This window comes from Malania oleifera, chromosome 11 (assembly GCF_029873635.1).
Source record: "Malania oleifera isolate guangnan ecotype guangnan chromosome 11, ASM2987363v1, whole genome shotgun sequence".
NCBI classification, from domain to species: Eukaryota; Viridiplantae; Streptophyta; class Magnoliopsida; order Santalales; family Ximeniaceae; genus Malania; species Malania oleifera.
Genome location: NC_080427.1, coordinates 53,665,438 through 53,737,526, shown reverse-complemented (window position 1 = coordinate 53,737,526; position 72,089 = coordinate 53,665,438). Strand labels below are relative to the sequence as shown.

The window sequence follows — 72,089 nt, the reverse complement described above, 5'->3', positions numbered from 1 at the left end:
GAAAATAAGTTTGAAATAATGCTTTAACAAAATTTAGTACACATAATAGTGTTAAGTTATCAAACAATATATATATATATATATATATATATGTGTGTGTGTGTGTGTGTGTGTGTGTGTGTGTGTGTGTGTGTAACGTATATAATGTAGCAACAAAATGTAGTTCTTTTTTATATTCATCGCTTTGTTTGTTTTTGTATTCACATAGTATTAAATTACATATTTTCACAATTCTTCATCTTTCTTTAGTTGCTTTTACACATCGTTTATTATTATAAAAAGGGTTTTTTTCACTTTTTTTTTTTTTGTTTACTGCTCTATCATTCGCATATTTTCATACTCATTATCAATTTCAATATCATAGTGAATACCCATAACCTGGAGTTGGAAGTCTTAACCTCTGGTTTAACGAAGCTATGACCATCACTGGCGAAACCATTGCATAATCATTTGCATATTTTTATACTCATTATCGGTTTCAATATCATAACAGATACCCGTAACCTAGCGTTGGAAGTCTAACCTCTGGTTTAACGAAACTATGGCCGTCACTGGCGAAACCATTGCATAATTATTTGCATCTTTTCATACTCATATTTTGATAATATTCTTTCAATTTGATTTGTAAATCGAGTGACAATTTGATCTGAATACCTCTTGCATGGCTGATACAATGATGTGAATTGCATACTGGTAGATATTATAGGTTCTTGCAAGCTCAGACTGAATTATTACATTGTTTGCAAATGTTTCAGGGACGTGGTAAAAATGGACAAATGTTCAAATTACAGACGGCATGCTGCTGAAATTTTGGTAGAACTTTTCCTAGAAAAGTAACCATGTACTAAGATGAAAACAATTAAATGCATGCAAAAATATTTTTAAAAGGATGAGTGAAACATATAAGGAAGATTGCATGCTCAAGAACGTATTAGGAAGATTGTACTAGTCAAATGATAAAATTTGAATAATAGATAACTAGTGTAGTTACATTAAAAGGATGCTTATACTATCTCGTATACTTAGTGAAATTAATTCTTGATTACTATAAGTAACACATATCACTTATACATATAATTTTGTTTTACGTAGGTCTTTTTTATTTCCTGAGCACCGATCTAAATGACAAGAAGTTCAAGTAGTGCTTCGGTGACGGTATTGTTGTATATAGGGGGAGAGATTATAATCGGAGCAAATGGTGTTAGTTATAGTACTCCGCCAGTTCGACCAATTTGAATTGGCCATAGGTGTAAATTAAATAAATTGTATACGAAGATATACAAATATTTGCATATTGATCCAAATCAATACGCACTGCGGGTGACCGTAAGATACCCTTTGCGAGGGTTCAATAATACAGTCCTCTACAAGGTTGTTCCCATATCTGATGATTATGGTCTGCGCATTGTGTTGGACGCACACTGCGTAGGTCCAACATAATTAACTGTACAATTATATATCGAAATCAGTCCTCAAATGGGTGTAACCGCAGCTAGGTAACCAGAGGCGCCTTCCGAGCATTTAGATGAAGTGGAGGAAGACACCCAACAAACACGTCATATCAATATGAGTGCGGAGGTTGGTGGTATGCCTACTGTGGATTTTAACGAATATTCGAGTTCATCGTTCGAGCCGCCGATGTACGAAACACCTGTTCCTGACACGTATCCATGGGGAGGTTGCGAAGAAGTCCCGACAGAGGGTCCAGGATCGTTGTTCACCATTGCGAACGACACATTAGATGAGGGAATGAATATTACGAACGAGGTTAATCTTCAAGATGAAGAAACGTCCAAGAAAGAACCAAGGGAAGGATTAAATGAGTTCCCCGATGATGTGAACCCACCCCCCTGTGAAATGGATGACGCCACAGTCGATGCCCAGTTCATGGACGAGCCTCTGATGTACGGTCATATTGACCTAGATGCTGCAAATTTAATTGCGATGGATGAGCTTCCTATACACGTGACTCATTAGGATGAATCCTCTAAGTTGAGTAGGGGGATGCTCTTCGGTTCAAAGGATCAATTGATCGTGGCAGTGCAAATGTATCATGCTCAAACCCACCATGACTTCCACGTTGTGCGATTTAACCCAGATTTATGGGTTGGTAGGTGTAAAGAGCACGATTGTGGATGGAGATTGCGTGCAATGTATCAGATGAAACACCGATTATTCGAAATCACCAAATATGGTGGTTCGTACATGTGTCTGAACGAACTTTTCTAGTAGGACCATAACCAAATCACACGTCCCTCATTGCTAGGGAGATAGTGAATATGATAAGAGGAGATGCGTCGACGTCGATCGCCACATTGAAGGAGTTCATAGATCATCGCTTCGACTATTTGATTTTGTATAAGAAGGTTTGGTTATGCAAATAGAAGACAATTGCCCAAGTATTCGACGATTGGGAGAAGTCCTATCAAACGTTACTGAAATGGTTGGAAGCAATGTACGTATACAATCCTGGGACAATAATCAGGTGGAGGTAGACTCCTGTTCTAGGTAACGAGAACACCGTAACCTTTGTATCCATATTTTGGTCGTTTGCAGCATCTATACAAGGTTTTTGTCACTACTCTCCCGTCATATGTGTGGATGGGACATACTTGTATGGTAAGTATAAGGGAAAACTCCTAATTGCGACATACCCAGATACAAATAAGAAAATATTTCCCCTTGTATTCGCTATTTTCCAAGAGGAAAGCCGAGACACATAGAATTGGTTTTCGTGTCATCTTTGTTCCATTACTGATAGGGACAAAATGTGTCTTATATCAGATCCGCATCCAGGAATTCTCATTGCAATGCAGCACAATCCTGATTGACAACCACCACATGCCCACCACCGATTCTACCTTCGACACGTGGTCAGCAACTTTATTACGAAAGTATGGAGTGTCAATCTTAAGCGTATAGCTGAATGAGCGGGAAGGCAGCATCAGGTGATAAAATTTGACATGTGGATGAAAAGGATATTCGATGAGGGTAGTGAACCAGTGAAGTCATTTTTCTATCAGATCCCTTCTCATATATGGACTTAGTGCCACGATGGTGGAAGAAGGTATGAGAACATGACCACTAACCTTGTAAAATGTTTCAATGCTGTCTTAAAAGGCGCTCGTATCCTTTGATGAGGGTGGGGAACCAACGAAGTTGTTTTATGGGTATATTTGTAATCTCCTAGAACTACTTATGTAACCACGGTATTCCTTCTCCATAAGTGAGGGTAATTAATAAAATAAGTAGCCCATTTTTCTCAATGGATGGTGTTCGATACAGATAGAAAATTTCGAGAACGAAATTTTATACGGAGGGGAGAATGTAGTAACCCAGAAAATTATAGAAATTGAATAATAAAGAAAGGAGAGAGAAAAGAATTTTTCAAGGAGGCGCTGCCGAGGCTCATTGACGAACAGTCATCTTGGGCTCATCGACATAGACGCATGTCTCATCGACGAGAACTTACCGAGAGGGCTGATTTTAAGGTCTGAAACTCGTCGATGAGAGTTGGGTGTTCATCGACAAACTCCTTTCCTGAACTCGTCGATGAGGCCACGTGGCCAGAGTTCTATAAATGGTCGAAAATCACATTTCTGCGAGAGAAAACTTTTTCTCTCATTTTTCTCTCTCTCCAGTTCGGTTCCCTCCCCTTCTCTTTACGTTTCTGACTCCATTTCTCCCCATTTCGATGATTAGAAGCCGCCACATTGATCCTAGGGAGATTCTCTATAAGTCTGCTGGAGTAAATTGTAGGTTTGGGTAATTTGGGCACCATCCCAAATCAGGGTAAGTAGATTATTTGGGTATTTTTAGTATTACCAGGTTTATCTGAGCCTAGATTTTGTATGGTATGAGGATATACTGGAGTTTTGTGAAGTAACATTGGAGTGTTGTTGTAACACCCCAACCCCGAAGGGTCTAGGATATTAACTTTTTACTATTGATTTATAGCGAAAGCAAATAAACTCAATTTTTATTAAATCAGAGCGCTAATTATCCATATTACAATCGTTTATTTCAAAAGAAGAAAAATTACACAAACATAAATATCTGAAACCATACTAATATTTCTAAACAAATCTTTATTTTTTTATCCCCACTCGCATGCTTGCTAAGCCTGATTTCCAACATGCTCTTCAGAGTTATCTGAAATAAAAATATGATTGGAGTGAGACGACGCTCAGTAAGTAAATAAGATTATTATTAGTGTGGCCAAAATGAGTTTTTTTAAAAAATTCATAAAACAATATTTAATACTATAACTTCAAAATTTCTTTTAGAATAAATATAAATTTAAAAATTTTTGTATAAAACTTTTGTCATCAATTACAACAGTAAAATTTTATAATCATATACTATAACTATTAAATTAAACTTTTAATTTTAAAATTGTAAAAATATTTAATGATAAACATACGTATACTTTTCCTTATACGTTTTCTTTAGATCGTCATTTAAGCACTAAAATGATCCTTTTCACGTAAACTTACACTTTTCCTTCAAATCATCAGTAACTTTGTACACATAATTAAATATGTATAAACATATATTATAAAAACACCCTTAGACCTGTTTGCCGTAAGTAATGTTTACCCCCATGATTGGGTTGTACGGTCCGAAGACTGGACTTAGCTGGCTGGCCGACCAAACTAAATCAATATACGTAAACTTTAAGTGAGATTTTCCTTATTAAGTCCTGGTCCGGAACCAGGTGTGCACTTAGGAGAAATTCACTAACATAAATAACCACTCTGTAAACAGTGTGGGTGCACTCTGATCCTTATAAACTTTAAGCTGCGGTACCGAACATCTATAACTTTGAACTTTCGTTGCCATAAACGGTTTTAAAATCATCTTATTATAATTTATGCAATTTAAAATAATATCATAAAAATCTCATCTTTACTCATATTTTCATAAAAAAAAAAAATGCAACGTAAAAATAAACTCATGCCACACAATTTTTGTGTTAAAAATATATATAATTTTATTTTTGAATAGAAAAAAATGCTAAAAATTTACCCGAAGGGATTAAAACATTTCTTAACCCAAAAATAGATGCAAGTATATTAAAGATAGAACTGGTATAATTAAATATGCATAAAAATAAACTCATGGAAATTTTGTGGAACTAATTAACATAATTGAAATTTACTTATAAAATAAACTCGGGTATGAATTTTAAATAAAAAAAACTAACATAATCAAAATTTACTTACCTTCTTCCTTACGAACACTGTAACTGTCTCTAAGAAATGATATCGGAAAGAGTGGGTGATTGAGAACTTATTCAAAAATTCTCTCTCCACCACAAATTCTTTCACTTACTAATCATTCTCTTCCTTGAAAAATTGTTGTGAAAAATGAAGGTTGAGAGTTCCCTATTTATAGGAAAATTTTGGGGTAGAAATAAAATTTATAAAAGTGTGGGGAGATGGGTGAAATTATAATTTTTTAAAAATTAAAGAATGGGCAAGGGATGGGCAAGGTATGGGATGAGTATGGGATGGGGATGGAGGCCATGTGAGAGTGCTTGCCACCATTCCCATTAAATAAATTTTTAATTAATCAATTACCTAATTAATTAGTCAATTAATTATTTTATTATTTTATTATTTTTCTTAATCATTATTATCATTATTATTATCATTGTTTTTACTTTTAAACTATTTTTAGTATCTATTTATTTTATTATTTATTTTTGAACAAGAATTTAAGTTTGAATTTTGAAAACTCATGTGGGCCCCACATGGTCTTGTGGGCCCCACACAACTTCGAGACCCAAATGGATCCTACATAACTTGAATAACTCTTATACAATTTTATGCATCCTACATAGCTTTGAGACTCGTGTAAACCTCCATACGACTTCGGGACTCATATGGATCCCACACAGTTTTATGGGCCCCGCATAGGATACCTATATTATTATTATTTTATCATATATTTCTACAAATTATATCAGTCAAAACATTATTTTATGTACTTATTTACGTATATAAACAGTGTCTTGTGGTTCCGGGACTCATGTGGACCCCACATAGACTTGTGGGCCCCACATATGATACCTATATTATTATCATCTTATTATGTATTTATACAAATTATGTCTGTCAAAACATTATTTTATGTATATATACTTATTTACGTGTACAAACAGTGTCTATCCTGTTTATCCGATGAAATTTCATTTTGACCAAGCCGACCTCCAGGGAGCGACTGAGCCGCAATGGTCTCTGAGCACTCGCTTAGACAAGGTCTTTCTTAGGCATCAAACATGGAATCAAGGACCCTACAGAAAAACACTTATGTATTGATATTAACTCAATGACCATTTTTATTATTTTATTATTATTGTGCTTTAATTATATATATATATATATATATATATATATTTTGGGTCATCACAGTTGTATTTTTAGGACTAGAGTGTTTTTGAGACCCTATAGGTATGAGTTAAGGACCCCAACAGGAATCTTTCCAGGAGCCTAGGTAAATTATTGTTTACAAATTCTGGATATGTGGGGTTGGGAAAATATGAATGTAATAATTATTATAGTAAACTCAGTTGTGTGACTGGGACTTATATAGGTGTTATTTCAGGGGGTTGAAAATTATGAACGCCATTATAAAATAGTATCTGTAACTAGATAGTCAAGTAAGGGGAGTGCATGTTATGCCAGCTTTATTAGACATTTTACCAGTATATCATAGTATTTAATCAGAGCATGAAAATTATACAATATTACAAAATATATTTATATAGTTTTATTTAATTGTGTGGCATGGGAAATACTAGAATAATATAGAATATTTATACAGATTTACAGAAATATGATTATATAGTTTTTATAGAGTTATGAAATACAACTTATACAGTTTTATTTACAGGGCTACGACCATATCAAGTTTTACAGATTTACAATTACATGATTGAAAATGTTATGTTTCAAAGCATGATTATACAATGAATTACAGAACGTGATGATACCGTATCTTTATAGAACTATGATTTTACAACACATTACAGAACCATGATTATATAGTAATTATACTATACCATGATAATACAGAACATAAAACCATGACATATAGAAATACAGATTATATAGAGCATAAAACCATGACATACAGAATTATGGAGTTACTAAATATACAGATTTACAGTCATTACAGCGTCATGGTTATACATTTAATACATAATCATGGTTATTACAGAAATATAGAATCATGGTAAAACAGTTAGATTTATATAAAAATATTAATATATAGTATCAGACCTCGATGGAACATAGCAATTTACAGAGCACGGTATCATTGCTATACAATATAGACAGTGCAACCATATGTCTTAGATAGAGTATGGTACAACCGATTATGCCTCATGTGGAGTTGTGAGCTCCTTGGCATCCAAACCAGATGGAGCGGGCCTTTCGTGCTATAGGCATACAGATATGCATACAGTTAGGCTAGCACTGGAGGGCCAAATAGTGTTTAGCCCCCGCCTACGGGCCGCACAACCCAGTCATGAGGGGGGTAAGTCATGACATATAGTCATCCAAGGGGAAGTTTACAGATTTATGTATATGTATAGTGCACACAGAAAGCAAAGATTACTTATTATAGATAGAAGTACTTTCGAAAAGATAACTAAAAAGTTTTCATATTCTAAATGACATAAGAATGTGTTATTAAATAGATGTTTTTCTTTATGTATATTGTATACAATATTAATTAAATGATGTGTTGCCAATTAACTCATATGTCACATACTAGTAATAACATGTTTCTTCTTACTGAGAGGTGTCTCACCCCAACATTATTAAACATTTCAGGTAATCCAAAGGAGCGAGCAGGGCCGACTCAGAGGTAAAGGTGGTGTTGAGTTAGCGTAGTTTTGGGGTGAATTTTGAGCTGGTCTGTGGAGTCCACAATTATGTATATGGGTCTATGAGTGCAGCTAAGTATATAGTACTTTGGTATTGTATTTTGAAATATGTTGGATATGTATGTACTTCTGCTACTTAGGTGTTATATGAAATGCACAGGTTACCACGGTCCTGCTCTGGGTCGTGATGATGATAGCTATGCTTATGCAAGGTATTAGGAATTATATTGATATAGAAAAAAAAAAATGGATGAAAATTTCAGGTCATTACAGAGGAATAATAGATTTTGAATTTTAAAATGGAGTCACACTAACCTATTCTTTATCTTGGTACAATTAGAACACTTGGTCTTAGTCTACTTTACCAGAATTGGGCTCGAGAGTTTTGTTATGCGAGAGGAATGTACTAGCACCCCCCTACACGCCCGTTCTACAAATAATACCTAATTAGTTATGAATTATCCTTAAATTGAATTTTGATGATCTTTCATTAATTCCATTAAAATAAAATAAAATCAAAGTGGAATTTTAGGAATGTCTAATAAGACCCTCGAATAAGGGGATTGTGTTAGATAAATCTTCCCTCAAAACTAATATAGGTGAAATCTGAATTACCTCTTTATCGTTTTTTTTTTTTTAAATCATCGGGACGCACAAAAATCAATAAAATCAATAAAAATTATTTTTGAAAATATCCCCAAATTTTTAAAAACCTTATAAAAGTTTCTAAAAATTATTTTCAAATGTCTCCCTAAAATTTTTTGGGGTTTTTTAAAGGTTTTACTTAAAAATATTTCTAGATTTAAAAAAAAAAAAAGACTTTGTAAAAATTTCCTAAATAATTTTTAAATATTTTTTAAAAAATTTCTAGTTTTTTTAATATGTTTTTTTTTTCTATTTTAAGTTAAAATAACTTCAAAACACTTCTCTTGACTCTCAAAAAACAAATACTTTTTTTTTTTTTCAAATTTTCTATTTTTTTTTGTATTTTTTGTATTTTTTTAAAAGTAAAACAAAATAAAAGGAAACTATCTAAAACATAGAATAAAATAATGGGTAAAAGAAAAAATGTAAAGAAATAAAAGAACAATGAAAAGAAACAAAAGAAAACCTAATTTTTTTTTTCCAAACCCATTTATTTTCTCACGACCCCAGCTCCCTCTCGCAGCTCTCCTCTCTTTTAGCTCCCTGTTCGACCTTTCATGGCACTCACTCCTAGGTCTCTTGCTTGATCGGTTGGGCTTATTAGCATTTTCAGCTTATTAGCATTTTTAGCTCACAATAATTAGCAACAACATTCTCCATTTTCAGTTTCAGTTCCATTGTCAGTTACCTACAACATCTTTTCTTAGTTAGCAAAACAGAGGTTGCATTCCGGCATCTTTCTGTTGGCATAACAATAATATTATTATTCACCCTTCTCCTTCATCTCTCTCTCTCTCTCTCTCTCTCTGCGTGTCAGCGTCCTGTCCCATCCCCCTTTTTATTTTTTGTTTTCTCCCCTCTCTCTCCTCTCTTCCTTTGACACGCCTGACGACATTAAAGCCCCCCCCCCCATCTCTCCCGTTGACACGCTTGTTAGCGCTGTCCCCTCCCTCCCTTTTTTTTTTTAAATTATGACTGACATGAGTTTTTTTACGAAAATAATAATAAAATAAAACAAAAAAAAGACAAATATAGAAAAAAATAGAGAAAAAATATAAAAATGCACCCAACCGACTTTTGGAAAGTAGGGTTTGGGCTTTAAAATATAAAAAAATTGAGTCTTCATGTCAGCCGTAATTAAAAAAAATGGAGGGTGGGGAGGGGACAGCGCTGACAAGATCTTCAGTGGGAAAGAGGGGAGAGAGTAGAGATAGGAGAAGAAAAAAAGAAAAGAAAAAGGGGAATGATACGGGGCGTTGACGTGTGTAGAGAGAGAGAGAGAAGAGAAGAGAAGAGAGAGGCATTAAGGAGACGAGTGAATAATAAAGGCTATCGGACAATTTAAGAGAAAAAAAAATAAAGGGGATGAGACGCTTGCATGTAAATAGTGTATGTGAACTATATCAATATGCATGCATGTGAATGCACAGTGTCTAAATCAACTTTTGAAAAGTCCATTTGGTATTATAAAATTAATTTTGCCCACTCCTGCGTGCACGCACGTGTTTGTACATAAAAAGATCAAAATTAACTTTTCAAAAGTAGGTTTGGTCACGTCAGTCCCCTATATATTCATTCACCATCCCCTCACTATCACTCATCTTTTCTCTTCTTTCATTTCATTTTTCTTTCTTGATCCTCTAACCTCCTTCTCCGCCTTACAAATAAACTCTATTTTTGAGAAGTCATAATAAAGTCAAATTCATTAGCTAACAAAGTTACGGTCTTGTTTTTTGTTTTCATTTAATTTCAGGCATTAAATGTCCATTTGTTTCCTCCCCTCTCTCTCCTCTCTCCTAGCGCATGACATCCTCTATTTTTTTTTATTATCCTAAAAAGCATCACCATCACATCTCTCTCCCTCCTCTCTCCTTTCTCTCCCCCTACGCTGACGGCCATTAGGGGTCATGCGCTAATTGGGGCATGCCAGAGCTATCCCATCCTTTTGGGTTTTTTTTTTTTAAGCCCAAACCGACTTTTCAAAAGTTGGTTTGGTACATTTTTGTAATTTCTTTCCTATTTCCTCTATATATGTGTTTTTTTTTTGTTTTAATATTTTCGAAAAAACTCCTCTTTTGAGGTTAGGTAAAAAGATAAAGAACATCTCCTAAGATTTCAAAAATCTTAGTAATCTCTCTTAAGATTTCAAAAATGCCACTAACCTTCCTTGATATTTATCAAAGAGACACAATTCTTTTCTTAAAAAATTTATCTTTTTTGCAAAATATAAGAAGAAGTTTCTGTTTTTTTTAACAAACTTCAAGAGAGATCACTGCAATTCTTAAAACCTAGGAGAGGTCTCTCTAAGATTTTTAAAACATCAGGAAAGGTTCCTATCTTTTTTTCTAAACCTTAAGAGAGATCAATAGGTTTTACCCTTATTCATAGAATGATTTATTTTATTTGTACTTTCATCAATATAAAATATAGATATATTGTTACCTTTCATTTGAGAGTATAGTGTTCGAACCTTGGACTTGAGTTATATGGATTTGGACAAAGCTAGTATAAAATTATATTGAGTTTCTTTTGAATTCACGCAAGTTTAAGATTCAAAATCTAAGTTCTCAAATATACTATCTTAGTTTGTTTTATTTTTTAACCAAATAAAGTTTTTTTAAAAGTAATTTAATGAATTTTTGAAAAGTAATTTATTTAATTTTGGTTGAATTACTTTATATTATATGTTTAAAAAATTATTTTTTATAAAAAATCATTTCTTTTAAAAATATTTAGTCTTATTTTTAGAAGATTATACTATCATCGACAAATTTGTTGATTTTTTGAGTCCGACTCTTGATTTTGATTATGACAAACTGCAAGTTACTTATATGTGCATTTAGTACTTGAATAGGTCTTTAATTCAAACACACACATAAGGCAAGGAAATGGAAGCCTAAAAGGACGTAAAGCGCACATATTCCTAGCATATTTTATGAAGTTTCAAAAGAGCAAATAAGAAAAAGACTTATTGTTTATTTTGTATAATGCATTTTGTTTCATTATTTGGTCTGTAATAATTATTATGGTTTATCATAATGCATGATAGGTTTATGCTCAAAGGCCATAATCTGACCATAAGGAAATCAAAAGATCATAGAAAAGATTTCGGTCGATCGACGCCAGGTTTTTAGGTTTAATTAAAAAGCCTAAGTCGTACACTGACCCTAGATCCTTACACATCATTTGGAAAATCTCCTCTACCTTACAAGTCATATATATGAAAACAGGGGTAAATTTTTTAATCTCAAATAAGACAAAAATAGGGCTTCAGGTGACCGAACCTAGAGTGTTAAAAATGGTTCGGGCGATCGAATGTGCAAAGGATCAACAGTTGACCAAGCCTCGGGCGACTAAACTTAAATTGAACTAATTGTTCCCGGTCGATCCAATGTTTAAAGGGTACTTTTTTCATTGTCCCTAGGCGATCGAACGTTTAGTTCAAAATAGGTTTGAGCGACCGAAATGTGAAGTTAGGTAGACACAACTACTCACAAGGCGACCGAACCTCAAACGTTTGGGAAATCGCCTTAGCTTTAGTCAACCGAACTCACTCTCGGGCACCCAAACCCAAAAGATGACCTTTTCCCAGTGTGTTTGTTCGGATGATCGAACTTGAGCTTCGGGCGACCAAATCTCTCGGGTTGAAAATTTTTACCTCAGGAAAATCAAAGTTAAAATTAATTAAACCTAGTTAAACTTTTTCTAAAATTTCCCTTGTGTCCCCAACGGTTATATTTTCATGAAAATTTATAAATACCTCTTCATTTATCTTAATTAACAAAGGATTATGAAAATCATTAGCCAAAAAAATCTTTGAAATTTTTTTTTGTTTATACTACTCATTTTGATCAAATTCTTTCTATCTTTCAAAATACATTTGCTCATTCTTCTTACACTTTGATTTGATAAACATTTCTTAAGGAAAATAATTTATTTATACTCCTTGTTTTCAACTTGAAAGAGAGTTTGAATTTTTGATTACTATGCATATTTCCATTCATCTCCAAGCATACAACTCTCATCTTGCATAATCTTTTGAAAAATATTTTTGAGGGTTAGCTTAGAGAGCTTTTTCCATAGTATTTCATATTGATAAATATTAATTGGGAAAACTCTATATTTGCTTGAGATCTTGCATCCTCATTGCAAGTATCTAAAGCTTGCATATTATTATTGATATATATATCATATCTTTGCAAGCTTTAATCCTATTCTCTATTGAGCATTATATCAAAAAATATTTGTTAATAATATTTGATTAAGATTCCCAAGTTCCTTTGATTATTTGTTAATTATAATATCTTGAATCAAAGGTCTTACTCACACATACATTGATATACACAAATTGTTGTGAGTTGATATATCACTTGACCAATTTTATCTAAGCATAAATATTATTATCTGTGAGTGCATTAGTTATTGTTTGTGCGAATTGGTACATATTTACTTATTGGAGAAACACATATATTGTATGAAAAACTTTATTGATTGTAATCTAGGCATGACCTGAGGGTGGTGCTGATCTAGCTTGTAAGGATTAGTTGTGTAACGTCCCGAACCCTTAAATCTGGGTCCGGTGCGTTATACCTGATAAAATTCTTGATAATTCATAAACCAATATATATACACAGCGAAAAACATAAATATAATATCCCAATTATAATACCAGAGTTTTCTAAAATCTGTCTATAAACCATAATAAATTATCCATCACCTACATTTCCATAAATCCATAACTCCCAAAATAATTCAGTATTTTCACAATCATTCCTTACTCAATAGCCTTAAACCATAAAAACATAAAACATAAATATTTACATTCCCCAAAATTAACATAGAAATATACCCTTTTCTTTTTTCTATTTCCCAATAATGCTATAAAACCTTGAGCTCTCAAAGCTCGACCTCGAGGATGTCCTGAAAAAGAAATACATTTATATTCAGGTGAAACACATCTTAGTAAGGGAAGAAACAATATTTTAAATTCAGCGTGTGACCATTATGAGATTATACATGTCATTTTTATAATATTTGCAAATCATTAACATAATACTGAAAGTCATTTTTTGAACCTAACAATCACATGCAAATGTTTACCCATAAGATTATCCAAGGATGGGGGTGATTACCCGCCCATACAAGTAGCACCCATCTGCTCTAATACTTAGGTAACCTGAAGGTCACTACTAAAGCATACCAAAGCACTCACTTTACTCAATAAGTCCTCAAGTGTTAACTTGATCTTGTACTCACGCATTCAACAACAGTTTACCAGAAAAGGCCCTAAGGATAGGGTATTCTACCCACCCATATAAGTAGGTTTCCTTTGCCCTAGTGCGTTATGCAGCTACTGCCACGTCTGAAGTTAGTAGTGCACTCGCCTTACTCAGCAAGCCCTCAAGCGAAGAGTATGTCATGTTTTACATACATAGATACTTCTAATATCATAATACATTATTTCTATCGCTATTCAATCATTCACATTCTTTCATATTCATAACTTAACATTTCCTTGTGTTTCAATTTAAGTGACTCTTTCCCATTTGTATTATTCACATTTCACATTTCATTTTATTGCATTGTTATTCCTTATTATTTCATTTCATAACATTTTCATTTCATTTCTTTGTACTACAGCTGCTCTTTAGCCGTCATTTGTTAGTTCACATAGAAATGCGCTAGAATCTGCTAACCCTACTTTCAGCTGCCTTACCTTTACATGGTTGCATTTAACATACATAGGCAACATTGTCCATATCATATTTTATTCTCATTGCTTTACTTATTTAGCTTGCATTTCATACATTTAACATATATTTGCACAGAGTCTCATGCCACACACTTTAACAGTAAAATTCATATATTGCCTGTAAAATAAGTCAACCAACAATTAACGTTTATATATTGAAAATACCTTTCATTTCTTACATGATTATCTTGAAAATATTTTTCCACTTTCACTAGTTCATTTTTGCATATACATATCTAATAAACAATCCTAAACTCAAAAAAATATAATTTAAACAGTTGGCATTTTACTTATACCGAAACATATACACGTATATATAACACAATTTATTTTTCTATTAAATTTATAAAAATTCTGATTTAATATATATTTTTTTCCTTACCTGGTTTCTTGAACTACGCCAACAAGGACTCCGAAAAATACCTGCGGCGCTCACCCGGAATCTGAAATTAAATTCCTAATTCAAATAAATTATTCATGAATAAAATATTATTTAAATATTTCCTAGGGCCATCATCCCTAAATAAACTGTAATACCCGCAAATATACCCAAATTGTTAAATTTTTCAAATCTCACTCTCGCTTTGGAGTAAGACCTAGAAAACCTCAATTGAAAATTGATCCATGTCAAAATGATGGCAATCGCGATTAGGACCACGTCGTGGTACCCAATTGTCGATTTAACAGCAGATTTAAAGCAAAATTGAGAAAATAAGAAAAAAATTACCTTTCCCAGGAGTAGGGCTTAAGTCATTCCCACGACAAATCTGCATCAGTAGAAATGTCAGTGGCGGAGCCAGGAATCCAACGTCACCTTCCGTTTCCCGATCCACCGCAAACTCGTCGGGAAATTAAGAGAGAGAGAGAGAGAGAGAGAGAGAGAGAGACGGAGACAGACGCAGGAAATAAAATTCAGGGGGGGCGTGTCTGACTTCTTCTTCTTCTTCTTCTTCTTCTTTCTTCTTTCAGTTACTTTATATATATATATATATATATATATTTCTTTTATTTCAATTATTTTTTTTAATCCAATGCAAAAATGTTTAATTTAATAACTAATTATTTAATTATTTAATTTATCTTAATTTAATTTAATTTCTTTAATTTTAATTTTTTTCTTCTTTTTCCCACGTCATTCCTTTTATTTATTTATCTGTTATTTTATTTATTATTTTTTTCTAATTATTTTAATCATTTTAATTTTTTGGGTCTTTATAAGTTGTAATTCAGGCGTGGCTTGAGATGGGTCTTCTTCGCCCCTTTAAAGAAAGATTGTAAAGGTTGAGGTCAGCCATGATAATTTGATCTGCTATTGTATCCTGTGCTGCTCCACCTGTTAAGTGAGAATTAGTGGAATCTTCGGGTTTGCGAGTTGAGGCGAGGACATAGGCAATGTTGGTCGAACCCTGATAATATATCTGGTGTCAATTTTATTTTCTACAATTTACTTTCTACACTTGTATGTTAATATTTATTACTCTGAATGTTTGATATACTGAGTTTGCTTTAATTCCTTTTATATTTACTCAGTAGTTTATCTATTGAATTGGTATATGTTTTAGATAAACCCTAGGTTGACGTATATTTCTATTGGATTAGTTATACCTAGGAAGAAATAATTTTAAATTTCCAATTCACTCCCCTCTTGGGAATACATCAATTCTAACAAAATTAATTTTTCATTATTATTTTGTTTGTTTAGAATTTTTTTTGTCTTAATTTCAAAAGATAAGGATATTTTTGTTCATAAAATGATTTATTCATACTTTTATATACCATATAAATATAGGAATAGTGCTATACTTATTAAACATCACAATTTTATTTATCTATTACTTTATATATATTATAAATATTTAGACTAAAGTAGTGATTCAAACATAAAACAACAACTGGTTGCTATCCTCAATCAAGTTAACTCTAGTGCAAACGAGGACGAGAGTTCTTATTAGGAGTTTCCAAACACTCGCGTAAATTTAGGTGAATTACTAAGTGACAATTTGTATCATTGTTAAAAATATGAAAGCATAAATTAGTAAAAAAATCAAAAACTAAAATATAAACTAAAAATAAAAAACTAACAATTTGCTTGATTAATATTTGTAAAATTAAATTAAATTAAAATTTTAATTGAAAATACTTATTTTCATCCTTAAATCAAATAATATTATAAAAATATGATTAGAATAATGTAAAATAATAAACATTTTAAAAATATTATAATAAAAATAAAAATTATTTTACTTCATTATTATGCTTTCAAATTTTATCGTACATGATAATTGAAAAATAGTAAAATATTTTGTAATTGACTTTATTATTTATTTTTGAAATTTATGAATATTTATATTTTAATTATATTTAAATTTCACATAATTATTTTATTTTAATTTTAATTTAAAAGTACGTAAAATAAATTATTTAATCCAAAATAATTATTTCTGGATATTAAAATTTTTAACAATCAAAATAACTGAACATAAATTTTAATTTTAATTTTTTTTACAAATAGCTAAAAATAGATGATACAATTTGAAAATATAGATAAATATATTTTTAAAATCTGTTTCTTCCCAGTATAAAAAATAAAAATACAAAAAAAATAAAATAAAGAACAGTAACGATGAGTCGTAAATTGGTTCACGTTGATGGGCCGGACCAGGCATTGGTTGGGCCACCTCAGGCCCAGCTTCCAGGCAGAAGTGACGGAAACGGAACTTGATGACGATAACGTGCACCGAAACTGGAAGAGGAGGAAGACCGTCATCGCCAAGAAACAAACCACCCGTCTTTCTTCAGATTGTTTTCCTCGATCAGAAACCCCATCAATCTAAATTTCAGAACCTCAATTCTCTCTCTCCCTCTCTCTCGATCATTAACATTTTCATTTTTTGTTTTGTGATAATCGTTCGAGCTTTGATCGGGGATACCATTTCCGAATCAGAAATTTGGAGAATTGGAAGTTCAATCGATGAATACCTCGCAGTTCATGGACAAGCAGATCATGGATCTATCATCGGCCTCGCAGAAGAACGACTTCATCGATCTCATGAACCCTCAAGAAGAACACATCGGTGGTGGTAAGAAGGATGAAATCTTGCCCAACTACGATTTCCAGCCTATCCGACCGTTGGGTTCTTCGTTGCCTTCCAATCTGGACGCCAACAGCGCCGGAGGATCTAGGGCTTGGAATTCCACTGATTCGATGAACCACACTACTCATATTAGAGTAAGACGAATCTCTCTTTCCTTCCCTCCGTGCTTCAATGTTCCTTTTCTGTGAGGGATTAATTGGGAATTACGTTGTGTTATTTATTGGATTTGAAAATTTCGATTTTTATTCAACAAGTTAATTGTATTCAGGCTTATACCAAAAGTAGGGATTTGTCCTGGTCGAAAATTTGAACTTTCTTTGCCCGATGGTCGAAGTGGAATTCACTTTCAGTTGGCACTTTTACGCTGTCATAGATATTTTAGGCACGGCGGGCCTTGGCGAGTTGCTCCATTGTGTCCTATGCATTAGTTTCTGGGGGGGATACTTGTGCTTGCGTGTAATATTTCAGGGATAGGCTGATAAATCTCAAAAGAGAAAGTAAGTGAGGATGGGAAGCTTAAACTACTTGTGTTAAGTCGCATTTTGTGGATTGTTTAGTCAGTAATTGTGAGCTTTGTTAAATGAAAGGCACAAAGGTGGTGCCAGCCTAAGGAACAAAACTTTTATATGACGAAGAATCTAAAAAAATCAAGGCATTTTGTCCATTCATCCTTCTTTGCCCACTACACTATAGCATCAAAAGTTTTAACCACCTATTTTAAAGCATTATGATCAAAACTTAGAGGACTTTCTTCATTTTTGTTCAAGCATGGACTTCCAAGCTTGAAGCAGATCCAATAACAGCACACTGGATTCCTATGTCTGAACAAGCCAAATGCCAAAAATGTGTAGTCCAAAAACACCGAAGCAAAAGCTGTTGCAAATAGTATCTATTAACTATTTTCATTGCTCTCCTTTGAAGATTGTCTATGGTTCAAATCCTTTCTTGTACTGCCTCTCAAGAGAAAAAAAAACACCTCAGTGGGAGAATTAGTTCTCTAAATTTCATTCCAAGGAAAAATTTCCTGCAATATAAAAAAATTACCCTTTTCCTCAGCCTTACAATGGGAGCATTAGTCACATCTTGGAAGTACATGGGGGATCTCGCTTATTCTTAAGTTCAACAGTCAGTTGTGTATTCATAGGTATTGTGTTAATCCATGCTGAGGGGTTTTTTTTTTCGGATGAAATTCCTCAGTGTTCATTCCCTATGGGAAGAATTGTGGTGTTTTGACCTGCTTCTTGGTGATGGTGTAGGCAAAAGTGAAACTAGGAGTTGTAATTGACTATATTTAAATTTAAAAGTATTTGATGGTTTTCACACACACATGCAGACATATATCATGCATGTGCATTTGCACTTGCATATGCACATTGTGGTGGCATGATATAGTTTATATTTCTACATTGCTGGAGGCTCATTTATATTTCAACTTGTCTTTATACATACCCTTTAGCATATTCAGTTAAAAACATTTTAGGCTTACTTGATCTTTTGTGTGTGCGTGTGTGGAAACGATTAAGCTCCCAATTCATTAATCACCAGGGTAAAACAGGACCAATTCCTTTATAACAAACTGACTGCAAACCAGGATTCAAAACTTTACTATTACAAGCAAGGCCATCTAACTTCTAAAGCAGCCTTCTTTATGTTCTTCTCCAAGCTGCCCTCAATGCCTTCAAAGATTACAGAATTCCTCAGTTTCCACAAATGATACATGGCCAAAGCCCAAGCTGCTTAACTCAGCCTTCCATTTTACAAATTAGCCAGACCTGAAGGCAGCTTAAATTTTCATTCCATCTCACCTCATCATGTTGCGGCCCCAGCTTGATAAGAATTCCTGAACCAGTTGCTTTGCTATATGACATTCAAAAAACAAATGCTCTCTAGTTTCCACACAATCATTACACACCTTACATTTTGCATCAGTAATTTTTCCCCAAGCAGTGAACTTGTCCAGAGTATATAATCTGTTTAGGAAGCTAAAAAACATACAAACGAATGCCTTGGCACAATTTTTTTTATTCTAAATACAACCAGCCCATGTTATCACTGAATTCTTTTCTCTAACAACTCCCCAGGCAGAAGAAAGATTTAATCTACAAGTTTGTGAAGGTTTCCAATATACCGCATCATTCTTCTCTCCATCAGGTAACTCAATAACATAATTAATCAAGCTATTTCTATTGCTCTTTCTTTTTCTAGGGCAGACCTGTTCCTTACAACACATTCATAGATTTTCCATTTCCAACTTTCAAGCTATGTAAGGGTAACTTTTAGATCTGAATCTAAGAATACACTTCCATGTAGGAGTATCTTCTGGTATTCCTGAACTTCCCAAAAACTTATAGAATACACTTCCATATATGAGTATCTTCTTGCCTTTTCTGAACTTCCCAAAAACTTTTCCTTCCAATTTTGTAGGTATGAATCCACATCATCCACAGAAAATTATTTGAAGCACATACATTCCAATTCAGTTTCATAATGGCTGCTGCATTCAAATCAGACAACATTTTCACCCCTTAACCTCCTTCCACTGGTTTGCCTTCATGATTGGTAATATTGGTGCCTATAGTTTTGGAGAATTGTGCTACTTTCAAATAACCTAGTGGGAACTAGATTGCTTGATTATTCATGTTCACATGTTTAGATACAAAGGAGTGTGGAGATTCTTGCAATTTTAAATCTTGAATTTGTAATGGGGGGTTTATTTTCAAGTACTGTGACTCTTCCATGAAATCTTTTGTGCGGCACGGAGAGTAGAAATGAGAAAGGCTTCTTCTTTTTTCTCACCAAAAACAAGGGCAGCAAACACAACTGAGCAATTCTGCTCTATGGAACTCCTTACCTTCATCACATGGTTCAAAACCAAGGAGAAATCCCCAGGACCCCAACAGACTGTCAAAATTTCAGCAAAAATGGGCAAGAAATTGCCTTCTTCAAGGGCAAGTTGACTTCATAAATTCCCTTAAACCTAGAAAATATTAGTGCTAACTCTGGCTGTTACAGCTTTTCTTTCTCTATATACCCTTTGATCATACCAAACAAGAAAAAACCTTACTTCTCTAAGGGGCATTTTGGTCTGCTGGATCTTTCAGCATTCTCAGGCATGTGATGTCAACGAAATCTTATTCCCAATGTTTGTTTTGCGGCTAGAAAGTGTGATATGATGGTAATCTCACATTCCTTGGGAATGGAAATTCCCACAAAAATGTGTGAATCCCATTTCCATGCTTGTGCATGGGAAGGTTTCAAATCTTTCAATGGAATCTCATTCCCATGGGCATCCAATTTTTTTGGGAGCTTGATTGTTCCCACTATTTTGGCTAGTTTGATATAAATGCCCCCATAAATAGCATTATTACATGCTATCATTATGTTTATAATAATAAATTCTTAAAATATTAAAATAAAAGCAATAACATTACTATGTTAATAATCTTATGATGTAAAGTTTATTATGCTATATTGTATTTAATATAATATAAAAATCTATTATAATCCACTGTATTATTATAGTCCAATTTACCAGCCATGTATTTTGTTCCCATATTGCCCCCATTACTTTGATTAATTGGATTATGTGTTGGATTTTTAGAATTATTAGATGTTGAATTTTTAATTTTTTTTATAACTTGGGAGAAGATAGTAAGGATTTAATATCCTTGAATCTTTTAAAAGAAATGGTCCATGATCACATAAATTGACGGAAAATGATTCATATAGCCGACCCCACTTAGTGGGACTAAGGCTTGGTTTTGTTTGTTTGTTTGTTATTATGATGGTTAAAATTTTTAGAACATAGGTTTAATTTAGTACATATTTTTAGTAGGTTTTTGTGGTGGTATGATTATTCTTCATATATTGTTCCATGCACAGGTCAAGGATATTGTGGTAATTTTATTTTGAAATGTTTGTTGAACTAAACATTGATGGGGCACCTTATGTCCTTGAAATCTTACAACGGAAACCAAATAAAAATATTCCCACAAACATAAGTATTCCCATGAGGTAGATGTTGAACTAAACACTAACATGGGACTGTATGACCTAGGAATCTTACAACGATGACTAAAGAAAAATATGCTTATAAAAAAACTATTGTTATCAGATAGGCATCCCATTCCCAGCCAGAAAATCATTTTAGGGGGAACATTTCTTATCCTGCAAAAAAATAAACAGCTCCTAAGAAGCTTTTGTATAGTCATTAGTACATTTTTCTTATCCAAAAAAAAGCACCTAAGAACCTTTTCCAACATCCAAAATTACAAGAATGCCATAGGAAATATCTCTTTGCATGGTCTTTCAACTAAATGGGTTACTGCCGACTGAAGTCCATTATCCACTTGGCATGAGTCTAGACATCCGAGTGTGCTTCATTAAATATAAATAGACCATCCCCAGATTCCCCACATAGAATGGAAACCTAACCCAACAAATTCTCCTTTAGTCCACATATTTATAGCGTTAATCACATTTCTTTTACTCTCACTGAAGTCTCAATGCCTTCAAAATCCCTTTATTCATTTCTCCTATCTGTTCTTTTGTTATTGAAGGATTCACCTGATGCAGAATGCAAGCAAGAGCTATTTTAATTCTCTAATTTTATTGTATATTTGTTTTTTAATTATGATATTTTTATTAGGATCATATCTCTAAAATGTCATGATATTTTATTTAAGAAATTAGTTTTCTGGTTTACTAAGCTTTCTACATGTAGTTTCCTTATCTTTCTATAAAAAAATAGTTTCCCCTCATCTTCCAAGCATCATAACCTTTTAAAAGGCTCCTATGTTTTAGTTTTATCTAGAATTTGAGAAATAAGGTTGTTAAATGTTGACATGGCTGTCAGAGTTTTTGATAGGGTTTGCAATTTCAAATCATAGCCATGACTGTTAGTGTTTGTCATGGTTGTTTGAGAGTTTCCACTTCTACCTGTAGGGCTATGTTAGATTCCTCCATTGGTCGCGTCTCTGCCACAATCACCATTTGACATCAACCCTACTGCCCCCATCACTTCCAACCATTATTGACAGCCACGAGAATATTTGAAGAAAATTTCTCTTGCAACCCAATTCCCTTCAAAGCTTGGAAGATGATCATCGATCCTACATCATATATGAACCAAAAAAGTAAATTTTTTTAAGTTGAAACCTATTGAAGCAATCAAAGGCCTCCATCTTCTTTGTTGTTAATTAGCCATAACCAGTATCATCACCAAGACAGCATTGCTTCCTGTTGCTGGCATCATTCCCCACGATTCTCATATCAAACACCCATGTCTTTTTGTCAATTAACAGATTTTGCTACTTAGTATTTACTGTCATCAAAATCCCCTAGCCATTGAAATCTCACCTTTTCAGGAACCTAAACAAACTTCTCCAGATTAAGCCCACTGTTGTCTTTGTTGTTGAGTTCTTGTTGTGCAACCAGACCATTGCCGACAAAGATTCCTCCTTGTCATTAGCAATTTGACGTGTAGAAGGAGGACTTGACAACCGTAGCCGCCACTCTTGTTTGAAAATGAAACCTTCTCAATTGAAGAAACAAATATTTTAAGAGGAAAAGGCATAAGGCGAGGCATTTGAACCCTGTGGAGGTGAGGCATAAGCCTTGAGGAGTAATACTTTTGATAATTTTATTTCTAGATAAAAATATAAATTACACATATTTTACAAAATTAAAAAAAAATTAAGAAAATAGCTGGCAATATGTAAAAAATAAAAAATAAAAAAATATTTTGTAAACTATTTGCTGACCTTTCAAAAATTGCTAACTTGAATTCACTATTTATCTTATGACGAGATGGTATAATATACATAGTTCAAATTATTTTCAAGATCTAAGGTATAACTCTCAATTATTTTGGAGTGGTTGAGGTTCAAGAATTTAGAAGTCAACTCATATTATGATATTCCTTTTAAATAATCATGTACTTTAAATCTGACATGAGAATAACCCACCCAAAATGCGTAAGCCTCAACAAAAAGGCACAAAAGGTGTGCCTTTTTTACAATTGTGTAAGCCTCAGCACGTAATGTGCTAGCCTTTCCAGGATTTGGTGTTTTAGGCATGCCTCAAGGCGAGCCTCAATTGAGCCTTTTAAAACATTGCAAAGAAATGGGATGTAATGATCCAGACCAAACCTGTTCATAAATCCGCTGGGACTGGTTTAGTCTAACCAGACGGAACTGAACCAGACTGGACAGACAGCAGATTCTCTAAACAACAAAAATGAAAACTAAAAATTGTGATCAACTTGGCTTTGGAAAAATTTGATTTGAGGATGAGCGAGCTTGATTCTATGCTTTGCACTCTTAAAAAAGAAAAGGACAGCCTGGTGCACAAAGCTCCTGCATATGCTTTGTACTTTTAAGTCTCTTATATTGATAAAATTGTAACTTGGCCTTAGGAAGAAAATTTTCTGGGACGAAGCTGAATGTTTCCTTACTTTAGGATAAGATTCATTATTTAGCTTTGCTTTGTTGTTTTAAGTTTGGGATGCTTCAAAGGTGTGAGCTTCTCTCATATTCAGTGGGATTGGTTATCGTTGGTGGTTTGATTGATGTTTTTCTCTCTTTTTTTTTACTTTTTGTTTTGTCTGTTCTGATTAGGGTGATCTCTTGTTATCATTTTCTGTACATTCTTTCTTCCTCAACAAAATTATCTTTGTTTATTATAAAAAAAACAAAAAAAAAAAACTTGGCTTAAAAAAGTTTGATTCAAGGATGAGCAAGCTTGATTCTATGCTTTGCACTCTTGTTTCGGTTATGGATTCCAATTATTGTGAATGAGAAGTGCATACTTCCTCTTTGTTCATTAAAGAGGTAGTTGAAGAAGTTACTTTTGAGATTGAAGAACCACTGCATTGGCGCCAGTTCCCCAATTTTTTGAATTCATCGTTCCTAGTCTACACGTCCACAGGCTCTTCCATCGTACAATCCTATTTCTTTTTTAAGCTGGCCCACTACAGTTGCCTCCTCCAAAGTTGGTCAGATCTAGGTTCTTCATTCTTTGTAATTTTTAAAATCTGAGGCCAAATTCTTTGAAATTGAAAGGGGGGGGGGATGATTGTGCAAGTAAGAGCTATTTTAGTTTTCTAGTTTTCTAGTTTCATTGTATTTTCATTTTTCTATTTTTGGTATTTTATTATGATCATATCTCTAAAATTTCAGGATATTTTTTTTCAGGAAGTTATTGTTTTAGTTTATTTAGTATTCTTAGTATAGTTTCCTTATCTTCAAAATTGTAAGCCTATAAAAGTTATTCATGCGGTAGTTTTATTTAAAGTGAAATTGAAACGTAAAGTTGTCCGACATTGGTCCTACATCAACACATCAATCTCCTCCTGTCTTGTTCCATACCTCTACCATAACTGCTTGCGGAGAGATAAAACAGAAAGGCCCATTACTTGAAAGATTTAATCTTACATGATCTCCTTCCCAAAGTGCACCACGTTTATGGTCTAAAGCCGTACCATATCCTCTACTTCCCAGTCCTTCAACTCCTCTGAAAATTGAGATGCAAACCATTTGGCCTCCATTCACTTGCAAGAAGCCTTGAAAATTACCATTGGATACCCTCTGAAAGATAAAGGAAATCACTCCTTCAAAGGGGAAGGGGAATTTTTGCACCAGGGATCATACCCAATAAAGAGAAAGTAGAAATCACCATTCCCCATATCAATAGAAACAAGGGTAAGAACTCATCCCATTGCATTTTTGTACTCTTCTGCATCCCCACTCCATGCAGTAGTCTCATTTCACTAGAGGCTGGTGGATTATGCTGCAGATCATATTTGATATCCACAACCACTATCCAGAAATTTCAAGAATATAGCTGGTTACCAATTAATGCATTGTTTGGGGGCTCAAGACTTTTGATTTCATTCCCCTTCCTTTTGGACATGAATGGTAATGTTTCCCTACCTAACCAAGTGATATAATTCGCCACCCTGTGCTACCCACAGGACCTTCCCATGACATCCTTCAATCCTTTTTGCTACTTAGCTGGGAATAGGAAAGATTGATGTGAAATGAGTTGGCAGATTTGAGAGAATGTTTTTAAACAAGGGTCAGGCTCCCCTCCCCCTCCCACACCCCACCATGCCCGCAAAGAAGGTGGGGGGGGGGGAGGGGGGGGGGGACACATACTGGCGTTTCTTCCCTATCAAACTTTTCCCAAACATCTCCACAGTTGCACCCAATGCTCTTTCCTTTATTTGAACTAACCCAAAGGAATGCCCAGGTTAGAGATCGAAAGGGCTTCCAATTGAAACAAATAGAGCTTTATGCATAGTTGTTTTCCAAGATGCTGTTAGGGATAATTTGTGTGCGCACTTCTTGTAATGAATGTGTTTTCCTTTCTCCTTTCTCTCTTCCTTTCCCTTTCCTTCAATGTGAGGTTGAATCATGAGTGTCAAGCACCCCCAAAACCTTTTATTGATAGTCAGTATGGCTCAAAAGTTAGGTCTCAAGAACATTTTAATGGTTTTCCAATTCTATAGTGAATTCTTCCAACCTAATTCTAGTTTAATATACTTGTTCATGTTTGTAATGTATCTCTTAGACTTATTTTTGGTCAGTGATTTTGTGTGGCTGCAAAGTTGCCTTCTGTTCTATGGATATTTTCTGTGGGTACACCTATTTTATTTTATGGTTGTCTAATGATGATTGATTGTTGCGTTTGCTTTCATGTTTTTTCTTAATTACCCCTTTTTTCTGTGCTGCTATGATCTGTGCAGAATTATGGTTCTCTGGATTCCATTGAAACTGCAAAAATTGTTCTGGAGAAAGATCGAAATGTCAATGACACATCAATTGTTTCTGAGATTGATCGAGCAATGAAGAAACATGCAGATAATTTGCTACATGTGTTGGAAGGTGTTAGTGCACGGCTATCACAGCTGGAGACTAGATCCCGCCACCTTGAGAATTCTGTAGATGATTTGAAGGTATCTGTTGGAAACAATCATGGAAACACTGATGGAAGAATGAGACAGTTGGAAAACATTCTTAGAGAGGTATTTCCCCCACATTTCCTTCTTAACACTTAGTTTTCATTTATCAGAGGGAGTAAATATATGCACCAGGCATGGGCAGATCCACATACATTTAACTGTAAGTTGTACCCCGCACTGAAATGATAAGTTTACATACACACACACACAAGATTTTTTGTTTTGTTTTGTTTTGTTTTTCTTTAAATAGAATTGCATCCTCTCAAGTTGCAACAGCGGGGGTCCTGATGAGAATAATGAGAGTTTCATGGTAGGTTTAAGAAATTTAAAAAATGAATTTCTAATAAAGAACAGTAAACGTTTCATGGGAATTTTAAAAATTTTAGAAATTGACAGTGAATAAGACGATGAATTTATTGAGACAAGAAAAGATCTTGCCTATCCCTTAATTTACTCGCTTGTGAAATTAGCATTGGTTTTAACTGTTGCTAGTTGCTACTGCAAACATGGAAAGGACATCTTTTGCAATTAAACTTGAAAGAAAAAATTATTGCATAATTGAGTGGGAGATGATTATATGAATGATTATTTGGTCATTTGTATTAATGAGACATGAGAGATATTCTCAATAGCATTGCAAATGAATTGATGGCAGAGTAGTCCCAGAATACAAAATACCTTTCAAGGACAGTTGTAAGATGTATCTTTCTTGAAATGTGCTGAAAATGATTTTATTTTTATATGTCTTTTCCCCTCTGTATAAAAGGCATATTAAGGTACATATATTGATGGATGGTGGCTCTGCCCCTGGCACTGTTGTACTGCCCGTTGGAAACCTACACTAATATTGCGCTTTAAACATGAGAGGTTAGAGAGCATGCGCAGGAGAAATTGAACATCTTTTAAAAGTGAAGTGATACATCATTAACATCAAGGTGCCTTTTTTGAGACTCTGATTGCCCTGCACATTTCATCCGCTGCATGATTTGTGCGTACTTAAATTTATAGCCTCCCAGCAATGCAGCCATATGGGATGACATCCAATACCATGGTCACATCTCCATCCCATAAAACAAGTGTATGTTTTTGAACAGATGCTTTTCCCCCCCCTATTTTTCCCTACAAGGAGTTGTTTGGGAGGCAAAATATTATATGAAAATTGTGCTTTTTGAAAATTTCCGAAGACAAAACATAAGTGTGAGTCTTTCATCCTCCATTCTGACCTAAAAAACAAAACAGAGTGAGAAAAATTAGTAGAGGTTATTTACTTTCACTAGATATATTTAAAGTTTTCCCTTTACTTTTTGGAGCTAGTGGAAGGGTAGAGGATGTTGGTAGATTGCGGGATTATGCAGCCTTTGAGGCACTTGGTTGGGGAGGAATGCTCATATCTTCAATGGTTGATCTGTTTATTCAATTGCTTTGGGAGAGAATTGGCATTGTTGCTTCTCTTTGGGCCTCATGCTTTTTCCAAAGAATTTTTATGATGCAGGAAAGAACAGTAACAAAAACAGAACAGAGAGAGTTAAGGGAGGAAAGAGAGAGTAGGAAGAAGAAGAAGAAGAAAGAATAATAGAGGAGGAAGGAAGAAGGGGAAGGAGAGGGCTGCACAACATAGAGGGAAAACCAGCTCTGAATTTAAATCATTAACCTGTTCTGTAGGTATAACTCAGCAGCTTAGGAGCATCTCATGAACAGCATCAAGCATTAGAAGCAAGACAACTGAACCAAATATTGCCTCACTGTAAGGAGAAGTCAGACTCTCATCTATATCCATTGTGTCCAAAATGGAATGAACCTGCGGAACTGCAGACCCTACATGTTTGCTAGATGACAAAGTAGGAGGTTCAAGGGGCCTTGGTGAGGTGTCAAATCCTCCACACTAATAACTAGACTAATGGTCATATATCAGGAAAATAAATATATGCATTGGGTCCAGGTTTTGTAAGGATCAAGATAGAGCCAAGTACACAGGCAAGGAACTTTGTAAAGAAACTTCGGGGGTAGCATTATTACTCCATAACCATGGTTTTAAATCGCAGTAGCGGGTAGCGTAACGTAACGGTAACGGGTGTAACGGGAAGCAGGAGTAGCGGATGTTACATAACGGGAAGCGGGTGTAACGGCCGTGAATTTTTTTGAAGCACGCACAACCTTGTGCATATTAGCGTACTTGCATGTTTTAAACTTTTAGTCATTCTTAGAAAGGGTTTTAGTGTATTTTGGACCCTTTAGTTCAAGTAACTAAGTTATTTGGTAAGGGCAACAAATTTACATTTATTTTAAACCATCATTGATAGAAAATTACATGTGTGTGCATATTTATACTTCTCATTGTTCTTATCTGTGATAAATTCTTATGTGTGCTAAATGAAATAATAAAATAAAATACATTATACACTTCATTAATCTATTAGACACATAAGACATACGAATAATATAAATATAAAATAGCTAGAAAAGAAAGAAAGTTGAAGTTGAAAAATAAAGAACATAAATATCACATTACTAATATTATTAAAAAAAAAAATTTCCTAACAAGTTAGTATTTTGAAATTGTTAATTAATGCATCTATTGTGAGTATTTAAAGAAATAGTAAATTTTGCATCATTGTCATCCTCATTATAATCTTTTCCCCCTCTTGCGACTCGGTATATTGAGAATGATATATGAAAGAGAGAGAAAAAGTGAGAAGAAAAAATAAAAAATAAAATATTTTTTTGGTGTAACAGTCCTGTAGCGGTTACGTAATGGCCGCAGCGGCCTTTACGTAACGGTCGCGGTCCGTAACGGCATCTACGGCTGTGATTTTTCTTCCCACCTATTTCGCGGTGTGTAACGGTATCGGTAACCCAAAAAACCTTTACGTAACGGTCGCGGCCTTTATTTAAAACCATGTCCATAACCCATATTAAAGTCGAGTCTTACAATGCACATTTGCACCAAGTTTCTAATCCATATTACTCCTGGAAACTTTTCTCCAAACCTCAGTATGATGCTCATGGATGTGATGAACAAAAGACCCTGCAGACTTTGAAATATGGGCATCTGGTGCCAAGGGAACAAGATCAATGTGTACACCGGGCATGTAGCTGAATACACACTCAAAAGGAATCTTAACTTAGAACTACTCTATTATTATGAGCAAACTCAAAAGACAGTAGCACTAACCCCCTGTTTGGTTTGTGGAATTAGGCTTGAAATGGAATCCAATCTCAGGAATGGAATCACATTTCTGCATTTGGTTTGCAGAATCAAGGATGCATCATATTCTGGACGGAATTCGATTCCTACGAATGCGGGAATCACAATTCAAGTCTAGATAGGATGGAATCGATCTTCATTTCGTGGAACATTACTCATTTTATAATAAAAAAATTTCTAAGAACAGCAACAAATGCTAATAATACTAATTATTATTACTATAATAATAATAATAATAATAATAATAATTGCAATAACTATAAATAATATTTATTATTTAATAATAACAACAAGAACAATAATAATTAAAAATAATATTTATAATTGTAAAATAATAATAACAACAAGAGAAATAATAATTAAAAAAAAGGAAAAAATAACAATAATTACTTGAAGCATAATAATTATTATAAAATAAATATATTTATTAATAGAAAAATAAAAAATAATAATTGCACTAATAATGGTCGCTATTATGAAAATTATAAAAAAATAATAATCATACAAAAACAACAACAAATGAGAATAATACTAATTGTTATTATTATTACAAAAACAATGACAACTCATAATAATGACAATAACAATAATACAACTAATAATAATATTTATTACTATTAAAATAATAATAATAATAATAAGGACAATAGTAATAAAAAATTCAAAAATAATAATAATAATTATTTTAAGGACAATAATTAATAATTGCAATGGCAATAGTGATAATTACTATGAAATAATAATAGAAAAAAGAACAATAATAATAAAAAGGAAAAATGTCAAAAATTATTATAAGGACAATAATTAATAATTACAATGGCAGTGATAATAATTATTATAAAATAATAATATCAAAAAGAACAACAATAATAAAAAGGAAAAATAATAATAATAACAGCAATAAAAAATAATATTAAAACTATTAAAATCACTATTATAAAATAAAGAATAATAATACAAAATTAAATAATTATGTATTAGGGACTTTTAATTAAAAAAAAAGAATTATTTTTCATTCAATTGTAGAAGCTATTCAAGAATACCAAATGTTGGAAAGAAATTGAAATGGGATTCCTACACTCATTCCATGTTACTAACCAAACGTAGTAATTGCATTCCAAAAGTAATTCCATTCCTACCTTGATTCTCTTCCTCCCTCGATTCCTTAACTATTTCAATTTCATTCTACAAACCAAACAAGGGTAAGTCCCAATTGCCCTGCTTTTCTCCCACTATACATCTAAGTGGATCACCTAGTCTATGATTAAGGGATCATTCGGACCCACTTATAGTAAAGTACTTTTCTGGGAAAAAAAGTGCATATATGGAAAAGAACTTATCTTAAAGTAGTCTAAGATTACTTATTATAAGAACTTTTTCAAATGAGTACTTTTTCAAAAAAATAATTTTTTAGAAAATATGTATTTTCCTTTTAAAAAAAGAGTAGTTTGGAAAAGTACCTTTTGAAGTAAGTGCTTATTTAAATGTAAACCAAATGCTACTAATGGACATAAGTACTCATAGAAAGTACTTTTTTGAAAAGTACCTATTTTTTAAGACGTTCCAAATGGAGGCTAAACCATTGGTTTGAGGGTGGGAAACAGAAGAAAACATCAAGTGAGTCTTGCACATTTCCCAGCGTGTCTTGCAAAAGTGGCAGACTTGATATCCCTATCCAACGTCGGCCAACCTTGCAATTTGACTACCTCATTAAAGAAGAACTTAGCCAAATGAGAGACATTGAGGTGCTATCTTGGTGAATCTATCAACTACTACTAATATGGAATCATGTCCAAAGTAGTTTTAGGGAGTTCAAGAACAAAATCCATGCTCAAGTCTGTCCAAGGCATGCATAGCAATGGAAGAGGGTATTTTGTCTCCTAGGTTTGGTTAATTGGCAAGTATGGCGGTTCTGCACTACCCTAGCAACTTAAAAAAGGCTAATAAAATATGTCAACTAAGGTAATGGTTTTATCCCTTCCCAAATGACTAACCCACTGACATGCAACTTCCGAACTAAGAAATCTCTGAAAAATAAAAGTGAAGAATGTTGAAGCCTGGTGCCTTTAACCATGGTGTATGTTGAAGTCTACAAATCCTCTATGTTGGCCCTCACTCACCTCCTAAAAAGATGACCCCAAATTCAGTAGAATACTCATCTTTCAAACAATCATTAGAATGTTTCACTAAAAAATTCTTTTGGGTGTCCCTCGTAACTCAAAACTCCTCCTATAGGTCTCTAGAGGCATCACAACCTCCCTCTACTGAAGTTAGGATGCCTGAGTAGAAATGCTTAAGTCATCTTTTGCTTAATCTATCCAAAAAAATCTAGTAGTTTTGAAAATAATTAATGACAGGAGTCGCAATTGCGCCCCCCCCCCCCCCCCCGCCCGCCCCAAAAAGATTGATTTGTTTATAGAAAATAGCTAAGTCATGAAAGCTATGAATCTCAGAAATAGTCCTAGGCTCATGCCACTTCCTAATTGCTTCTAATTTCATCAAAACTAGTTGTTATTCCTTGTAAAAAACCCCAAAATCAAGAAAGAGCACACTAGAGAGCATAAAGCTACACTTCTTAAGGTTAGTACACTACTTAGCTTCCCTCGAAGTGACAAAAATCTTATGAAGGTGTGTTGACGCGCTCCTCCCTAGTCCTATTACACACCATTATATCATCGAAATTGCCCACAAGGAATTTCCTTATGGATGGCTGCAAAATATGTGTCATAAACCTTGTAAAGGCGCAAAGGGCATTAGAAGGTCCAAATGACATAGCTAACTACTCAAATAAACCATCTTGGGACTAAAGAGGCAATTTTCAGCTTTTGTCTTGGTTTAATTCTAATATGGTGATATCCACCATGCAAGCAATCTTGGAGTACAAATAGAGATAGCTAGCATGTCAAGCATATCATTAAGTCTAGGGATGGGGAACCCATACTAGATGGTAATCGTATTGATGCCTCTTCTTCTAGAGATATCCTCTAGAATCCATGTTTCTTTGGGGTAATAAGGGCTGGTATTACACTTGGACTTAAGGCTATGTCTCACAAAGCCCTTCTCTTGTAGCTTTCCCACATCCCTATTCAATTAATCTCTAATCTCTAATATTAGAAAAAGCAATTCCCCAAAATTTGATTTGCTCTTTTAAATGTCAAAAACACCCTTCATAACTTCCTTTGTGGAAGAGAGGATTAGGGAAATCCTATACATTATAGATTTTGGCTTCCTCCAGACCTCCTGGAAAAGCATGAAAAAAAAAAATGTCCTATAACTACTTTTCCAATCAAATTTATATACCCTTCTATTTCTACACATTTTTTATATTAAAATTAAAAACTTTACAACAACTGCAAGAAGCATCAAGTCCCACAAGGTGGGGTCGGTTACATGAATCCTTTTCCACCAATTCACCCGATCAAGAGCTATTAATTCCTTCCTCACTATCTCATTTCAAGTTATTTTAGATTTGCCCTTACCCCTTTTTATTAGAAACAACTTAATTTAGGTCTGCCCTTACCCTTTTTTATTAGAAACAACAACTAACTCACTCCTCCTCACAGGTGCACTACTAGGCATGTGTTTCAAATGTCCAAACCATCTAAGCCACTCCTCGCTTATCTTGTCTTCAACTGGTGCTATGCCTAGTTTATTGTGTATATGCTCATTTCTAAATTTATCTTTTAATGATATAGCATTTATCCAAAAAGGGAGCTCAGGCGCAACGGTAAGGTTGTTGCCATGTGACTTGGCAGTCATGGGTTCGAGGTGTGGAAACAGCCTCTTGCAAAAATGCAAGGTAAGTCTATGTACTATAGATCCATTATGGTCCGCCCCTTCCCCGGACCCCACATACGCGAGAGCTTTGTGCATCGGGCTGCCCTTTTATTTAATTTTTTACCATTCATTCACATTAACATTCACATTTTCGCAACTTTTACTTTTTATACATGTTTCATAGTTGTCGAACATTTTGATCCATAAAGCATAGTTGGCCTTATAGTCGTCTTATTGAACTTTCCTCTTAATTTTAAGAATATTAATGATCACACAACACACCTTAGTATATCTACTGCATACCACTTTCTTTTCTAAAACCCATTGAAGAGATTCCCTGTGTACTCTATTACAAGCTTTCTCTAGGTCAACAAAAATCATATGCAAGTCCCTCTTCTTTTTCATTAACTTTTCCAATAATCTTCTTAAAAGATAAATAGTTTCTGTTGTCAATCTCCAAGCTTAAAACCAAATTCATTCTCTGAAACTTTTGGTTCTAGTCTTATTCTTTGTTCAATTACCCTCTCCTATAGTTTCATCATATGACTCATAATCTTAATTGCACGATAGTTATGACAATTTTAAATATCACTTTTGCTTTTGTATAAAGGTATTAATGTGGTTTTCCTCCATTTCTCCGACATTTTCATGGTTTTTAATATAGGGTTGAACAGATTAGTTAGCCATGTACTTCCTTTACCCCCCTAAACATTTCCAAATTTCAATTGGTATGTTATATGGTCCTATAGATTTCCCACTTTTCATCTTTTTAAAGTCATCTTAACTTAAGGACTCTAATTTTGTGAATAAATATCCTATTTTTAGTCAGTTCCAAGCTCAAGCTTTCTGTTTGTTTGTTTTTTTTTTTTTTTAAACAACTTATTAAAGTATCTCTGCACCGCTCTTTTATGTTTAAAACTTAAATAACTATAACTAAGAAAATAAATTTCTCCTAGTCTGCATTTTTTAGCACCAGAACACCCTTATAATATCCCTATAACTTATCTTTTTATCAAACTAGAATGTCCTTCAACTCATGCTTATTTTCTTTACGTTGTTTCTTTAAATGAAAAAAAAAAATATTTTTAGAAAGTTGTAGAGCATGCACGTAGTGCTTGCACCACTCCTATAACGAGATAGGTTAGGCAATTGTGCATTTGGGACCAAAGATATAGCATGTTGAATGTCATACATTGGTTAGTACATTAGAGAACCTAACCAACCAATTCCTTGGTGGAAACTAATTGGGTAACACACTCGCATCAAAGGAGCTTCTTGAGCTATGACTACCAAGAAGATGTGTGGCTAGCTTTTTCCTAAACTTAGGATCCTTAATTGTGGGTAATTGTGGAAGTGGAAACAGACCCGTATTTTTCACACTTCCATTGAATTGGTTATTGATGGGGATAGAAGCATCAATGGTCTCAAAAAAAGGCTCTAAATATATTGAACCTTAAGGTGAAACCACACCCTTATCCTTTGCCTCATCACTTCCCATCGGACAATAGGATTGGTTTGATGAGCAGTTTGCCAATTCTTCTTGGCTGGTCCTATAAGCTCCATTTCAACAAACTGAACTTTTGCCCCACCTCTCATACAGTAGCACTCAAAGTAGTCCTCCATCTCTTCTGCCCAATCTAAAAAGAAGGTAGTTGGATCTAGTTTTCCATGTGGCGTCCTCTTAGTAGTGTCTCCTAAAAAGTTGTTGGCACAGAAGAATGGACTGAACTGGAATTGATCTTTATATTTATACATTTGTCATATAATTTTTCACTCCATTCCACTCTTAATACATTCCGTTTCAGTGTACCAAACATTTCGTGTCCCCTTGTCATGCCTGGGTGAGTGTGGAAGATGCCTTGGGGATTAGGCCGGTAATCTCATCAAAATTACGCTCATCAAATCTAGGCTCCAACTAAAGTGGAGGGACTAAGCTGACGTGCTAGGTGGTCAAGGAGCATGGCACATCCTATTGGGACGTGGGAGCTATAGGAGTTAGGGACTCCCAGGGCAGGAAGAATGCCCTGGGTTGACCCTAGGCTGACCATACAGAATATGAGGACCAATTAGGTTGCCTAATTGACTGGGATATGCCTTCTTTTTTCTTTTTTTTTTCTGGGTGTTTATCCATGCAAATTGTTCACTGAGATGCTCAAATTTCTGGTCAACAAAGTCTGAAAAGTGTCTAATCAGGCAAAGAAAGATTGGGTATGTGCAAGTTTAGTGAGGATAGTTTGTTTGAATTTATTAGTGATCATGGTATAATTCAATATGTTACAATGATGCTAAGAAAGACTTAACTTGACAAGTAAATCCTAAAATTACTACAATGCACAAGTGGGGACCTAGGAATTTTCCTCAGTGGAGGCCAAAAAATATATTAATAATAAAATATAAAATATGATTTGCGAGGACAGGTAATTAAAAAAAGACATACCTTCTCATTTAATGCTAGTAATAATTGTTTATAATAACAATATTTACTATTTGCCAAAAAGTCCTAGTCTTTCATGTTCGTTGCTACTGAGAATGGGGCAAATGAGTATTTTCAGGGCTGAAATCTTTTAATTTACCAAAAGCCTCTCTTTAGTTCAAAATTTCAGTGGGGGAACCTGCCTCCATTAAGATATATATATGGGGCGGCCACTGGGCTATTGAGCATAATGCACGTTTAACATGGTCCTAGTTTGTATGAGGACAAGGGGTTATTGGTATGAACAAGGATTCAATCAACTAATGAATCAAAGGAATTCATATGAAATGTGCAGCCCTTTTAATTTTTTCATAAGATGGATGCAAGATACTTGTATGTAAATTACTAATTTTCTTAATCAGTTTAAACCCTAACCAAGGTGGATGGGAGAATTCTGTTACCTCATCAAAGACTCTTTGCAGAACTTGCAATTAGCCTCAGCTTAGTCATGCAATTTTCTCAAACTAGATTCCCAACTTCTCAAGTCTCACTGAACAACCTGCAAAATGCAGCAAAAAGGTCAAAATCTGGTTCTAGTTAGTTTATCCTCCAAATGTGAATGGACCACAAGCAATTAGTTTTTAATCAAACAATTTCAAATTCTCAGGAAGAAAAGGGAGATCTCATGGCTAGAACCCATTTTGTGGGAGGGGCTGGAAGCTTTACGCACGTGCGTGTACTGCCGCTGGTGGTTGTCCACTGATGGTTTTCAGTGTGGTGGTAGAATGGGAGTGGAGGGGGGGGGGGGGTTGATTCCAGCAGTGGTGGCAGTGTGAAGAGAAAAATCCATGAAGCCAGGGATTTTGAAAGGGGTGTGGCCAATAAATTTTCAAGTGGTACGTGGGGTCATATGCCTTGTTTGATGGTGGTGAAATTCGGGGGAGAGGGGCTTTTCAATGGTTTCTGTTTATGATGGTGGGGAGGTGTCTTGGGATGATCTCAAAAAATGGTGTTTGCAACACGGGCAGCGATTGAAATTTTGGGAGAAAGTTGCAGATGATTAACAGTGCAAGCATGAATGCCTGTGCATGCTTTTTATGGCATTAAATGATATGTAGAAAGGGCTCTAGTATTTATCAATGATTATGGCAGCAATTATGGATACGGGACAACTATGGTGATAATATGGAAGTCATTGGTCAGTATCAGCATCCTTTTGTGGCTGGAAGACAGATTATGGATGCTGCCCTTATTGCTAATGAGGTGGTGGATGCCTATATGAAGGAGGGAAAAGGGGGAAGAGTGTGCAAACTAAATAAGGAGAAAGCATTTGATCATGTCAACTGGAACTTCCTTCTTCATCTCCTCAGGAAATGGGCTTTGGGGAGCTCTAATGTGGATGGATTGCTTAATGCATCAAAACCCCAAGCTTCTCAGTGCTTATTAATGGATGCCCTTCTTATTTCTTTTGCTCCTCGAGAGGCTTGAGACAAGGAGATCCCTTGTCTTCTTTTCTGTTTATTTTGGTTATGGAGGTTCTTAGCCTCGTGCTGATGAATGCCTACTGAAGGAGGGATATTTAGAGGTATCAAGGTGGGCAGAAATGGGAGGCTGACGAAAGTTTCTCATCTCCTTTTTGCAGATGATACCATTATTTTTTGCAAAGATGAACCCCCCTCTTATCCTCAACGATGCATTTTGCTAGGTTTTGAGGCTATCTCAGGCCTAAAAGTGAACCTTGGCAAAAGTGAGCTTATTCCAATTGGAGAGAACGCGGGGGAGACCTTCCTTGCTGATATTCTGGGTTGTAAGATAGGATCCTTTCCCATTAATTACCTCAGTCTCCCCCTCTGAGCCAATTTTTTTTTTATAAAAAAAAGGAGTCTAGGACCCTATTGTCTAGACGTTAGAAAGGAGATTAGTAGGATGGAAAAGAAATTTCCTATCAAAAGGAGGGGGACTCAAACTTATGGGGAGCACTTTGATGAATCTTCCAGTTTATTTCATGTCCCTCCTTCCCTTATGGACCTCAAGCCACTATGAGATTCGAAGGAATTCAGAGAGGATTTCTTTGGGGAAGCCTAGGGGAGGAGTTTAAATATCACCTTGTTAGGTGGGGATTGGTTAAACAACCCACTTGTTTGGGAGGTTTGGGGTTGAAATCCCTCCTCAATTTCAATAAATATGGGCTTATGGTTGGACAACACACAGTTGAAGGGGGGACCTTTTTGGAGTTGGAGTTTGGAAATTCATCAGGAAAGGATGGGATGATTTTTTCCAATTTGTGACATTTCAAGTGGTAAAAGAGGCCAATGTTTTCTTCTGCCATGATGTGTGGCATGAGAATAGTAATCTTAGAGCTGTCTGCCCTTCCATCCACAGCTTTGCTTGTGACAAAAATGCCCTTATCGGTCATCATCTCCAAATCACTGATTAGGGAATTTTCTAGAATATTCCTTGCTCTAGGAATGCGGCAGATTGGGAACTTAATGCAGTCACTCACTTTACTGAATTCTCTATAAATTCTGTTACCAAAATGTACCCAACAAACCAAATGGGCTTTGGACAAAAATGGTTTTTTCACTATAAATCTCTCTACAAGAAGCTCTCTTCAATGGGAAGTAATTGCAACAACTCCCCTTGGATTCACATTTGGAGGACAGCAGCCCCTTTGAAGGTTGCCTTTTTTGTTTGGAAGGCTGCTCATGGAAATATTTTAACCCTTGACAATCCACAGGAAAGAGGGCTTACAGTCACACATAGATGTTTCCTTTGTATGGCTGATGCAGAATCAGTCAACCAAATTCTTCTCCACTGCCCCTGGACAAGGAATTTGTGAAATTTGGTTATAACCTTGAGCGGACAGCAGTGGATGATGGAAAATTCAGTTGGAGGGGAGATTTGGGCTTGGAAAGGCACCAGGACCACCAAGGAGAAGCAAAAGGTTTTGAAACTCATCCCTCTCACCATCTTTTTGTGTGCTTGGAAAGAAAGAAATAAGAGAGCCTTCAAAGATACAACTACTCCGCTTCGGATCTGCAAAGACCAGTGGTTTGCTGTCGTTTCCTACTGGCTTAGTGGGCAAACTGTTAATGATCATAATGTAATCCTTGATGTTTGTGAAACTCTTCAAAGTGATTGACGTTTTGCACCATGGGTTGGCATCCCCCTTGATGCCTTGCTAATATATTTTTCTCTTCACCGATTAAAAAAAAATGGTGGCAGTGAAGTCATAGAGGAGCAGGACAGAACAGCAGTAGAAACAGAACAGAGAGAATTAAGGGAGAGAAAAAGAAAGAGTAGGAAAGAAGATGAATTACGAGGTAAAATGGAAGAGGAAGAAGAATGAAGAAGAGGGAGAGGGCTGCAGTAGATACATGAAAAATCAGTTCTGAATTTAAATCATTAACTGCCTCATACATTACAACTATCAAATTGACTAAAACACACAATCATAGTTATCAAATTGAAATTCAAAACGTGAATCGAAATCCCAATTTCGTGAATCGAGAATTGAATTGAATCATAAGTTTCGGTGCAAAATTTCAAAAATTGATTCCAAATTACTTGCATATATGTAAAACAAGTAAAATAGTTAAATAAGTTGAAATTTCAACAAATATGGATCATCCATGTTGATAATTGGAAACTGGAATGGCACTTGGCTTTGAAGCAAGTTTTGTAGGTCTAAATCCTACCATGATTTATTTAACTCATGCATGTATTGATATAAAAGGAAAACTAGCCATATAAGAAAGATATACCATGATCTAACCATTCCACCTCCACCAAAGTATCAAGTTAAGCTTGTTTCAACAAAATTATAATACTTATTATGTGACTCAAAACTAAAGCACTAAGTCTAATTTTGTGTTTGGGAGCATGGATTTTTGGACCTTGGATTTGGATTTGGATGGATTTGAACAAATTTCAATACAATTTTATATGAAATTTTATTTAAATTCAATATAAATCGAAATCCAAGGCCTCTCCAAGAATAGGGTAAGAGTTCAATATGCACTAAAAAGTAAGATGAGGACAAAAAATTTTAAAAAACTGAACTTCATGTTTATGGTACAAGTTTACACATGTTTAACAATACAAAATACATGTGCATGCTTGCTTAAAAAAAAGGGAGAGGAAACAAGAAAAACTTAATGAAAAATTGAACTTTATGGTTTTAAGGGAATGAATCACTGAAAAAACATTAAAATTTTTTGAACCTTATGGGTTTTAACAAGAGAAGTAATTTTTAATGCATGACCTTGCTCTAATAACTAAAACTAGAAGAGAAAGTAAATAAAAAACATAAACAAAACTTACTAAAATATAAAAACTAATGAAAATCAGATCTTTAAATCCAGAGGAGTGGAGAGGGCAACGTGCCAACCAAAAGCTCACCCACCTAGTTGACTTTGGTTTTCTTCTAAAGACAGGTGGTTTTCTTCTAATCTTATCTAATGGCAGAAATAAGAGGTGAAGAATGAGAAGGCCAACGTACTTCTTTCTTCCCTCTTGGAGGACAATGCTCATGTAAATAGCAAATAGAAGGTCATCATGAAAAAAGAAAAAGGTTTAAAAATCTTTAAGTTGGGTTTTAGAGGAGTTGCATCTGAATATTACGATTTGTACGATTTAGTTCGGTTCGCTTCACTGATTTACAATTCACTTTGATTCACTGCCTTCTGCGATTCAAACCGATTTATGTCTCTCTCGATACAAATCATAGATTCAAATGGAAATTCATATGATTCTAACAACTATGCACACAATTACAAACTAACTCGAATGTTATAAAAAATTATACATATCAAACAAAGATTCAATGCATGCATATTGTCCTAAATCTATGCTGAAAATAAGTATGTCCATTAGGAAGCGTAAATGATGAAAGGTGGTCCTCCATCAGTTTGTTTTTGGACTTCTGATGAGAGTGGTTGGCTTTGTGTCTTGATGTTTCTTGCTTTTTGTTCTTTGTGTTTGTACTTTGTGTCCTTTACTTTTTTCTGTTTTTTTTTTTTGGCTCTTCCAGGAAGATAACTTATCATCTTCCTTGTATTTTGTTCTCTCTTCATAAATTTTCTGCTTTCAATCGAAAAATATACGGAGCTGCATTTTTTTTCTCCTTTTTTGTACTTTTTGTTCTCTCTTCTATTAGCGTAATACTTTGTTTAATTTTAAAATATGAGCTGCTTTATAGGGCATGAGACACAAGAAAAAGGTGTACAGCATAGGAACACAAATATAAGAAATAGTAGTAATAGATTTGAACCAAAAAGCATTAGCTTATGAAATCAGAGGTGCCTCTAAAGGAAAAATGTTCTGCTGACAAAGCTTTTATAAACAATGGCAAATAGTGTGACGAGCACCTAAACCATTCTATTCCTCTGATTATGAGCATGGTAACCCTTTCCAAACCTGTCTCTTCTTGGATTGAGACCATTTGATGGGTTGTTTGAACTATCAAGGGTAACAAGTTTGCTGCTAAATTTCTTATGCACGAATGTTCTGTGAGGTTGAAAACATGGGACATTTTTGCAATGTAGACAGGTATATCCATCACCTCACTTTCTGTGAGGCTGAAAGCTTAAGGCTGGCCAGAAGCAACTGGCTTGGGCTGGCTTGTTCATGCTAGATTTTCATTCTCCAATCAAAATCGTTGTTTTGTGCCAATCTCAAGATTGATTTTACTTTTTCTGATTGTCATGCATTTGTATTGCCTTTTTTTGTTCCCCATTTAGGTTTTGGCCATGCTTTATATATATATATATATTGGCTGATGAATAAAATTTATGCGTGGCCAAAAAAAAAAATGAAGTTAGACAAACCCTTTTTTTTATAAGAAAAGAAGGTGAATTCATTAGACTGGAGCATGGTTACCAAAATATCAATTTGGATCGTGCGATTCTACGATCCTATGATCCATACTTGCCTAATCGATCTGGATCTTAAGTAGAATCTTAATAAAAGTAGGATACTAGTAGGATCTTAGGATCACAATCTTACTTGCAATCCTACCGATCCTACTTTTGCAATGGAATGTGGATTTTCCTATTTAGGATTTTAAGGAAAAAGACCCAATATATATTTTTGTTGGGCCGAACACTTTACTTTCGCAGCATACACAAAATTTGGTCTAGTTGCCTCTTGAATGCATCAAAATTAGGGCAAAATAATGAGCATGTTCTAGGCTTTGTTTGATCCTAGTCACGAGAGTGGATGAGCATCTCTTGAAAGCTCTCTTCCTTCAAAATTGAAAGCTCTCTGAGAGCTTAGACTTATTGATTGACAGATCCTAGGTTGTCTATCACTAGGCTTGGACTGTTTCTTCTTCCAACGACTGTAGAGACCAGCTGAGAGCTTTGAGATCAGCAGAGAGATTCAACAAATAGGGAGTTGCACAATCAGGCTGAGAGCTTAAAGTTGCAGGCTTTTAGCAGTTATGCATTATCTTTGTGGTTTTTTGACATTCTTCCTCTTCTTTTTCTCTTATTATTGACAAGCCAGAGACCTTTTTTTCCCAAAGCAGAGAGCATATAATTTTCTTTTTCCTCTATTTTTCTTTATGGCTATCAGAAAGTTCTTCAGCAAAAAAGCTTTTTTTTTTTCTTCTTCCTCTTCCTTTTTCCCCCCTTCTCCTTCTTCTTATGGATTGATAACAAAACCACAGAAGCTGAGAAATTCACATCAGTTCATAGAGTTAAAGCAGGTTTGGTAAAATGGAGAAGTGCTTCAAGTGTGCTATGTGATCGTAGAATACCCTTAAAATTGAAAGGGAAGTTTTATAAGACAGTTATAAAACTAGCTATGCTATATGGATCGGAATGTTGGGCGACAAAGAAACATAATATCTAAAAAGTAAAAGTTTCTAAGATGAGAATGCTTAGATGGATGAGTGGTATAACATTGAAAAATAAATTAAGGAATGAACATATTCCTGGTAAGTTAGGTGTAGCTCCTATAGAAGATAAGATAAGGGAGGGACGACTTAAATGGTATGGACACTTGCAACATAGGCCTTATAGTGCACCTGTGAGGAAGTGTGACTTAGTTATTGTGGGGGGCAATAGAAGGGGTAGGGGTAGACCTAAAATAACTTGGGAGGAGATAGTGAGTAAGAATTTAATATCCTTGAATCTATCAAAAGAAATGTTCCATGATCGCATAGATTGGCGGAAAATGATTCGTATAGCCGACCGCACTTAGTGGGACTAAAGCTTGGTTTTGTTGTTGTTGTTGTTGTATATTATTTTTAATTATAATTATTAAATAAATAAGCTAGCAACAGTCTTCCCTTTGCAAAACACTTTGCAGTTCAGGCTATTCAGATATTTTTTTAGGGTCAAAATTGTTGAAGGAAAACCTACTAGGTGCTAGCTAGCAAGATAGCTACATTTCTGACATTTTTTTTTTAATTTCTTAAATTTACTACCAGGTTTTTAGGATTATTTTGTTGAGAGTTTCATAAATTGCCATAAATATAAAATTTTAATTTATTGTGTTCTGTGAGTAGAATCTTATGATCCACGACCCAATCTCTAGATCTGATCTTGCGGCCCCTCCCAACGATCCTATGTAGGATTACAATTCTAACAACCTTGGATTGGAAAGAATATACAAAAAGGAGAATAAGAAATACTTCTAAATGGAGAGAAGAAAATTAAATAAAATAAAATGAAGTTAAACAAACCCTTTGTTCCAGGCCATCTGAGACTGGCAATAAGAATGAAGATACTTCCATATTCGGGAATCACACAACTGAAATTAAGATCACCATATTTAGGGATTATTGAAATCTGCATGTCTAAAATAGTAAATGCAGCAAACACCATGCGGTGGAATAGTATTGTGAGCTGCTAGAATTGTAATTTCATGTATTATTTTGGTGATCAGGGGTGGTGCTAGTGCCTTTATTTTAAGTGGTTCTTACAGTGTGGAACGTACCATGATAAGGCTTGAGATGGTGCAACAGTGAAGTGGTATGTCAACGGTGCTGTAGGTCAGACAGCAAATGAAGTTTTACCTTGTGTGATTCTGGTGCCAAGTTACGAATGATATCGAGCCTTTCTTTTAAAAAGGAATCATATTCGGCACTTGACAATGAGGCAGCAATCTAATTTTGTCTGGGTCTATTGTATACATTATACAGTTCTTACAATAGTTCCCCCCATCTTCTAATGCCCAAAACCAATTTAAAAAAAAAGGGGGGGGGGGGTGTCGCTCAGGTATGCAATCTAATTTTGTCTGGGTCTATTGTATACATTATACGGTTCTTACAATAGTTCCCCCCATCTTCTAATGCCCAAAACCAATTTAAAAAAAAAAGGGGGGGGGGGGGGGTCGCTCAGGTATGCAAGTGCATGGGTCATCTTCAATTTTTGAAGTTCTATTAAGTTTGGAGCTTGATACCAATCTCTTGGGATTTTTATTAATTGTGCTATGATGGAAGTGTGGGACACTGGCTTTGTTTAGGTTGGGTGATCCCAATATTGAGTAGGGTTAGTGGGTTTATGCTAGTACATTGCAATTGCAGTCCTTTGCCTTTGTTCTTATTATTAATCATCTTCCTTTCTTTTATTTTTGCATGAATTTATTGTGTGATGGCCTGTGTCTGGTGGTGTTGATCATTCTGTTATGGCCATTTGGTGTACGTCAACAATTGCATGCAGGTGCAAACTGGTGTAGAGGTTTTAAGGGATAAGCAAGAAATAGTGGAGGCCCAGCTTCAGCTCTCAAAGCTGCAAGTGTCCAAGGCAGAGCAGCAGTCAGAAACACCAAACACAGTGCATATGGATCCTGTGCAGCAGCCAGCATCTGCTCCTCAGCAGCAATCTCACCAACACATTTCTACTCCTGTTCTTCTTTCACAGTCACATCCTGCTCTTGCCCCACCAAATACTGCTCTACCACCCCTTTCTCAACAGAATCATCCGCCTGCAATTCCGCTTCCAAACCAGTTCCCCCAGAGCCAGATTGTGTCCATACCTCAGCGAGAGCCCTACTACCCTCCACCTGCTCAGACACAGGAAACCCCAAATCAGCAATATGCACCACCACCAGCTCAGCAGCCACAGCCCCCTCCCCCAGCACTACCACATCAGCAATACCAACCGGCCCCCCATCCACCATACTCTCAGCCTCCACAGCAGCACCCATCATTGGCACCTGTTAATCCTTCTCAAGTGCAACCTTCATTGGTCCATCATCCTGAAGAGACACCGTATATTCCTTCTCCTCCAAACTACCCTCCAAGCCTTCGCCAGCCCCCATCCCATCCATCCAGTGGGGCACCTCCTTCCCAACAGTTTTATGGGGCTCCTCCTTCCCATATGTATGAGCCACCGTCTAGCAGAGCCAGTTCGGGGTTTTCAACTGCATATGGTGGCCCGCCATCAATTCCAAGCGAACCATATTCTTTCAGTGGATCACCTTCACAATATGGCAGCACCGCAATGAAGCCACCACAAATTTCTTCTCCTTCAGTGGCCCAAAGTGGTGGAAGCGGTTACCCACAGCTTCCTACTGCTAGAGTACTACCACAAGCACTGCCCACTGCTTCAGGGGTCGGTGGTGGTTCAGGGCCTGCAGGAACTGGGAACAGGGTTCCTATCGATGATGTGGTGGACAAAGTGACCAGTATGGGATTCCCAAGAGAACACGTTAGGGCAACTGTGCGGAAGCTTACAGATAATGGCCAGTCGGTTGACTTGAATGTAGTTCTGGATAAGTTGATGAATGATGGAGAAGTCCAGCCTCCCAAAGGTTGGTTTGGTAGGTAACAAGTATTTCTGAGTCGTCCTCTGTATAGAAGCATTGAACTACTTGTTCATGGATTGACCTTTGGCCCGAGGATTGCTGGTCTGGAAACTTGATATTATATACCCACATGTTTTGCTCTCTCTCTCTCTCTCTCTCTCTCTCTCTCTCTCTCTCTCTCACTTGTGGTATTGTGAAATATTTTTGTTGCCTGTTTAGCAATGGTTTGTGACTGTCTACATTCTGTTTCTGCATACTGAATATAATTAAAAGCAAATTATGATGTGTCACAATAGTTTAAATTGGGAAGTTTTGTGTCTTCTCCTACATATTTGTCTGTCTATAATCTGTATCGTAGAATAAATGATGCTATAGATACCGTCGGCTGTCTCCACACTCCCCCCCCCCCCCCCCCCCCCCCCCCCCAAAAAAAAAAAAACACCCCAAATATATATATATATATATATATATATATATATATATGTAAGTAAAAATAGTTAAATTATATTTTAGACTAAAATATCCTTTTTGAAAGTAATATAACATATTCTTGATAGAATGTTTTATACTCTATATAAAACTATAAATAGTGTAAATTAATAAGAACTAAAATGATATATAGAAAATTATATAAGCCATCTTATGGTTTTATTTTGAAGAATAAACTCCTTTGTGGTTTTTAAAACTATGAAAGGTTATAATGTCGCTAGTTTTCTTAATGGAAATCAATATATTATAAGGAAAATGCTATTTTAATGGACAAATTTTTCTTTAAATGATATATTTTTTTTTAAACCCTCAAATGACAATAAAAAATATTTACTATAGTCGCCATTATTATATAGAGCCTAGCTATGCTTTTTAAGATCTATGAAAATGTTATATACATTAATCATTGGATATGAAATTAAAATAAAAATTTGAGATATTTATGTTAGTGTCTAATCCCAATAATTATTTAATAAACATAAAAATGGTAGGAGAATAATGATATAACACTTATAAAAAATTAATTAAAATATACTAATATTAATAATTAGAGGTTAAGAGGAATAGATTTAGTTTTACCGAAATATAATTGTGGATATATGTGTACAAAAATATCTATATATATATATATAGGATAGTGTAAATCATTTTAAAGACAAAAGCATTCTTATCTTTTGAAAGTAAGATCAAATAATATTTAAATAAAGTGAATTTTTATTCAATATCCATACATCATACTTTATATAAAAGTCAATTCAACTAAAATTAACTTTATATAAAAGACATTTAGAATGTCTAAAAGTTAATGTTTAAACTTAAACAAAAAAATTTCCAATTAGTTAAAAAAAGCAACTAAACTAATATTATATATAGATATGTACATCTGTATCTATATAATAAAAGTGCAAAAAAGTAAATCATTTAGTGACAAAAATATTCTATATTTTAAAGGAAATACAAAACATTCCTATAGGGAAAAAAAATCAACCATAATTAGATAAAATGAAATTATATTTAGACACTCTGCTTAGTCTAAAAAGGGGGTAGTGCATATACATATTGTATATAAAAGTACTACTAGTGTAAATAATTTGTGGACAAGAATATTATTATCTTTTAGAAGTAATACAAGTATTTGTAAAAAAAATTAAATAATACAACGATAGATAAATCTATGTTTAAAAATTTATTTTGAATAGGTCAAGATTTGGACCTAAAAAATTAATTTCATTTTTGAAAAAGTAAAATAGATGTAATGGTATTATAAATGTTAAATAAAATATATATCTCAAAAAGAAATAGGTAAATTTTCCTAATGTCTTCTAAAATTATTATGAAGTGTCCAACATCATTTACATACAACTACAACAACAAGCCTTAAGTCCTATTAGGTGAGGTCAGTTAAATGAACTCTTTTCTGTCAATTTACCCGATTTAGAGTGTTTTCTTCCATTAGATTAAGGGCTGTTAAATCTTTTCTCAGTACTTCATTTTAAGTTATTTTAGACCAACCCCTACCCCTTTTCATACCAGAAATAATAATTAACTCACTCTTTCTCACAGGTACTCTAATAGGTTTGCTTTTCAAATGCTCAAAGTATCTGAGTCGTCCCTCACTTATCTTGTTTAAACCAGTGTTACGCCCAAATTATTATGTATATGCTCATCTCTTACTTTATCTTTTAATATTAAACCGCTCATAAACCTTAACATTCACATGTCAACAACTTTTATTTTTTATATATATTGTTTCTTAGTTGTCCAACATTCTTAATCATAAAGCATAACTCGCCTTATACTCGTCTTATAAAACTTTTTTTTTTATTTTTTATTTTAAGGGTATTTTACAATCACATAACACACCTAATGCACTCCTTTATTTTACCTAACCTGTTTTAATTTTATGTACTACATTTTCTTCAATTTTCTCTTCATCTTACATAATAGATCCAAGATATCTAAATCTATCAGCGTTATTAATCATTTGATTATCAAGTTTAATCTTCTCCTTAATACTACTCCTTGCATTACTGAAATTACATTTCATATATTCTATCTTATTTCTACTTATCTTAAACCCTATAAACTCTAATGTGACTCTCTAAAGTCCTAACTTAGATTCCATTCTACTCCTACTATCATCAATTAACACTATATTATCTACAAACTAACATTCACCAAGAGATCTTATTTTGGATATTCCTAGTTAGTTCAACAATTACTAAAGTAAAAAAGATAATTAAGGACTCAAGTCCAACATCATTTACATGAATAATAATAATATAATTTCTAAAAGATAAATTTTAAAAATAAAACTATATACTTAAAAGTATTCTCCAAATAATAAATTACAAATTTATTTAAAATTTTAAAAACTCATTAATTGATAAATAAAAAATAATAATGATAAGATTTTAGGTAGCAAATCACAATATAGAAATGGACAACCTTCTCTAAGGTTTGACAAAAAGACACTCGCCTCTCCTGAGATTTTAAAAATCTCAAGAACCTATCCTAAGATCCCACAAACTTCCCTTGATATTTAATTTTTGGAACGCTTACACTCCTTCAAAGATTTGGTTTTTTACAAAATATAAAAAGAGTTTTGTGTCCTTTGAGCAAACCTCAGGAGAGGTATGTAATTCTTGAAATTTCAAAGGAGATCCTTGAGATTTTTGAAATCCTAGGGAGGTATGTTTTTTAGCCAAACCTCAAGAGAAGTCAATGTCTTTTTCCCTTTGTTATAAAGTTATTGATTTTATGGGAAGAAGCCATATATTATGTATTTTTACAAAATAAAAAAAATAATGAAAATTCTCCTTATAAATTTTTTATCTATAATTTATGTAAATATTAAAATACCATATTGCCATAATTTTAATTAGAGTATTTGTGGTATATCATATTTGATATGTTTTAAGATTTTTAACGTTCCTATATTTACGTGGTGTCATAATAGTATCTCATATTGATGTTCGTATTTTATAATTTTTAAATAAAATATTAAAATTTATAAATAACTTAGAATGTTCATATTTTAATATTTTTAAACTAAATTATGACAATATATTATTAATTTATTTTAAAAATATATCTAAAATTTATGAACAATCATATAATATTTTACGTAGTATTATTTTCATAAAATCACATGTAGCACATGTGACATTTTGACTAATATATATATACGTACATATATATATTTATATATAATTTTGCATATGCAGCCAGTTCAAGTTAAAGGGAATGTGATATCTATCACACTTATGGATAGGCCTTCATCTTGTTACCTTTGAATGTTTTGTTGAACTTTTTTTGTTTATAGAGCATTAGCATTTTCTGTGAAGTGAGTTGGCTTCATTCATTTATTACCTAGTAGCACTTTGCCCCCATCTAAGGATTGGTAGGTAGAGAACCAATCCTTATTGGGACACGTGTGAAATGAACACCCGAAATCAAGAATCCACTCATCGCCTAAGTCATGTTTTGAGACTGTAAGAACATATATACTGTCATAGCCATCTGCTATAGCCGCATCTCCAGATTCGAAAGTCTTTTCCTTCTCTTTGACTTTGCGCTCTAGAAAATCCCTTCGTCGATGCCCTTCCTTGTGACAATGGAAACATTTATATTTCCTAGGCTTGCATTTGGACCTTGGCCTAAATTTGCCTTATCTGCCTTCTTGACTCCTTTTATCTGTTCTTCCCCTTGCGACAAGACTTTCTGCTGAACCTTTAGATCTGCTTTCCAATACTCTTTCCTCAACTCTTTCAAGTTTAATGCTACTTTGATTTCTTCCATGGTAAGAGTTTTGCGACCCTACATCATAGTGTCAATGAAGTGTTCGTACGAATTTGACAGGGAACACAACAGAATAATTGCTTGGTCTTCGTCTTTAATTTTAACATCAATATTCTTTAGATCAAGAATAGTTTTGTTAAAATCATCTAGGTGCTCTTTTATGGGCTTTCCTCCACGCATTTGAAGAGTATACAACTTTTTCTTCAAGTACAGTCGACCTATGAGCGACTTCGTCATGTACAAACTTTCCAGTTTTAGCCATAGCTGAGCAGCTGAAGTTTCTTCAGACATTTCTCGCAGAACTTCGTCTCCCAAGCACAACAAAATGGCACTGTGTGCTTTCTCCATGATCTCATCTTTTTCTTCTTCTTTCAGAGTCTCCGACAATGTTTCTTTTCCTTTCAAGGCTTTTTCCAAACCTTGATGAACAAGTAGAGCCTGCATTTTGTCCCGCCACAGACTAAAATCATTTTCTCCATTAAATTTCTTCACATCATATTTGGCAGTAGCCATATCTCTAATACTAGTTTGTTGAAATAAAATTCCGATATGGAGAAATAAAATTGTGCAAGAAAAAATAAAGACAAGAAAGTGACACACAGATTTAACGTGGTTCGGTAAATTGCTTACGTCCACGAGAGGAGAGCGGTGAGAATGATTTACTATGGAATTGAAAAATTACAAGAGCATTTTTCACTCACTCACTCAAAAATTACCCAAACCCTTTTACACCCTATTATAACACAGAGAAAAATTTACAATGGAGCTAAGATAAAAGTCCATTTTATTCTTCTTTGAGATGCCTTTTATTGAGAGGTCGCAGAGTGACCTTCACTGCCACACACCCACGCACAGCACTGCAGCCCATCCTTTCCTGCTGCATGTGCGTGCATCCCATACACTGCCACTCACGCACAACACTGCCACACACCCATGCACCTGCTGCAGTGTGTGTGCGTCCCATACACTCCATCATCCCATGCATAAAATATATATATCTGCATGGAAGAAGCTTTGTGCACGTGAGGTCTCCATTATCAAGTAGCAGACAAGGCAATCAATGTCAATGAATAAAAACAAACCAATCTCCACCATTATCAAACCTCACGTGCACAAAGCTTCTTCCATGCATATATGAGGTCTCCATTATCAAGTAGCAGACAAGGCAATCAATGTCAATGAATAAAAACAAACCAATCTGTACCATTATCAAAGAAAATGGCAGACAAGGTTTTAGTGCTCTGCAAGCCAATAAGAAAAGGTAGGTGGGTAATAAATTAATGAAGTCAACTTGTAGTAACCCGAACCTGGAAAATAAAATAAAAATGAATAAAATAAAATGGAAATAAATAAAGGAAAAAGGGAAAAGAAAGAAGAAAAAAGGAAAAGGATTTTTAAAAAGGAGTCAGCAGGGATTCGTCGACGAAACAACTGGCTTCATTGATGAACATCCTTCTTTGGCCCGTCGACGAAGACACGTGTCTCGTTGACGAAGATTTACCGAGAGAGGTCTCAAATATTTCTGAGATTCGTCGACGAACTCACAACTTCATCAACGAACGTTCTTCTTGGACTCATCGACGAACCCATATTTCTCGTCGACAAAGCCCTGCCTATAAATAGAGTGACTTTCATTTTAAGCGAGGATTTCTCTCTCCTCACGCCTCTCGCTCTCTCTCTCTACCCTACGGCTTCCTCACTCTCTCTTTTTGATTTCGGACCCATTTCAGTCGGTTTGACGATCAGGAACCGCCACAGAGATCTGGGGAAGATTCTCTACAACCTAATCGGGACAGATTGTTGATTTGGGGTTTTGGGGTACCATCCCAAAATCAGGGTAAGTGAGATATTTTAGGATTTATGCATGTATTTGGAGTATGCTAGCATAGGAAAGGTGGTAAATGATTTTTATACTAGGTTTGAGTTGATTTTATTGGGGATAATGTAATTTCAAGGTTTGGAGTTTTGAACACCTCAGGCGTGGTTAGAATTTTAGTAGGCTTTTTCAGGAATCAGGTAAGGGAAATTAATTATAGCAGGTTGTACTAAGTTTGAACTGGTTCAATTTGATTGTACAAATTTATATACTTAGGTATGATTTTTTGAACAGTTAGGCATTTGGAAAATAATGATTTTTTTATATATATTATATATGGGAAAAATTATGTGGCATGAATATAACTTTCATAATTTAACTAGTTGCGAATACTGGCTGTTGTGAATACTGATTTGTGATAAAAACTGACTGCTTGTGAATATTGGCTGGTTATGAATATAGTTTATTTTTGAACATAGATTGGTTGCGAATACTGGCTACTTGTGATTACTATGTGGTGAATAATTTGATGTGTGTGAATGGGTCATTTTGTGTGGTTATCCGTGTGTATCACAATATAACGTTGGCAGGCCTGTGGAGTTCGTTAGATTGCCTAGATATAATCACGATATAATGTTGGCAGGCCTGAGGAGTTCATTATATTGTTATTATATAATGGGGCAGAACATTGGCAGGCTTGAGGAGGTTATTCTACTGATATGCGATGGATAGGTCATTGTGAAAGTATGACAGTGATGGTTGGCGGGGAAGAACTTATGCAGAATCCTATGTGGATGTGAGTTCTGTGTGGAAGGTATTTCCTGTGTGGATGTGTGTAGTTATGTGTACACATGGATCTCAGTGAAATGGTTTATAATGGATGTGTGTGAACTTAATTACATAAATATTTATGGTAAAGTAAAACTCTCCACCCGAGGGCTTGCTAAGAAAGGCGAGTGCCCTGGTAATTTTCAGTCTGGTACTAAAGCAGAGGGAAGCTACTTGTATAGGTGGGTAATCTTTCCTATTCTCAGAGACTTTGCTTATATACATAATCCAAAGGCTTACTGAGTAAGGTGAGTGCCCTGGTATTGGTATCAGAGCATAGAGAAACTACTTGTATGGGCGGGTAATCTTCCCTATTCTCGAAAACTATCACTAAAAATAATTATGTATGTGTAAGTATAATCTGTATGTGCTTCCTCTTCTGATGTTGAATAACAAATGAATTTATTTTGTATTTATTTAAACTCTCTGCCACACACTGTTATGGTTTATTCTTCCTTACTAAGATGTGTCTCACCCTAACAAATGATTATATTTTCAGGTACATCGAGTGATCGAGCTTAGAGCTCCGAGCAGGGTAGTATTTTTGGTAAATTTTGGGGTGACTGTAGGAACAGTTTATTTTTTAAATACTGGGATGTAATAAAAACATATGGAAGTTGTTGTTTTTGGGATTTATAGATATACTCTAGTATTTAAATTGAGATTGTTTATTTATTTCCGATGTATGATTGTAGTTTATGGTACCAGAAACAGGTAAATGAAACTCGTAACCTTTGGGCCCCACTTGGCGGGTTCAAGGCGTTACACAACTCACTTCACACTTTCTTTTCAGAACCTTCATCTAGTCCAATTCCAGTCTCTCTCTTCCACTAGGGTAGGAAAACCCTGGCACGTGCCTTTGTTGTGGGGAACATTCTAATGCTAAACAATGGCTTTTCCTAATTTCATCAATAGACCAAATTGAGGGAGGCTGTCATGCCCCAAACCCGCCAAGTGGGGCCCGGGGTGTGATATGATCCAATCACCTGCGTCTGATACCATAATCTTAATCACACAGTAGAAAAATAAATAAAAACTCTTAATAATATACCAAAGTACTATATAAACATCCAAAAACAGTATTTCCTAACATCCAGTATCCATTTATATATCTCAAAAAAACTAAAAAACATAAATCAAAATACAACCAAACTATATACCCTCTCACAAAAATTACTATGCCAGCAAACCCAAGCCCGAGCTCGCTAAGCTCGATCACGCGAAGGTCCTGAAAAAGATAAAATTCCATATTGGGCGAGACACATTTTAGTAAGTTGGAATAGATTAATACCAGTGTGTGGCTATCATGAGGTTTGTGTACAAAATATAATCATCATTTACATATTAATCCACAATTATGAAATTATTCTCTATCCCTACTCACACACATGCAGCGTATTTTATTAACAAGAGTTGCCCAAGGATTGGGGTGAATACTCGTGTTGACCTTATAAGTCATATCCCATTTTGATTATGACAAATACCTAGGTATTTAATAGTTGATGAGTTTGTGTGCAGGATCAATTGGAAGTTTCATATGGTGCACATGGACTTGAAGAAAATAAAGACCCAGAAATATGTATTTGTTGTAATTTAATTAAGTTTTATTCGAGTCTGTAATAATTAATTATCAATGGTCTGTAATAATAAATGCATTGCATGCATGATAGGACATATAAGCTCAAAAGACCATAGATTGACCATAGGTCCCAAAATATTGCATGAAAAGTCCCCCATAATTTTAGAAATTATTATCATGTGAATAGAGGTGACTTCAAAAGAAAAATATGACTGGAATGCACAAAGTTGGTGTGTTCGATCGACCAAACCAAAACATACTAAGACTTTCGGTCGACTGAACCTCCCCAGGGTCAAAGGTTTGGCTTTTGGTCGACCAAGCTTAAAATGAACATCAACACCCTGGTCAACCGAACTTGAAATGAAAAATGGCCCGGTCGACTGAACATCCAAATTCGGTCAACCGAACTTAGGCTGGTCGACCGAACCTTGGAGGTTCCAAAATGGCCTCAAGTCTGGTCGACCAGCCCCTCAGTTCAAAAACACTCTGGTCGACTGAACTGAGTAACCCGGTTGACCAAATCTTAAAAATGGTCGACCGAACCTCTTGGTTTGCTCGAATTTTACCGAGGTTAAAACGTGGTTAATTTTTATTAACCCTATTTAAACTTTCTCAAAAATATCCAATAGGTCCTGAACAGTTATAATTTTTGGGGTGTCTATATATACCCCCTCATTTGGATGGATTAGTAACCAATTAGAAAATATCATTAGCAAACTCTCTCTGAAATTCAAAAACCCTATTTCTCATATTCAAGCTCTCCACTTCCATTCTTACTCATTCCCATTGCAAAAATCGTTTAGTAAGAGTGCTCTTGTGATTATCCTATAAGACTTACACTTTCATCTGCTCTAGTTGATTGAGATTTATTTTTACTTGAGAGTAAGCTTAGAGTTTTTTTTGGAGACTTTATCAATAAGTCTTCCTTGGAAAAACTCCTTAGAGCTTGTGAGTTTTATATTATCATTGCAATACTTAAGAGCTTGTATTGTATTTTGTTTGTGAAATAATTTTTACAAACCAATCTTAAATATCTCTTGTGCTTATTTTTGAGATATTTGCTTCTGTGCTGAAGATCTTTGTTGTTGCATCTTGTGATTGATATTATTATCTTGACTCAAAGATCCTAACACATACATTCTCACATTTTGATTGGTATACTAGCTTTATTTTTTGAGAGTAGATTCACTCACTCGAAAAATGAGTAGCTCAAAAGTTATCCCAAGTATAGGAGTTCAGTCGTGTAATAATTAGCCTACGGGTCAGATCGTCTCCTTAGGGAATGCAGTTTAATCCCAAATTTTACGTAATTCCAACTAAAAATAAGAAACAAAAGGGTCACTACACATAATTCAGATTCTGGTTTTCTAGGATGTTTGAGATTTTGTTTTAACGAATTAAAAACAACGTGAAATTGAAATTATGGATCCTAACACGTACTAAATTTAACAACGAGAAATGAAAATCCTATGTTTAATCAGCCAAGAAAGAATTAAAACCCATGTTTGAACTTCAGAAAAAGACTAAAGACAATAACTTTAAGCAAAAACTTAAGCATGCAATTAAAAAAAAAACTCAATCAAACACAAACTCAAACAAAAACCAAAATTTTAATGCAATCAAGAACTTGAATCAAAAGTAAAACTTTAACAACTAAACAATAAACGAAAACACGAAAAAAATTCATATTTTAATTAAACCGAACTTAAATTAAATAGGACCCAAAAAAAGTTAATTCTTAAAGAAATTTTTTTTTTCTTTTTTTATTTTTAGAGATCAAACCGAACTTTAATCAATAATAAAAAAAATAACTTAAGCAAAAATTAAATCTAATACTAATATTAATTGAGAAGAGAAAGAAGATAAACAAACTTTAATAATAATCACCCAACAAAAAATTCAAAAGTTCAAAACTGAAATAGAAATTTTACTGAAAATTAACAATAAACATTCAAATATTTAAAAGCAAGAATAAGGAAAGAGAGAGGGGGGGGGGGGGAGAGAGAGAGAGAGAGAGAGAGAGAGAGAGAGAGAGAGAGAGAGAGAGAGAGAGGATTGTTGGTTGTAGCAGGTAGCAGCCTCTACAAGGACGCTCTAGTGTTCTTCTCTTCAACAGCACGGATGAGCAAGCAGCAGTCGTGTGAGCCTTTAGTAGCAAGGAACAAGAGTAGCATGGGAAGCACCTTGGACAGTGGAAGAGCACAGCAGCAGGAAAGGGTGGACTTCTCGGGTTTCAAGATAGCAACAGGGAGAGTAAAGAGAGAAAGGAAGAAAAGAGAGGGAGAGAAGTAAGGGGGGGAGAGAGAGAGAGAGAGAGAGGGGGGGGGGAGGGAGAGTTAAGAGAGAGAGCCGAGAAGAGTGTTGAGAGAGAAGAGTGAGGCTCGAGAAGGAGAGAAGGGAAAGGAACAGAGGAGAGAAATAGAGGAAGAGAAGAGAGGGAGAGAAGGGTGGCCGGCTGAGAAGAGAATGAAAATATAAAGGATTTAAAAGACTCCCCCCATAGCAACCCTACCTAGCGTATGAAGGAGGACCCGGCTGCATGGCCGGGTCAAATCATAATTTATTATTATTATTATTATTATTATTATTATTTATTTTCTTTTCTTGTTTCTTATTTTTTTTGTTTCCCAGCGCACAACAAGGATTTTGAACTTCCTAAAGCCCATATCTCTTACAGATCAAAACAAAAAGTTGTAGAGCACTTTCTCAACTTTTCACAACATTTTGAATCACCTCAATCGGAGATCGAATGGGAGAATTATGCTCAAATTATGAAGTACCGTTGGCTTTAACGTCCAATAGTTGCCCTGCGATAATAAAATACCAAAAATTCATAAATTATTCAATAAAACCCAAATATTATAAATAAAATGCAATGTTAAAATATTGAGCATAATTAGGTATTTAATTAAAAATATAATCCTTAATGCATGAATTAAAACACCTAATTACGCAATTTAGACACGTAATCACACCCTCCAACTAACGTTTTGCTAGTCTCTAGCAAATAACGTGAATGAAATCCAGGGCAGTACCTACAAATACTAATTCCATAAAACATGAACTAAATGCATATGTGACACAACCATACCATTTCACATATAGGAATATAACCAAATTACACACAAACTCATACAATTCATGCAATTCTAAAGTAAGTTACTCATACAAGTTTCATCATTATATTGTCGTTAAGAACAATATACTCATACCAATAATACAATTCAGAGTTAATGTAGTCATATAAATTTGAGTATAAACAGGAGACATCTCGAGGTATGTGTAATGTGTATAACTCGTTACACCCAGGGTACTAGTGGACACCTACAGAATGGTCGTTTTAACTCAGCCTAACTGGTATACCCTCAAAAACACTCAAAACATATGGGTTCACTCGTCATATGTGAGGAGGAGTGTCGCGATCAAACATCCCACATATTACAAGGAACAAATGCTAAATGTATGGAGTGGACTAAACTGAAAAGGATCTAGCCTATTTGTGAGGTGTTGGGTCCTTCACCCTAGCATCTTCTCATCTACTCGCCATATCCAACCAAGACCACCCTAGATCAACTTATTCACAAACCAGACGTGAATACATCTGAAGCATTAGGCGATTGAAGAGTCTTCATATGTGGAGAACATGTGTCGTGTTCATGAATTTTTGTGGTATTTTCGTGGAGCAGGTATTAATCCTTCACTTCATTCCTGTACAGTTATGTTTCTTTTTTTTTTTTCTTTCTTCTACTCATTCTTCAATTTTTGTCTTTTCATGGTCAATTAGGACAATCATTACACTTCTTTTGTTGTCTTCATATCACCCATGTGAATTAAGCTTAAGCAGGAGTCCATGAACTAAGTCTATTTCTAGGGGTGACTCAACTTTCACATCTTGAGTAGGCTACAAGACCTAGGTTTCTATTTCCCCATTAGATGTCACCGCTAGGCTAGTAAGTCAAAAATCGAGACTATTGTACAAAGAATATCTAGAAAAAAAAAAGGGAAAGTTGAGTTTTATGAACTTTGAACTGACGTCAAAAATTCAAAAGAACAATAAATGGCTCAACAGTACCTCACAAGGTGTCAAAGTCGCCATAAGCGCTCTCTCAGTGCTCACAACGAACCCTAAGTGCTACAAGTCACGTGAACGTGTATTTTCAGCCTCATGAGATACCATGTAAATACAGAGTTTATATAACCAAATTAACACGAATGAATTACCAATCAACCTTCATGAAGTTACAAAGTCATATAAAGAGAAACTACATATAAATGACTCGAGTGTGTAACTCTTAGGTTATATGCACGTATGTGAAGGGTATATGTCAGTGTTAATCATAGCATAATCATCAATCCTCAATACTCTTTTTTTTTTTTCTATTTTAATTAATAAAAAACTCAACAAGTGGACGTTCACAATGTCACATGCAAATTATCACCCCCCAACTACAGTGAAACATTGTCCTCAATGTGAAAGCATAGCGGAAATAGAAAAGATGTGCATGAGGGAAGTAGAGTGTACCTCGGTGGAGAACTAAGGGAAAAGAAAAACTGAAACTATAGAAAAATATACCTAAAAATAAACTAAAAATAAAGTAAGGTAAAACAAAATGAAAAGAAACGAAAGAAAAACATCACAGTCTGTCTAGCGGAGGTTCTGGAGGAATTTCATCTGGTGGGTGTAGGTCTATAAATTTAACCAACAAGTCTCCAAATTTGAGTCACCACCATGAATCAGTCTTGTTACCTGCACAAAAGTTAGCCTCAAATAAATCAATACGTTCTAAGGTACCAGACAAAACATGTGCAAATTGCCTTCCTTGTTTTAACAAGAAAGGATCTTTATTTAGTATATTTTCCATGATATTCACTTCTTTAAGAACCAGTCTTTGAGACAAAATTGTCAGAGTAGTTACCTTTGGTTCTTCATAAGCATCAACATAAAAATTTTTACCTGGTTCTTTGAAAATTAAAAGTTCACCATTCTGCTCACCCTCTTTGTCGGGTGTACCAATCACCTTACCACTGTGGGGATTTGCTTCAACATTGAACTCCTTGACATTACTTCCAGTAAAGAGTGACGGTTCCACGGCTGCCAATCTCTGAGGATAAGGTACCAAAGGTTGGTACTCCTTATTAGTCTCAGTCTCCATGTTAACTAAATTCTTCAATTCTGTGCTCGCTTCCTCTGATTTTTCTTTGACGTCATCTATCTCAGTTGTAACTTCAAGTGTCGAGACAACTATTAGTCTGTCGATGAGTATCTTAGGTTGGTAAACTTCTTTTCCATTTCGTGAAGTAATAACGGTCTCCGTTGTCTCAAGAGAAACATTATGTATTTGTTACTGTTGGTGCTGGTATTCTTGAGGATTAGGCTGAGGTTCTATTGAAAATTCCCTTTTTCTAAGATATTCAATTACGTGCTCATCTTATTAATGGTGTCCCATAATTCATTTATGGCCTGAGTGTACTGATTGTTATTTGTGACTTGAATCTGCATGAACTGCTGAAAAGCATCCTCAAGAGACTTCTCCGGTGGAGCAGGTGCTACATTATATTGAAATCCTAAAGGTGCATAGCTTTGAGAGATCTGTTGTGGATGATATTGATGCTAAAAGGCAGTCTAATGATATGACAACTGATAAAGGGGTGCATAGGACTGGGAAGGTTGATTCCAAAGTTGCTCTGTGCTATTCTCCTTTTCCATCTCCATAGCCTCCACTCTTCTGGTGAGTTCAACCAGACGTGCCTCAACACAAGAATCATCTCTCAGTTCATACCACTCTCCACCATGTATTACTCTCAATGGTTGAGCTGCAATCAGTCTTCTATCAATCCTAGTGCTCCACTGCTGAGTATAGTCAGCTAAATGAACCAAAAAATCCAATGCCTCATCAGACTCCTTGTCGAAGAAATATCGTGAACATATAGTATGAACGAACTGTTTCGATTCAGGAGTCAACGCAATGTAGAAATAGTTGATCAGGTGCCATGATTCAAATCCATGGTGGGGACACATGTTAACCAGATTTCTAAATCTCTCCCATGTAACAACCCCGACCAGCCACGTGGGCCCGGAGTGCTACTTTAGTGACATCTGTGTACCTGATACCTTGTTCATCAAATATAAAACACATATACACAACGAAAATAAAATATAAAATCCTCAAATTACATTACCAGAGTTTTAACTAACTTTATACACAAATATACCCATTTTCACATAATTACTTCAAATAATAATCCTGACCTTGGCCAATCAAACAATACCTAGCCACTAGCTGTTAGTTCAAACCCCTGCATTTCATAAATAGTTTCCGTATTTTCACAAGCATTTCTAGTATTTTCCACAACAATTCTAGTATTTCAACTATATAAATAAACAAGCTTTCCACCATTCATTTTATTCAAAAATATCATACCGTATATCCTACATTTGTAAAACCCACTTCGAACGATTGGTTTTCAAAAAAGCATTTAAATTCCCAAATGAATAAATAAATATATTAATTTAATCATTCAAATTAAATAAAAATCCTGAATTAACTTAATCCCCTTACCTGATTCCTGAAAAAAAAAAAAAAAAAAAAAAAAAAAAAAAAACTCGATAACACCACGGCCTACGCCCCAGGTGTTCAAAAACCTTTGTAATCCTGAAATTCAAATTTCACCATATTATCTGTCATAATTCCTAGAGCAACTTTCCCTAAAATCCCCCTAGGTTCTGAATACCCTAAATAGCCTAATAAAATCCTAAATTATCAAACTTACCCCCGATTTAGGATTGGTACCCCGGAGCTCCAATACGAAAACTCGCTCCAGCTAGATTGTAGAGAATCTCCCCACGAGTCTCCTGGAAATTTCCGTTCGTTAATGGGGCTTATAGTTTAAGAGAAATTGAGGTAAGTTTGAGATTTGGCCTTACCCCAGGAGATATGCCTACACCGCTCTTACGACATATCCGCTCCAGTAGAAATTTTGGTGGCGACGAGCAGAGCCCAATGGTATTTTCGAATTTTTAATCGGCCGAATAAAGGAGACGAGGTGGAGGAGAGTGGGAGAGAGGAGTGGAGGAGATGCGGAGACGTGATAGACACTGAAAGTGAACGCAGAGAACAGGAAGTTTGAAGGCGCAGGAGATATCCAATCTCCTTGAGGAAGATTCTAACAGTTTATATACAACTTACTTTATTATATTTTATATATATATATATATATATATATTCTTTTAACCTTATATATATATATCTATGTATATATATACATATATCTTATTAGATTATTCATTTAATTAATTTAGTTTATCAATACTTAATTAATTAATTAATTAATTAATTTTTTTAAATTTTTATTTATTTATATATATATTTTTTGGTGTTACATTCTCCCCTCCTTATAAAAATTTCGTCCTCGAAATTTGTTAACTATTACCAATTATCTCCTTACTTTACGATACCTATCTATAGAAGAGTCGGTAGCCACCCATATAGCGGCCTCGTCCCACGTTTATTAACTACCCTCATTTATGGCAGAGGAATACCGTGGTTACAATATTACCTTTTAGAAATTACAATAACCATAACAAATTTTCCAAAAGACTATTCATAATTAAAACTATACAAAACCAACCACACAACTTACTCTAATATCTCTACATACAACTATACCCTTACCCATCTAGCACTAGCTCTCGCTGAACAGCTGTGGGTACTTCTGGCGTATTTCCATTTCTAACTCCCAAGAAGCCTCCTCAACTACATGATTTCGCCACAGCACTTTCACTAATGGAATATCCTTAGTACGCAGTTCTTGTATTTTTCGATCCAAAATCTGAACTGGTACCTCCTCGTATGCCAGAGTATCCTCGATCTCCAACAATTCGTAACTAATCACATGCGAGAGGTCTGGATCGTACCTCCTTAACATGGACACGTGAAACACGTCATGTATCCTGGACAGCGCTGGGGGTAGTGCTATCCTGTACGCCGCCGAACCAATCCTCTCCAGAATCTCGAATGGTCCAATGTATCTAGGGCTCAGCTTGCCCTTCTTTCCATACCTCATCACTCCCTTCATCTGAGCAACCCTCAAGAATATCATATCACCTACTTCGAATTCTAGCTCCCGTCGACGAGTATCCACATAACTCTTCTGCCGACTCTGGGCTGCCCTGATCCTTTCCCTGATAAGTTCGACCTTTGCAAAGGCTTGTTGAACAAGCTCTAGTCCCAAAATCTGCCGCTCACCTACTTCATCCCAGTACAACGGAGATCTGCACCGGTGACCATACAAAGCCTCATATGGTGCCATTCCAATGCTGGCCTGGTGACTGTTATTGTATGCAAACTCAACCAACGACAGATTTCGGATCCAACTGCCCCCAAAATCTAACAAACATGCCCGTAGCATATCCTCAAAAATCTAAATGGTTCGTTTAGACTGTCCATCCATCTGAGGGTGAAAGCAGTACTAAAAGTGAGTTGAGAACCCAACGCTTCATGCAAACTCTTCCAGAAAAGGGAAGTAAACCGCGGATCCCGATCTGAAACGATGGACATGGCCACGCCATGTATTCTGACTATCTCCTGAACATAGAGTTCTGCCAGCTTATCCATAGAATAACTAGTTCTAACCGGAATGAAATGGGCAGTCTTCGTCAATCTGTCAACCACTACCCATATGGAATTCTGCCCATGCAACGTTAAAGGCAATCCCGATACAAAGTCCATCGAGATATGCTCCCACTTCCATGTAGGGATGTCCAGTGGTTGAAGTGGTCCTGCTGGCCTCTGGTGTTCTGCCTTCACCTGCTGACATGTCAAGCACTGTCCCACAAATGTAGCAATTTCTCTCTTTATGTTTCTTCACCAGAATGTTTCACGCAAGTCTCTATACATCTTCGTGCTACCTGGGTGAATAGTATAGAGAGAACGGTAAGCTTCCCCTAGAATCGTCCTCTTTATCTCTGCATCATCTGGAACACACAATCGAGTGTGAAATCTAAGAACTCCATCCCCAACAACATTAAAGTCTATGTGCTGCTCATCCTGTATCTTCTCTACAATCTCCATCAACTCTACATCTTTCAACTAAGTTGTTCTGATTCTTTCCCGTAAAGTTGGTTGAACTGCCAGACTTGAAATGAGCGCTTGATGATTCCATTCTACTAATTCTACACCCAACCTTTCCAGGTCCATCACGATATGATGAGAAGCCACAACTGCTGAGGCTGACGTACCTCCAAATTTTCTACTCAATGCCTCGGCTACCACGTTGGCCTTTCCTGGGTGATAGCTAATGGTGCAGTCGTAATCCTTTATCAACTCAAGCCATCTGCGTTGCCTCATATTCAACTCCTTCTAAGTGAAGAAGTACTTGAGACTCTTATTGTCAGTAAAGATCTCGCACCTTACACCATAAAGATAGTGTCACCAGATCTTCAACGCAAACACAACTGCTGCCAACTCCAAGTCGTGTGTAGGATAGTTCTTTTCGTACTCTTTCAACTGATGAGACGCATTCGCAATGACTTTCCCTTGCTGCATTAGAACACAACCAAGTCCCTTCTGTGATGCATCACTGTAAATTACAAATCCACCCTCACCTGATTGAAGGGTCAATATGGGGCAGTGACTAGACGTTGCTTGAACACCTAGAAGCTCTGTTCACATTCGTCGGTCCAGTCAAACTTCACATTCTTTCTCGTGAATCGTGTCAAAGACCCTAATAATCTAGAGAACCCCTCGACAAATCGGTGGTAGTATCCGGCAAGACCTAGAAAACTTCTAACTTCCTGCACGTTCTTCGGCCTTGCCCAGTCAACTACAACCTCCACTTTGCTCAGATTCACTAAAATCCCTTCCTTGGATACCACATGACCCAGAAATGCAACCTGCTCTAGCCAGAATTCACATTTCTTAAATTTAGCAAATAACTTCTTTTCCCTGAGCACTTGAAGTACTAGTCTTAGATGAGCTTTATGCTCCTTAGAACTCCTTGAATAGATCAAAATACCATCTATGAACACAATAACAAAGTGGTCTAAGTAATCGTGGAATACCCTGTTCATCAAATCCATAAATACCGTTGGAGCATTCATCAACCCGAATAGCATAACCAAGAACTCGTAATGGTCGTACCGAGTTCGAAAAGCAGTCTTCGACACATCATCTGATCTAACTTTCACCTGATGATATCCAGATCGCATATTGATTTTAGAAAAAATCTGCGTACCCTAAAACTGATCAAACAGGTCATCAATTCAGGGTAATGGATACTTGTTCTTCACCGTTACTTTATTAATCTCTCGGTAGTCGGTGCACATCCTCATCGACCCGTCCTTCTTCTTCACAAACAACACCGGTGCACCTAAGAGCAATACACTCAATCTAATAAACCCTTTGTCTAGAAGCTCCAGTAGTTGCTCCTTTAACTCCTTTAATTCAGCTAGAGTCATTCTGTATGGAGCTTTGGAGAATGGTGTTGTACCTGGGATCAGATCAATTGCAAATTCTACCTCCCGATCAGGAGGCAATTCCGGTAAATCTTCTGGAAAACCATTAAAGAACTCCCTTATCACTGGGATATCTTCCAACTTGAGTTCCTCCTTTGACGCTTCCTTCACCATTGCAAGGTAACCCTGACATCCTCCAAAAGTAACCTCTTTGCCTGGATAGCTGAAAGGATCCATGGTGTCGAATGCACACATGACCCAACAAATACAAACTCCTGCTCCCTAGGAGATCTGAATACCACCTCCTTTCTACGACAGTCAATGCTCGCGTAGCTGGATGCTAGCTAGTCCATGCCCAGAATAATATCAAAACCATGCATATCAAGGACTATCAAGCTAGCAGGAAACACTCTCCCCTAAATCTCTACCGGATAATCCCTGATCACCTTGCTACATATTAGCACTGACCCTGTCAATGTGCCCATTACTAACTCTGTCTTTAACAGTTGAATCCCTAACCGACATAGTTTAACAAATCCATGAGACACAAACGAGTGGGTTGCACCTAAATCAAATGATACAATGAAACCATCTGGCAGTATGTAAATAGGATATAACCTGACTTAGAAATTTTACGTTCAACATAATTATTGCAAATATGGAATAATGGAATTGATATAATATACAAGTTCTAATTTAATAATATTCATATTCCAATTCTCTCACAAACCATTGAGGTAAAAATCACCTTCCTAACATTAAATTCACACATATACCCACTCATCCTAATATTCCAATCTAAATTTTCAAGTTCAAATCCCTCAACCTAGAAACAAAACCATCGATGGATTTACCATGGTTTTCTAAAACTCGCGACTAATTCAGAAAATCATAGAATTTCTTCAATAAATTTCTGCCTCCAAGCTTCCAGACTAAAACACTTCTTAACCTACTCACTCCTATCCCTATCTTATCTCAACTTATACTCTGGTAATTATTAATCCTCAAAGTCTACAGAACCTAACAAACCTAGGCTCTGATACCACCTATAACAACCCCGACCTGCCATGTGGGTCCGGAGTGCTACTTTAGTGACATCTGTGTACCTGATACCTTGTTCATCAAATATAAAACACATATACGCAGCGAAAATAAAATATGAAATCCTCAAATTACATTACCAGAGTTTTAACTAACTTTATACACAAATATACCCATTTTCACATAATTACATCCCATAAAACCAAACAAAAATAAAATCTCTATCTACACACTACCTACATAAATTTACACCTCTAGGCCAACTCCTCTAGCCCGCTAGACCCGATCTCTAGGATTTCCTGAAAAGATAGTTTGTAAAGTAGGGGTGAGGCACGGCTCAGTAAGGGAAAGACTAAGTTAATGTCAGTGTGTGGCCAGCATGCATTTAGTGTACAGAAAATAACCAGTTCTCTAAGCAGATAAACACTTTTATGAAAACATTTTTATTTTACACCCACACACACAATTAGCCGAGGATAGGGAAGATTACCCGCCCATACAAGTAGCTTCCCTCTGCTCTAGTACCATTACTGCTTCCAGGGCACTCACCTTTCTCAGTAAGCCCTCGAAGTTATCTTATTAATTAACCGTATTCACATAAATTAACAAATATGCATATAAGACACTCCCTGTGACAAACACACCATTTACATCCCTATGGCACGGGTTGTGCGACCCGAAGGCTGGACTAATGTCCTGGTGGATCCACCCAGACAGTAGTCATCCATACTCTCTGCTAACATACTCCGCGGGTACACGCAGCTCCAACTGCTGGTCCAATTGCCCTCACCCAAGGGTGCATTCTCCTCACGTAGGCAAATCAGATAAGGCCACCCTACACCTCTCAGCACAGGTGTGGGCGCACACGGTCACATAACAAATCTCTAGCAACGGTACCGTGCTCACACTATACTGGTCCCCAGGGTTCCTAAAGCATATCATGTAATTTAAATAATAGAAAATATCTTTTAAAACATTAATTCACATATATTTCATGTTATTCCAAAAACCCGACCCTCGGCCAAAAATACAATCCAGCATATAGCCATCAATTAAAACTCGACCCTCGTCTATCAAATAATAATCCTAACCTTTGGCCAAACAAACAATACCCGGCCACTAGCCGTTAGTTCAAACCCCTGCATTTCATAAACAATTTCAATATTTTCACAAGCATTTCTAGTATTTTCCACAACAATTCTAGTATTTCAAAATCTCAAATCCATATATACAATAATTCATACAAATTAAATCATCTGCCACACAATTCTTCACATTCTAACATATCTATGTAAATAAACAAGTTTTCCACCGTTCATTTTATTCAAAAATATCATACCGTATATCCTACGTTTATAAAACCCACTTCGAACGGTTGGTTTTCAAAAAAGCATTTAAATTGCCAAATGAATAAATAAATATATTAATTTAACCAGTTCAAATTAAATAAAAATCCTGACTTAACTTAATCCCCTTACCTGATTCCTGGAAAAAACAAACTCGATAACATCACGGCCTACGCCCTAGGTGTTCAAAAACCATTGTAATCCTGAAATTCAAATTTCACCATATTATCCGTCATAATTCCTAGAGCAACTTTCCCTTAAATCCCCCTAGGTTCTGAATACTGGTACGCCGGAGCTCCAATTCGAAAACTCGCTCCGGTTAGATTGTAGAGAATCTCCCCACGAGTCTCTTGGAAATTTTCGTTCGTTAATGGGGCTTATATTTTAAGAGAAATTGAGGTAAGTTTGAGATTTGGCCTTACCCCAAGAGATATGCCTACGCCGCTCTTACGACATATCCGCTCCAGTAAAAATGTCGGTGGCGACGAGCAGAGCCCAATGGTTTTTTCAAATTTTTAATCGGCCGAATAATGGAGATGAGGTGGAGGAGAGTGGGAGAGAGGAGTGGAGGAGATGCGGAGACGTGATAGACACTGAAAGTGAACGCAGAGAACTGGAAGTTTGAAGGTGCAGGAGATATCCAATCTCCTTCAAGAAGATTCTAACAGTTTACATACAACTTACTTTATAATAATATATATATATATATATATATATATACATATTCTTTTAACCTTATATATATCTATGTATATATATACATATATCTTATTAGATTATTCATTTAATTAATTCAGTTTATTAATACTTAATTAATTAATTTTTTTAATTTTTTTTAATTTATATATATATATATTTTTTTTGTGTTACATCCCAACTTTTATGAAATGTCTTATCAACTCCTTACATGAATCGACTGCTCTGTTCCTGCAAAAATTGAGTTCTCTATAAAAGAAAAAATTTATGTAGAAATTTCTTTTGCATACCAACCCAACTAGAGATAGATTTAGGCCTAAGAGAATTAAACCACGTCTTAACTTTGTCTTTTAATGAAAAAGGAAATAGAAACAATCTAATTTCCTGATTAGTAGCAACCTCATCTATAAATCCAACACATGCAAGCTCAAAATCAATTAAATGCTGATACGGACTTTCACACTCCATCCCATAAAATTGAGGTATCACAGATATCATTTCAAGCTTAATGTTAAAGTTATGTGTATTCTTAGACAATATGATGCAAGATGGTTGTATGGTTCGTGTGGGCTGCAAAAAATCCATAAGCATGCGTGGTGCAGGTGCAGTCATATTTTCTTCAAAACTCATTTTTTTTCTTTTTTTCTTTTTCATGAGAAAAATTAAAATAACGGGAAAAACACTAGTTTGAAACTAAAACTGACATTCCCCGGCAACGACGCCAAAAACTTGACTCACTCAAAAAATGAGTAGTTCGGAAGTCATCCCAAGTATAGGAGTTCAATCGTGTAATAATTAGCCCAAGGGTCAGATCGTCTCCTCCGGGAATACAGTTTAATCCCAAATTTTATGAAATTCCAACTGAAAATAAGAAACAAATGGGTCACTAAACACAGTTCAAATGCAGGTTTTCTGAGATGTTTGAGATTTTCTTTTGACGAATTAAAACAACGTGAAATTTAAATTATAGATCCTAATACGTACTAAATTTAACAATGAGAAACGAAAATCCTACGTTTAATCAGCCAAGCAAGAATCAAAACCCACGTTTGAACTTCGGAAAAAGACTAAAGACAATAACTTTAAGCAAAAACTTAAGCATGCAATTAAAAAAACTCAATCAAACACAAACTCAAACAAAAACCAATTTTTTAACGCAATCAAGAACTTGAACCAAAAATAAACTTTAACAACTAAATAATAAACGGAAACACAATAACAATTCATATTTTAATTAAACCGAACTTAAATTAAATAGAACCAAACAAAAGTTAATTCTTAAAGAAGATTTTTTTTTTCTTTTTTTATTTTTAGAGATCAAACCAAAATTTAATCAATAATAAAAAAAATAACTTAAGTAAAAATTAAATCTAATACTAATATTAATTGAGAAGAGAAAGAAAATAAACAAATTTTAATAATAATCACCCAACAAAAAATTCAAAAGTTCAGAATTTGAATAAAAATTTTATTGAAAATTAACAATTAACATTCAAATATTTAAGAGCAAGAATAAGGAAAAAGAGAGAGAGAGAGAGAGAGAGAGAGAGAGAGAGAGAGAGAGAGAGAGAGAGAGGATTGCTGGCCATAGCAGGTAGCAGCCTCTACAAAGAGGCTCTTGGGTTCTTCTCTTCAGCAACACAGATGAGCAAGCAGTAGCCGTGTGAGCCTTCATCAACAAGGAAGAAGAGCAGCATGGGCAGCACCTTGGACAGTGGAAGAGCACAGCAGCAAGAAAGGGGGGACTTCTCGAGTTTCAAGATAGCAGCAGGGAGAGTAAAGAGAGAAAGGAAGAAAAGAGAGGGAGAGAGAGAGAGAGAGAGAGAGAGGAATCGAAAGGGGGAGTTAAGAGAGAGAGCCGAGAAGAGTGTTGAGAGAGAAGGGTGAGGCTAGAGAAGGAGAGAAGGGAAAGGAACAGAGGAGAGAAACAGAGGAGAGAAATAGAGGAAGAGAAGAGAGGGAGAGAAGGGTGGCCAGCTGAGAAGGAAATGAAAATATAAAGGAATCAAAAGACTCCCCCCATGGCAACCCTACCCAGCGTACGAAGGAGGACCCGGCTGCATGGCCTAGTCAAATCATAATTTTTTTTATTATATTTTTTCTTTTCTTTTTTTCTTTTTTTGTTTCCCAGCTCACAAGGAGGATTTTGACCTTCCTAAAGCTCTTATCTCTAATAGCTCAAAACATGAAAGTTGTAGAGCACTTTCTCAACTTTCCATAGAATTTTGAATCATCTCGATCAAAGATTGGATGGGAGAATTATGCCTAAATTACGAAGTACCGTCGCCTTTAACATCCAATAGTTGCCCTGCAATAATAAAATACCAAAATTTCATAAATTATTCAATAAAACTCAAATATTTTAAATAAAACACAATGTTAAAATATTGAGCTTAGGTATTTGATTAAAAATATAATTCTTAATGCATGAATTAAAACACCTAATTACGCAATTTAGGCGCGTAATCATAGACATTGAGACTACATTGAGCTTATAATATCCTATCATACTGTAATGTGATGATTATATTGGTACAAATCAGTTTATTTGAGAAGCATATATTTTGTAGATAAATTGTATTGTGAATCTGTTGTATTCCAGGCGTGGTCTGAAGGGGTGATAATCTAGCCCAGAATGATTGTATAGGTTGAGGTCAACCCCGTTAATTGACCTGGTTGTATTAGGTGTCACTCCACCCGTTAAGTTAGCCGTAGTGGATGTAGGCACACTTGCTGAACCTCGATAACAAATCTGGTGTCCTACTTGACTTACTATGCTTGCTTGAGTAATTTTATTTATGCAATTTAATTTTAGGTGCATTTATTGATTCATTTAATTATCTGCTTTAGATTAACCCTTAGGTTGTGTAATACTGGGGCTGGATATCTTACCTAGGAGAGAAAAATTTTAAAATACCAATTCACCTCCTCTTAGGATTACAGTAAAACCAACAATTGATATCAAAGCCTAGTAGCTAGCTTAAACTTAACCGTTTTTCTATAAAAGATCTAGACGGCTCATAACACTGTAACCCCTTTCCCTGAGGGACCCTCTTCCACACGTCCCCCTATTTTCAGCGGTGTCAATTACACCTTTTGAAAACAAAGGATGTGTAGAGACTTGAAGAATTATAGTAATTAAATAACAAAAGAGGGAGAAAAGGAAATTTTTAAAGAGGGTCATAGCAAGTTCTCATCGACGGGGACACGTGTCTCATCGACGAGGAATTACCGAGAGGGGTGTTTCAGGGCCTGAAATTCGTCGACGAGGAGTAAGTGCTCATCGACGAACCTTCTTCTTGCGATCATTGACGAGAAGATGTGGCTCATCGACAAGTTTGCATTTTATAAATATGCTAAACCCGGATTTGTGGCAAGAAATTTTGCATGTGAAGTTTCTCTCTCTAAATTTTCGCCCTCCTCACCTTCTCTTTAACTTTTTGGCTCGATTCTTCGTCGGATCGATGATCCGAAGCTGCTACGCTATTCCTAGGAAGTTTCTCTTCATTTCTGTAGAAGTGGATCGTCGGTTGGGCCAATTTGGGCTCCATCCCAAAATCTGGGTAAGTTAGTTAATTTCAGTTTTATTAGGTATTTGGGGTTTCTATTCTGAGGAGAATATGATAGGGAAGATAATACTGAAGTTTTGTTGAGAAAAAATGTTAATTTCAGGGTGTTGTGCTGGGAACATTGCAGGTGTAGGATTGGGTGTTTTGGGGATTTCTCAGTAAGCCAGGTAAGAAGATAAACTAAGTAAAAAATTTTCATGAAATTATTTATTATTTTACAGCATTAAATTTCAAGAAAATACGTATATTTTATAATTATGTTTGGGAAATGCTGTTATGAATAGAGATATGTTTTAAACGTGTTCTATTAGAAAATATGGTTTTGGGAACAGATTTTACATTTAGTAGATTACCCATTTTTGTTTGGCATGAGTTTAAATTTCCATATAATTATGTATGTCAGAATAATACATTTTTCCTAGATCAAGCATGATATGATAGTTTTCATGGAAATTATGAACATGGAAATTATGAAACAATACAAGAACCATGATTTTGCATATTAAACAGTATAGAAAAATTATGTTCAGTATATTATGATATGCCGACGCAGATGCCGTGATTCAAATTATGTTATGCTGGCACAGATGTCGTGATTCATGTTATGTATTGCCAGTGCAGATGTCGAGATTCATGTTGGCACAAATGCCATAAACATGTATGATAAGATAGAATTTATAAAATACGAAACAGTTATGTTCAGTATATGAAACATATTATATGTTGTCAGAACATGGATGGTATGGTTTAGTTCAGTTTCAGGAGCATGGTACCGTAGCTATATGTTCAGAATTATGATAGTGCTACCACACGACTAGTAGTGTGGGAGATGGCAGTCGATGTGTCTTCAGTGTAGAGTGGAGTAGTCCTCCTGGCAGTTCGGGACCAGGGGGATAGACCCATCATACCTACAGACTTATGTTTGCTCTAACATGGTCAGCCAATCATTGCTAGGTCCCGCCTTCGAGTTGC

The 72,089-nt window shown here is 35.3% G+C and overlaps 1 protein-coding gene across 1 annotated transcript; it reads left to right on the top strand.

Annotated features, from left to right (window-relative positions):
• Positions 1 to 16,936: 16,936 nt before the first annotated feature.
• LOC131168449 (extensin) lies at positions 16,937 to 45,808 on the top strand. The gene is made up of 3 exons (XM_058127878.1): positions 16,937 to 17,520; positions 26,133 to 26,411; positions 44,413 to 45,808. Exons 1-3 carry the CDS (start codon positions 17,263 to 17,265, stop codon positions 45,520 to 45,522), a joined length of 1,647 nt encoding a protein of 548 aa, XP_057983861.1. The 5' UTR covers positions 16,937 to 17,262; the 3' UTR covers positions 45,523 to 45,808.
• Positions 45,809 to 72,089: the final 26,281 nt, after the last annotated feature.

What these genes read in the sequence shown, in the direction of transcription:
- LOC131168449 (XM_058127878.1), top strand. Translation starts at nt 17,263, where the DNA reads ATGAATACCTCGCAGTTCATGGACAAGCAGATCATGGATCTATCATCG. An exon ending in ACCACACTACTCATATTAGA is followed by an intron (nt 17,521 to 26,132) that starts GTAAGACGAATC and finishes TGATCTGTGCAG; the next exon opens with AATTATGGTTCTCTGGATTC. An exon ending in TGGAAAACATTCTTAGAGAG is followed by an intron (nt 26,412 to 44,412) that starts GTATTTCCCCCA and finishes AATTGCATGCAG; the next exon opens with GTGCAAACTGGTGTAGAGGT.